This window comes from Dermacentor variabilis, unplaced genomic scaffold (genome assembly GCF_050947875.1).
Source record: "Dermacentor variabilis isolate Ectoservices unplaced genomic scaffold, ASM5094787v1 scaffold_13, whole genome shotgun sequence".
NCBI classification, from domain to species: Eukaryota; Metazoa; Arthropoda; class Arachnida; order Ixodida; family Ixodidae; genus Dermacentor; species Dermacentor variabilis.
The window spans coordinates 38,068,399-38,139,837 of NW_027460291.1; the positions used below are offsets into that span (position 1 = coordinate 38,068,399).

The 71,439-nt window shown below is 47.0% G+C and overlaps 10 non-coding genes across 10 annotated transcripts; all 10 read left to right on the forward strand.

Annotated features, from left to right (window-relative positions):
- Nucleotides 1-42,984: 42,984 nt before the first annotated feature.
- TRNAF-GAA (transfer RNA phenylalanine (anticodon GAA)) lies at nt 42,985-43,057 on the forward strand. The gene has a single exon. It is a non-coding gene; the product is annotated as a tRNA-Phe (tRNA).
- Nucleotides 43,058-43,300: 243 nt separating this feature from the next.
- On the forward strand, nt 43,301-43,373 carry TRNAF-GAA (transfer RNA phenylalanine (anticodon GAA)). The gene has a single exon. It is a non-coding gene; the product is annotated as a tRNA-Phe (tRNA).
- A 5,450-nt stretch (nt 43,374-48,823) lies between these two features.
- TRNAF-GAA (transfer RNA phenylalanine (anticodon GAA)) lies at nt 48,824-48,896 on the forward strand. Its single transcript has one exon. It is a non-coding gene; the product is annotated as a tRNA-Phe (tRNA).
- A 245-nt stretch (nt 48,897-49,141) lies between these two features.
- TRNAF-GAA (transfer RNA phenylalanine (anticodon GAA)) lies at nt 49,142-49,214 on the forward strand. Its single transcript has one exon. It is a non-coding gene; the product is annotated as a tRNA-Phe (tRNA).
- A 5,320-nt stretch (nt 49,215-54,534) lies between these two features.
- On the forward strand, nt 54,535-54,607 carry TRNAF-GAA (transfer RNA phenylalanine (anticodon GAA)). Its single transcript has one exon. It is a non-coding gene; the product is annotated as a tRNA-Phe (tRNA).
- A 1,194-nt stretch (nt 54,608-55,801) lies between these two features.
- On the forward strand, nt 55,802-55,874 carry TRNAF-GAA (transfer RNA phenylalanine (anticodon GAA)). Its single transcript has one exon. It is a non-coding gene; the product is annotated as a tRNA-Phe (tRNA).
- Nucleotides 55,875-58,335: 2,461 nt separating this feature from the next.
- Nucleotides 58,336-58,408, forward strand: TRNAF-GAA (transfer RNA phenylalanine (anticodon GAA)). The gene has a single exon. It is a non-coding gene; the product is annotated as a tRNA-Phe (tRNA).
- Nucleotides 58,409-60,867: 2,459 nt separating this feature from the next.
- TRNAF-GAA (transfer RNA phenylalanine (anticodon GAA)) lies at nt 60,868-60,940 on the forward strand. Its single transcript has one exon. It is a non-coding gene; the product is annotated as a tRNA-Phe (tRNA).
- A 4,996-nt stretch (nt 60,941-65,936) lies between these two features.
- Nucleotides 65,937-66,009, forward strand: TRNAF-GAA (transfer RNA phenylalanine (anticodon GAA)). The gene has a single exon. It is a non-coding gene; the product is annotated as a tRNA-Phe (tRNA).
- Nucleotides 66,010-67,836: 1,827 nt separating this feature from the next.
- TRNAF-GAA (transfer RNA phenylalanine (anticodon GAA)) lies at nt 67,837-67,909 on the forward strand. The gene has a single exon. It is a non-coding gene; the product is annotated as a tRNA-Phe (tRNA).
- The last annotated feature ends 3,530 nt before the right edge of the window (nt 67,910-71,439 follow it).

Genomic DNA, 71,439 nt, shown 5'->3' on the forward strand with positions numbered 1-71,439 from the left:
CAACCATCCCGATAGTGCAGAGAATTACGGTCCTCGGCATGATAATCGAGGCCAATGGTGTCAACAGCGAAACCATTACTAAATTAAAGCACAAGATGGCTAACGCCATGAGAATCCTCAAGAGAGTCACCATCAGAAGAAACGGAATGCGGGAGGCGAGACTCACACGACTCATACACTATTTCGTCATGTGCCATATTGCGTACATCACGGCATTCGACAACTGGTATAAGGGAGAAGAAGCAAAGATCAACGTCCTTATACGACGGGTGTACAAGATAGCACTGGGTATACCTGAGTCCACCAGCACACACCGCTTGCTCCAGCTCGGGCTTCACAACACGCTTAGCGAAATCGTCGAGGCGCAGCGCACTTCACAGCTAGAAAGACTAGCGGGAACGTGAACGGGACGCCAGATCATGGAAAGTCTCGGCATCTCTTACCACGCAAACAAGGCCAGAAAGTCGCCGTTCCGGACGCGATCAGACAAATGCTAAGAGTCGACCCGATTCCACGGAACGTCCACCGGGAACACAACCGGGGAAGAACAGTGGCCAGGGCCAGAACTCTGCTACACACTCACGTAGATGAAACGGGGACACGGTTCGTTGAAGCAGCCGAATACGCAGAATGCTCGTGATTTGCGGTTGCGGTCATCGATTCGAGTGGCAAATCGCGCATATCGGCAAATGTAGCGTGCGAGCGTGCAGAAGAAGCAGAGGAAGCGGTGGTGGCACTCACCCTCACGGATCCAACGTGCACGACGGTTCTCTGCGACTCGCGACAAAGGGTCAGAAACTTCGCCAATAGATGGATATCATGGAGAGCGGCTCGAGTCCTGAGCAATCGGCAAGCCCTGCGGGAGGTAGATTTTCAAGCCAGAATCCAGTGGTTCCCGCCGCAAATGGGAGAAGTATCGGAGACACATCGCAACCGAAACGAGACGGCACACGCCAAGGCGCGCGAGCTCGCGAACCGCGCCGGCGACTGTCGTCCATTGGACAGCACCAACGATTGCTTGACGAGCTAGAACGAAATTACCAAGGCCCTCTGATTGGTCCGCCGAACCTTCCCTCCGCCTAGCGACAAGCTGGACAGGGCGCAGGCCATGGACCTGAGACCACTGCAGACGCTCACGTACCCTAACCCGGCACAATACCACAGGCTCTACTCCGATACATACCCGACAAATATATGCAAGGTCTGCCACATTGATATGGCCACTTTAACTCACATGCTCTGGGACTGTAACAAAAACCCACACGGTGCTAACTCCGGAAGCCTTCCGCCGCGGTGGGCCGCTGCCTTGCGCAGCCCCAGCCTCGGCGACCTGCTCTGGACCGTCCAGCAGGCCCGCGAGGCGGCGGCGAGGCAACACCTCGACGTCCCCACATGGGAGACCGAAGGCCCCGTCGGAGAAAGCTCTCCAGTACTAGAAATAAAGTTGTTACCAACCAAACGAAATCTTTTAAGCCATGATTATGACGGAATAGGGAATAGCCTTCTTTTTGCCGCGCAATATACTTATCAGGCAAATTAATGACCATATGAAACCGCGATCTTTCTATTCCCGCAAAACAATTTGTGCCTGACCTAATTATGTGCTTACTAGGTTCGCTTTGTGTTTGCCGAAATTAAATTAGGAGGTGAAAGCTGATGAGTTCGTTTTTTTCGTTGTCAAGCTGCAGTCATTTCGATGCAGATGAAATTTCGTATTCATGTGGGGTTGAAACGCTAAGACGCTCGTGTGCTTAGATTTAGGTTTTTGGAAACACAGGTGGCCAAAATTAATTCGGAATCACACAGCAGGGCATGCCTCATAATCATGGCTAAATTCAGAGCGCGAACTACTGGGACACAAGCGAAGGCACAAAAAAAGCAGGACACGGCGCTGCTTGCAACTGAAAGTGTTATTGAAAGGGTTATAGACCTTGTAAACCCGACATGTCCTACGTCATCAAACTTCATCAAATGTCATAAAAACAGTAGGTAAAAAAAAACATGGCTATTAAGCCAAAAGAACTGTCACGTCGTAAGTCGCACCAAGAAGTATATTTCAGTGTCATGAAGCGCTATATAAGCATGAATTACACACCCTGCCCCCTTTCTCTTTATCTCGTAGGCCTCTACAATTTTTCTTGTTGTTCTATCTTTGTGCTAATACCGGACTGTTGTATTTCCGAATTGGGGTGTGCATTTAACTTGTGAATTGCAGTATCTTACGTGCATTGCGAGGTGCATGTGTGCAATCCCTTTCGTGGAATTCGAATGCTAATTTAGTCTAGTGTTAAGACATCGGCGGGTTTGGCCCACATATATTTTCCCACGCGAAAAAGAATACACCACTGAATTTGAGCATGAAACAAAATTGTTTCCACGGTTAACACAGCACCGAGACAGATTGCTTGCAACTGTAGTGCCGCTGCTCGATCTTTCACTACGCCTGCGCACGCCTGAACAAATGGTGGAGAGCTTGTTCTTCGCCGAGAAAAAGAAAACATTCACGCCATAGCGAAACGCTATCTTCTTCAACCTATGTGACAGGTAGTGGACATAGGGGATGACGGCCAACTTTTTCTTCTCCGTCCCCTATTTCCGCCTCTTAACTCCTACTTTAATAAGCTATCAATGTATACAGTGATAACTGTTTGCGTCTGCAGAGCCCGGACTATTTCACGGTACGCTCGCCTGTCCCTGTGCTGCCCTGCCTTGCAGCAGATTTACGGATGCATGCAACCTTCTCCGGGTCATACTAAATGCATTTGCTGGATTTTGTGCTCAGAATGGGGGCACCAGGCAAGGGTTTTCAAATACTGCCTACGTTCTGAATGTGCAGAAAACACAAACCAAGCTGATTCCCGTCGCGAATTCACCGGATGGTCGAGATCGTCTTTCCACACGACGGACTTCCTATGGAACACTGTCCGTCCTCAAAGGAACAAGGCTACAATGAGACAAGGGGATGTGCTTGTTCTGGATGGGGCTGTCGTACCTCAGCAGCTCTTGTATACATTATGAATTGGGCCTAAGTTGCGCCTCGAGCAGGGGCTGTCTAGGTCAGAGAAAGTTGCTCTCGCCAGGAGTGTCTCCTGGTTGGTTCCAGAGGATGACAAAGAAAGGTGTGTGGGAGAGTGTGCGAACAAGCTCACAAGATGTGTTAGCAGACGATTTAAGCCAAAAAGCCCAAGCACAATCATAAGTTTCCTCATAGACTAGGGGCTCAAACCTCTAATATTTGACAAAGAAGGCTTCTTTGTTATTATGCCAATTGGCGCGTTTGTGGAAAAGGCCGGTGAGACGGTAGCGAAGAACTTCAGGGCAGCCAACGAAAAGCCAACACTCGTTAAACCGCGAGCTGTCGCGCTCTTAAACGAGCTCAATTAATCTCGCCTGTCGGCCAAAGTGAACAAAGCCAAGAGCCTCACTTTGGATGTCTTCTTCACTGTGAAAACGCACGAGCAAGTCCATGTCGTTCCGTGCGATTGTTTCTGGACACAATTCATGATTTTATGCCGTCTCGGGTTACCTTAAGAAGCATCTGGATTCACTTCAAGTCGTCGACCCTTTTGTGATTCCGCGTTCCAGTGCCCTTGTTGACTTTCTAGTGAAGTAGAACCCTCATAGCTGCACTCCTTTTCAGCATCGACGTCGAGAACCTGTATTACTCAATTCCAGATGAACAACTATTGAAGACTGTTCAAGAGTGCATTGTCGTTGATAATGTCAAGTTGCGTTTTCGTAACGCCTCTGGCATCACTGTTGAGTCATTTCTTGAGTTGATAGGGTTTTATGTGCACCCTGCCCTTGTCGCCGGGGATGGCGATGTTTTTTTCCAGAGATCTGGAGTATGTAGAGGGTGCCGCGTGGTACCAGTATTGAGCCACATTTTATTGTCTGAGGTAGACAGGGCAGTTGAAAAGAACTTGTGTCATATCGCGCACAAGATTCATCGGTACGCCGACGATTACTTGACCTTTGTTCAGGGAAGAGAGCGCTCTCTACAGATGGTGAATATATCAAAATTTTTCAAGGAGCAAGGAATGGGGTAGACGTTCACGTTTCAAACAGCGAGGGAATCTAGCATTCAGTTTTTAGGATATACAGTTATACTTCGAGCCTAATCATGTTTGCTGGAAGTACCAGCCCAGATCTAAAAAGCCAATCCTGTACTTTTGTTCCAGCCACTCGAAGTTACTCAAGAATGGTATAGCTATGTCTAGCCTAAGGACCGCTCTGTCGAAGCCGTGCTTCTACAAAGTAGGCGACAGCATGACAGGGGAAGTAGCCTGCATCCAGATGGGGGTGTTCCCACAAGCCGTCATATCTGCGTGGAGGAAAAAAATTGCTCGAAGGATTAAAGAAGCAGAGAGTGGAAAAGGACGCACATGAAGCTAGGGTGACTGAGGAGAAAAAGCCGGTCGTCATCCCCTATGTCCACTGCCTGTCGCATAGGTTGGAGAAGACTCGCCGTGGTTCCTCAGTGGCTATGGTGTTGGGCTGCCGAGCACAAGGTCACGGGATCAAATCCCGGCCACGGCTGCCGCATTTCGATGGGGGCAAAAGGCGAGAACACCCGTGTACTTAGATTTAGATGCGCGTTAAAGAACCCCAGGTGGTCGAAATTTCCGGAGTCCTCCACTACGGCTTGCTTCATAATCAAAATGTGGTTTTGGCATGTAGAGCCCCATAATTTAAATAAGGTCGAAGAAGATAGCGTCTCGGCTATGGCGTGAATGCTGTTTTCTGGGCGAAGAACAAGCTCTCCACCACTTGTTTAGCCATGCGCAGGCGAAGTGAAAGATTGAGCAGCTGCACTACAGTTGCAAGCAGTCGGTCTCGCTGCAGTGTTAATCGTGGAAACAATTTTGTTTCATGCTCAAATTCATGCTCATTCTGTGTATTTTTCGTGTGGGAAAACATATGTGGGCCAAAACGGCCGATGTCTTAACACTAGACTAAATTAACATTCGAATTCCACGAAAGGGTTTGCGCACACACATCTCGCAATGCACGTAAGAGACTGCAATTCTCAAGTTAAATGGACACCCCAGTTTGTAAATACAAAAGTCCTGTATAAGCACAAATATAGAACAAGAGAAATTGTAGATGCCTACGAGATAAAGAAAAAGGGGACAGGGTGCGTCAGTAATGTTTCAATAGAACATCATGACACTGAAATATATTTTCTTGATGAGACTTAACACGTGGTATTTATTCGGCGTGCTAACGCCGATTAATAGTCATGTTTTTTTTACCTGATCTCTTTATGACGTTTGATGAGGTTTGATGACCTAGGACATGTCGGGTGTATAAACTTTCCAATAAGTTTTCAGTTGCAAGTAGCGCCGTGTCGCGTCTTTTCTTGTGTCTTAGCTCAATTGTGTCCCAGTAGTTCACGCTCTGAACTTAGCCATGCTTCCATACTAACTTGCCCATTTTTCACTTTTGCCTCATAATCATTTAGTAGTTTTGCCGCGCGAACTAACGGTATCTGCCACATGCCGGTCCTGGCACGTGCTGTACTCACAGAGATAGGCATGAAACTGGCCGAGGCAGAGGTCGTCATCTGGCACCAGGGGCTTTTCACTCACTAGTTTATGGTTGACTGGTTTATGGAGGGGGGCAGGAGCTCATTTCACTCACGTATATTTTTTTTGTTATTGTGAATCCCACGCCTAATTTTGTGCTATATTAGCGGGAAAGGAAACACTGCACTGCCTATGCGATGGAGCTTGCAGGGGCAGGTCAGCCACCAATTTCCGAAATTGTTGATGTGCCCAGAGTTGCATTGCGGCAGGGGAAGTCAGCCGGGCTACTTTTCTGCTGCTCACGACTGGTGGTTTTGTGGGCGACAGTGGCGTTATACTCCCGCGATAGTCGCCGAACGCACTTGTAGCAATTACTACGAAAAGGTGGATGTCTGATTTTCCCTTTAATAATTACTTCTCTCCACCTTGCAGGTTTCCGCAGAAATACTACGTCAAACCCTTGCCTTTGCTTCGTGTTGTCAACAAATTTGACTTCGCCCTGCCATCTGCTAGCTACCTGGTTAGCTTGGATGGTAGAGCGGCTGCCCCGGAATAATGGTGGTCTCGGGTTCGAGTCCCGGACCAGGACGAATTTTTCTTCAACTCTGAGGCTTTTCTTTCGAGGGACCCGTGTGGTTTTCCTTTGTATCAATTGCCACGAAAGGGTGGATGTCCGATTTTCCCTTTATTAATTACTTCTCCCTACCTTGCGTGTTTCTGCAGAAATTCTACGTGAAACGCATGCCTGGTGTTCCGAAACTTTCAGTGGTGCCGATTGAAAGGCGCTTCACACGTTTCCGCAAAATTTAATCGCAATTTTTTTTACCATCTCCGAATCGTGGCCGGGTGGGTACCTGTCCGATAACTGGTCGTCGTTGGAATTTCAATAATAGCTGTAGTCTCGATGAGCCCAGGTTTTGTCTTGGAGAATCCTCTTACGTCTTACGCTGTTCTCTGGGCTTTCGTTTCATACATGGCAGATAATATGCGACAAGACTCGTAGTGCCAGCGGCGTCTAACATTTCTGGATGAGTGCACGAGAAACGATTACGACCACGCGCCGTCCGTGCCGGGTCCCTTAAGAGTGTAGAGCCTTGATATTATGATCTAGCTCGTAGACTACATGGAAGGACTGCGCAAAAAAGTTTGAACAAGACAGCTAGATGATCACAGAAAAATGGAGACACAAAGTGATCAATAGTAATTTGAATAGGGGAAATAGCTTAACCCGTCATTTCGACGAGGGGACTTGTATTCGCTAGGGCGAGTACAAGTCACTTCGTCTAAATGTTGGCTATTGAGACAGGCCTCTTTCGAGCACTGCTGATTACGATAAGCAGTTGCGTCGTTCGCACTTACATGTTGGAGCCGTATCAGTTGTCAGCACTCGGTTGAACCGCTCAGTAACCACAGCTTCTGAGTTCATTGCAGGTCATTACAGTTCATTGCAGTGTGGGAATTTAAGGATAGGTAAAATGCTTGTCTATGACTAAAATTACCTGAATCTGGCGAAGTGAAAATCGACTATACCAACGGTCACATGGGAGCAAGACTTACAACGGGTCACTGCTCATGTGATTATTTTTTGTTGTGTTCTGGCTTGCAATGAGAACGATAGACGCTCATCGACTTTCGCTATACGTAGCCTGCGTTGTGTCGCCATTCAGTTCTATTCCAATTTAGTTTCTTGCGGAATCCTGAATTAGGCCGAATTTCGTCTATTACGTCCAACATCTCGACTACACTTATCCATGGAAGTCGTTCTCGAATATTCCCAAGAGCGAGACACCAATTTCAGCACGCCATAAAGCCATTCCGGAAGAGAAACTAGTGCAGACGTACGGGTGATGCGTAGAAAATAAGCCCAGCAGCACAAGAAATGAACCATAGAGGAGTGGGACACGGGGTCAAAGGTCACATAGCCTAGAGTTGCATGCGCACACTGGCGGTCCGAGGTACAAAAGGTGCGCCAGCGCCGAGACTTTGAAGCTTAGGAAGAGAATGGAAGGACCGCTCGTGTGGACCTGTCGCGGACTAGGCTGGCTTTTCGGGCGGCAATTTGCTTCGGCGACGAACAAGATAAAAAGACGAAAAAAAAAAGAAGACGGCGCCGATCGGGAGAAAACGAGCCGTTTGCGAGTAGACGACCGGGCGGGGCGGACAATCGTCTGCAAAGCAGACAGCCGTGGGCACCTTGGCGATTACGAGCAGACGACTTTGTATGGCCCGTCGACGTTTCTTGAGGCGATTTTCGGACAAAAAAACGAAGCCAGTCCCGGAACGGGTAGATACAATAGGCGGCCCAGCCGACAAGCGGCGGTGGACAACAGCAGAAATGCGCTAAACTCTTCAAAGAAAAGGCCGCTGCCGATACACTGGACGACCGGTACAGTCGTCAGGCGGGGGAAGAGGACGAAAGATGGATGGTGCATCTGCACACGTTCAAGCGACGCGGTGTCAAGAGAAAGGAGCAACATACCGATACCCGCTGATTGCGTCGCCATCTTTGATTGCATGAACTTCAGCGGCTGGCTTTTTTTTCTCCTTTGACAAAGTAGCACTGTGCAAATAGACGAAACACCAATGCGTTTCTTTGGGTGAAGTGGTCGTAAGAGGGGCTTCACGCGCTCCCCGTTGGCTCCAAGAAAACACGGCTCTGCCTACCCCGTTGCGTCATTACGAACGTTCGACCGTGGGGCGTGCCGAAGGGGTTTCTGCACGGTTTACTGTATCAGCGCTTGTGCGCCTGTTTCTGTAATGGTGGCGTATACAATCGACTATATAGTTATGCTTATGTACACTGTAAGCTGCTCAAGCGAAATTAGCGCAAGGGGAGGAAGTTTCTGAGGCAAGCTGTAGAAAATTATCACCTCCGAACTTGAAGCACCTCTACACAGTTCTTGTCATTCAGTGCGTGGGACAAAACGCGAGTCACTCACTGGTGAAGTAACTCAAACCACCCGACATCTTCAAGGAACTGTCACCGCTTTTCAATGACCTTCTATTTGTAGAGCAACAGAACGCCTGTGGCGACAAGTGTCCAAACGTGCAGTGGTCTCTCTGGAAATCGAGTAGAAAATTTTCAAACAGGATTTTTTGATATGAGTACATTTTTCCTCTAGATCACACACACACACACACACACACACACACACACACACACACACACACACACACACACACACACACACACACACACACACACACATATATATATATATATATATATATATATATATATATATATATATATATATATATATATATATATATATATATATATATATATATATATATATATATATACTATGATTTCTCCTATTAAACAGCGTACGGACGCCGACAACGCTGAATTACTGGCTACGACGGAACATTCTGTTCACTGTCACTCCGTTCGTTTGCATGAGCCAGCGGCACTTTTCAGCACGCCGTAGCTGTGAACTGAATAAATACTCTCTCACGCAAAGGAAAGTTAGCAGAACGGTTTAAAATACCATTTTAGGCTACAGAATATCATAAACAAAATATCACTATCCCTGCGTGGCTCTTTTGTCGCGTGACGATACATAGATTGGTTGCGCTCTTCCACTGTCGAGTGACGCCAGATGTCCTTTTGGCACCACTTTCAGAGCAAAATTAAATATATATTTCCTTGCTTATGGAATACAAGCATGATCGTTTTCATCAATATGACACACAATCTTCTCATTCCCACTTCAATCCAAATACATGTTCCGAGTGGTACACAGTCCCTTTAAACACTTCTTAAATAAACACACACGTCGCGCACAGAATACTGTGACGATCTTCTATGTCGAACATGGCAAGTAGCGTTATGCACTACGAGGAACGCGCAACTTATAGCACAATGCTGGTAAACTTCAATCCATGACGTCCTGCTACGTTACCCGACTGCCATAGAATCTAATGGGGACTCTCCGGAGTAATTCGCGGTGATTTTGACGTCACAGCTTTCGTCACGCCAGGCTTGTCAATAGAAATTTCGTTTCAAGTAGCATGATAGCAGAGTGCACAGTCCTGCTATTTCATAAATCAGAGTGCACAGGTCTGCCATTTAGGAGCCGCTGGTTTAGACCAGTGCCAGATTGTCAGTGACAGATTGTCCACAGCTTTTGAGAGAGATTTACCTAGAAAATACCGTTTGCGTTGAATGGAAAGGGATGAGGAGCGAGTAGAAAGTTCATATCAAGAAGGGACTGAGGTAGGGGTGCCTTTTATCCCCACTGCTGTTTATGATGTACATGGTGAGGATGGAGATGGCGCTTGAAGGAAGTAATATCGGGTTTAATCTCTCATACAAACAGGCGGGTACACTAGTAGAGCAGCTGCTTCCAGGTTTATTTTATGTGGACGACATTGTGTTGCTAGCTGAAAGCAAAGTGATTTGCAACATCTGGCTAATATCTGTGAATAGGAAGGCGAGAATTTAGGCTTGAAATTTAGTGATACAAAATCAGGTGTTATGGTATTCAATGAAAACGGCGAACAGAGAGTGGCAATACAGGGCCAGGAAATACCTCGGGTAAAAGAATATAAATACCTTGGTATATGGATAAACGAAGGCAATAAATATATGGAAACACAGGAAAAAACAACAACACTAAAGGGGAAGAAAAATGTAGCCAGAAAGAAGCACGGAGCGGTATGAGGATACAATAGGTACGAGGTGCTCTGGGGTATGTGGGAAGTTGTAATGGTTCCAGGATTTACTTTTCGAAATGCGGTTGTTTGCTTGAAATCAGGGGTAGAAGCAGGACTCGATGGGCACCAAAGATCAGTGGGACGCCTCGCACTGGGCGCTCACGGGAGAACTACAAATGAAGCTGTGCAGCCTGATATGGGCTGGACTAATTTTGAAGTGAGGGAGCTCACAGTAAAATTCATTATGAAGAATGACTGAGGAATATAGAAGGAAGTACATGGGCTGGGGGGGAGAGTGTTGATGTATCTGTACAGGAAAAACATTGGTTCCCAGTGGAGGAAAAGAACTAGGAAGCTTACCAGCAAACATGCGGCCTGTAGGGTGAGCAACACAGATACAAAGAACGTCAAGCAGAAAGTCAGAGAGGCTGAAATAATCTCATGGGTGGCAGCAATGGAAAAGAAACCTGCCATGAGTAACTACTTAAGAGGAAAAAAATGAAATTAGTAAAGAAACAATTTATGATAACTCAAAGGGAAGCTCATTACTTTTCGTAGCGAGATCAGGATGCCTTAGAACACGCACCTATAAAGCGAGATACAAGAAGGAAGAAGTATGGGCTTGGCTGCGGTAAAGCTAGGATGGATGGATCAATAACTTTCTTGAGGTCCGTCGGTGCGTGCGATTAGTGTGCAGCGGGCCGCTCCCACGTCGGCATAGAGAGGCCATGCCCCTCCGCCGCGTCGCGGGCCCGATGGACAGCCCAGAGCTGTGCTTCAAGATCCGAGCTGCGTAGATGTGGGTCCCACTCTTCCTTTGTGGTCCTGGCCCCCGGCGCCATTGGGCAACCCCAGATCATGTGAACAAGGCTAGCTATATCCTTACAGTAGCGACACGCATTGTGAGGGTATGCGTCCAGAAAGATTATGTGCAGGAAGGCCGGGCATGGTAGGTGCCCGTTTGAAGCTGCCTGTACGTGACTTCTTGTGCTTTATTGAGTGCTTTGTGCGCTAGCGGCATGGTTCTCAGGACTAACTTATAATGCTGGGTGAGATCGTTGTAAGTGACGAGAGGGTTGCGCTAGCTCTCCGATCCTGCCGAGAGGGAGTCCGGGCTCGCACGGTGAGTTAGGTCTCGTGCGGCCTCGTCTGCCATCTTGTTGAGGTAAGGGAGCGGCCCCTCCAATGGTCCCATGTGTGCCGGGAACCAATTGATGTAGTGTGGAGTGAGGGGATGAGTACCAAGTAATCTGCCGATGGTCGGGGATATTCCCCCTGTTCCGAAGGACAGAATCGCCCCCTTGGAGTCGCAGTATACCAAGCTTTTACTGTCTTCCAGGAGCGCAAATCTGATGGCCGCCTGCTCGGCCCCCTCAGGACTATCAGTGTGGACCGTGCACGCGTTGATGACCGTGCCATCTTTGTTGACCACAGGTGCCACATAGGCTCGTCTGCCAGGATATTTGGCTGCGTCCGTAAAGCAGCATGCTTTCCCGGAGGCGACTTCCTGTCGGAGGAGTCCTTTGGCTCGAGCAAGTCTTCGGTCGATGTTGTGCTGTGGGTTCATATTCCTGGGCAGGGGGGCTGCCCTGATCTTTTTCCTCTGGTCGGGTGTTAGCCCGTGGCTGTTACACTCGATCTCCCGAGGCGCGACGCCGATTTCTCGTAGGATCCACCTGCCCGCAGGCGTGCCGGACAGCCTGGTGATCTGTGCCCGTTCCTGTGCCTCCGCAATCTCGCTCAGCGTGTTGTACATGCTTGACGCGTCCAGTGCCTCCGTGCTCGTGTGCACGGGTAGACCCATGACTCTCTTGGCGACCTTACGCGGGAGCGTGTCAAGCTTGTCTCTCTCCACTTTAGACCATTTGTGCAGGGCCGCCATGTACACGAAGTGACTGATTACGAATGCCTGTGACAGTCTAAGCATATTGTCCTCCTTAGCCCATGATGCCGGTTGGCCCCTCGTCTCAGTAGGCGTGTGGCGTTCTTGGCCTTCGTGGTGAGCTTAGCGACTGCGATGGTGTTCGAGCCGTTCGCCTCTATTGTCATGCCCAACATCTTAATGTGACCGACCACCGGAATCGTGTTGCCTTCAGCGGTGTACAGGCGGACGCATGGGTCGGCGCCTGTGTCCCATCCCTGCGGTTTGGGGCCTCGTCTTTTGGGTCTATATAGCAGCAGCTCAGACTTCCTCGGCGAGCACCGCAGGCCTGTTGGTTTGAGGTACTCCACAGTGGTTCGAATCTGATTTTTGTAAAGTTTGCTTGATTTGTCCTTGGCTCCCCTTTGCCACACACATGGTCACGTCCTCTGCATAGATGGTATGCTGGAGGCTCTCGCACAGAATGTGTTCCAACTACTCCTCGAAAAGACAGGCATTGCAGAGAGCGTTGTCGGCCATTCCAATGCGAAATGACCAAGATTTTGTGAAAGCCACCCCTAGCCATAAACGATAAAGCAGAGTCGCCTCTCTTCGGCGGAGTCCAGTTGGCATACAGAGATGCATCAAAGAGGGCAGGTGGCATTGACGGTTGCTCCGGTTGGCCTGGCTGTTTGGTGTGCACCATAGAGAGAGCGTGAACTCCTGTGCAAGCACTCGAAGTCTTCTAGCTGCATTGGATCGTGAAAGTGGTATGGCCTCTTCTTGTGCGTCTTCAAGAGCTGTCCGAGCGGCATTATCGGCGTCTTCGTTTCCTATGACGCCGCAGTGACCTGACAGCCACTGAAACACCGTCCACTGCCCTGAATATAATGTTCAGGGACCGTCCCTGGCATCCGTTCTAGCGCAGCTTGACATTAGACCATTGTCCCTCGAAACGATTTTCCCATACCGCCGACAGAAGACATCGCAGTTGAAGGCGACGAAGGAACTACTTCAGTTTTTGAAAGAGACGGGATTCGACAAGCGGCTGTTGCAGTGATATCACGTACCACGCAAGAGTGGGACTCTAACGGACGATGTGCGTGCTGTGGTATGTGCTCTCTCTCTCTCTTTCCTTTCCCCATCTTTCATCCCCCCTCCCGGTCCCATGTGTAGGGTAGCAAACCGGTTGAGCTAAACTGGTTAACCTCCCTGCCTTTCCTTCTCCACTTTTTCCTTCCTTCCTTCCTTGGAGGTTCTCGATTCAAGTCAGTCACCTGGACAGTCCTAAAATGGCCAGGTTGAAGAGGGTAGGGGATATCACCGAGCCCTGCGGGGTACCCTTGTCGGTCAGTACTACTGGCTCCGAATGCAGGGACCCGACTCGCAGCGAGGCCTGCCTTCCCCTCAGGAAGTCACGGATGTAGTCATGGATACAATGACCAAGCCCGAGTGTTGAGATTTGTTGTAGAATGAAGGAGTGCCGCATGTTATCAAAGGCCTTTTCTAGGTCTAGGCCTAGGATGGCCTTGACGCTTCTTGTTGTGTTGTCTAGTATCTGGCTTTTGACCCGCTTCACAGCGTCTTGAGTCGCCAGCCCCTGACGAACGCCAATGATATTGTGAGGATATATATTGTTCTCTTCCAGGTAAGGCTTCATGTGGTTAAGCACCGCACGCTCCATGGTCTTACCCACGCACGACGTAAGCGAGATTGGGCGGAGACCGTCCATGCTGAGAGGTTTGCCGGGTTTTCGTACTAAGACCGTTTTGGCCATCTTCCATTCTATGGGAATTTGCCTATCTCATTACGATCGCCGTGAGCTGTTCCGCGCCGCTTTCGTGCAGATTGTGGAGGACCTTGTTAGTGATGTTATCAGGCCCCGGTGCGGATCGGCTGTTGAGACCTCTGAGCGATTGTATGATCTCTTCTGTGGTGAAGTCGGCATCAAGCTCCGCGTTAGGTCGACCCGAGTATTGGGAGGTCGCGTCCTCGGTAGCTGCCGCATCGGCCACGGGCCGACACTCTTGCTACGAGCTCATCCGGTGTTTCGGTCTTGCATGCCTCGTATAGCACCTTGCTCATCGCGTCCCTCCGCGAAGTCTTGGTGTTCGCGCCGTCAAAGAGAAGTTTCAGAAGGTTCCAAGAGTCGCCTCGGCGTACCTGCCCGTCATTCATGTTGCAGATCCCGTCCCATTGCTGCCTAGCTAGTGTGGAGCAGTGCTGTTCAATGCTCCGGTTTAGCTCCGCAATCTTCTTCCGCAGCCGACGGTTCAGGCGTTGCCCTTTCCATCTTTGCAGTAACGATTGCTTGGCTTCTAGCATGTGGGCGAGTCGACTGTCCACCTTTTCAGTTTCCAGGTCGGTAGTGGCCGTTCGCGTTGCTGCCTCTAGATCCGTCTGGAGTTGCGTCATCCACCCGTGTAGGGCTGCGCTCGCGTCCTCCGCGGACCTACCGGTCCTCAGCTCTCTGAACTTGTTATAGTTCACTAGCTTGAATTCCTTTTCCTCGGTCCTGTGCGAGTCTACCGTCATCGCTGTGACGTAGTGGTCGCTGCCCAGATGCACCCATGTGTTAGACCGCGACACACGAGTAATGTTCTTGGTGAAGGCGAGGTCGGGCGTGGTGTCCCTGCTGGTGGAAGTTCCCTGTCTTTTGGTTGTGTCGGGTCGGTTATGAGCTCGAGGCCTGCCTCGATGCTCTCTTCCCATGGATCTTTGCCGTTTGGTATACTCTGCACGTATCCCCACGTCGGATGCGGCGCATAAGTCTTCCGCCACGAGCAGGGGGTTACTGTCTGCCAGGTTCGTGGCCTTGGTTAGGAAAGCCCGAAACCTCTGCTTGTGCTGTTTTGGGCTGCTGTATGCGTTGAGGATGAACGTTGGCTTGCTACGTTTCCCCTTGCCTGCTATCTCTACCATCAGATATTCGATGTTATTAGATGACATGTGGATGTCGTGCTGTAATAAAATGAACTTGTTCCGCACCGTAATGGCTACCCCCTGCCATCGGAATGCTTGGCCAGGGTACGATAGCCCCGGATTTTAAGGCGCTTGGTGAGCATCTCCTGTAGCCCGATCACGCTAGGTTTCATTTTGTGTGTCCTGAGGTACTGCTGTAGTGTTTGTGCCTTGCCTCCCAGTCCTCGACAGTTCCACTGCCATACTATAATGTTGCTAGTGGTTTCTGCTATCATGAGGACTTTTATGCATTCTAGCAGGACTGCCTGGCATTACTTGGTCCGTTGGTTCACTCGTCACCATCTCGGAGAAGCTGGTCGCTCAGGGTCCTAGTGCAGGGGCCACCACATTGTCTAGGAACGCCTCAATCTTTATGCAGCGTTGGTTGTATCTTTCTTCCATAGCCGCCATGTTGATTCGGAGACTGTTCATGTTAGTGTGTAGGTTGGCTACATTTGTTTCCAGACGAGTGATATTGGATTGCATGCCGGCTACCGACTCCGTTCGCTGCTTGACACTGTCACTGAGCGCACTCAGCATCTCGCGGATCTCGGAGCGAGCGCGCCCGGCCGCTGTTAAACGATGGAGCAGGTTGTATTAGAATGCGAAAACATATGCCTAGCGGTCGATTAGGCCCCAATGGCCTCCATGAAGCCCTTTGGTTCAGCGAGAGCAGGGGAAAAGTAAACATGTCCGCAATAGATTAATAAGGGGTGATTGGGAGATTAGTGGAAGAAAAGTAAGGAAACGACAAAAACGGAGATGTACAAAAGCAAAATTCAGAATAGAGGGCCAGAAAATTTGGTTGTGCGAGTTCATCGAGTTTCTTATTCTTTTTTAACCTAGGTAGGACATTAGGCAGTATAGTAGCAAGAGATTTGCGGCGCAACCCACCGCCCAGTTCCAAAGGGGACGCTCATAACATCCATTCACCCATACGGAGAAGAGACTCGGCTTCCGAGCGAGGGTTCGTACGTTCAAAACTTACTGCCACCAAAGATTTACCTTTCGAGCATATTTTGTTTTTCATACAAATTTCTTTATAGCGATTGCCGAGGCGAAGTTAGAACGCAGGCTTCCGCAAGCGAGGGTGACGTGGTTTCGCGGCGATGCCTTCTCCCTTGACGCAACACCTGGCGCTGCAGCAGGTGTTCCCTTTTTCGCTTACTAACTAAGTTAACGAGGATGGTGTCACACACGCATAGGCAAACATGAACACAGCTCATTCGAGGGCCGCGGACACTCGTTGTCAAAGCGATGGCGCGAGGAAGCGCGGCAGCAGCAGCGAGCGAATCGAACTTCGCGCTGCCTGTCGTTTCACGCAACCTAAGCGCCGAAAACACAGCGCACACGAAGTTACCAACCGTAGACTCCAAGACTCCGACCCCATCGCAGATCCCTCTCAAAGTAGGGCCTGCGCTGCCACGCTCGACCGCGTCATACGCAGCCTCCGTCGGAGGCTGTGTATGACGCGATCAGAGGGGTCCGGCAGCCGTGTCAACATCACGACGTGCTAAAAACACCGTTCTTTCACCGCTGCAGGTGGGCCGACGGCCATTTTTTTACTGTTTCTATTTAGAATATTGCGGCTGCTGAACTGCTCTCTGTTGCCATATTACTCCCTTGCGCTATGTTCGCTTTTCGTTGATGTATAGTTGATATTTTGCTTTGCATCATGGAAAGTGGAAAGAGTGACGCTCTCGAACAATTCACTAAGTCTACTGGAGATAAACCACCTGGATCTATAAAGGGGTTGTTAAGACTATGGTCGAAATGACCGCGAAATTTGCGGAAGTTTTGTCAGAAGTAAAAGCAGAAATGAAAAATATCGACCGATCAAACAACAGCATAAAAGCAGAGCTCAAATCAGTTGCAGCTTCAATGGGCTTTATCAATAGTAACTTTGAAGGCTTCAAGCAAGAAATTGTAAACCTTCGACAAGAACTTTGTCAGGTGCAGAAACAAAGCCTGATTTGTCAAGCAGAACACAAGCAGCTGGACAAAGATCTTAAAGAAACATGACGGCAACTGATTGAATTGAAACAGTACAGTCGTAGAAATAATCTTGAACTGAAAGGTATCCCCTGCACTGAAAATGAGGTTCTTGAAGAAACTATGCAAAAGATTGCAACAGTCTTGAACGCTGATCTTGTTGTTGGCGACATTGATGCCATTCATCGTGTGCGCACAAAGGGTGATGGACCAGACATTGTCATTGTAAGGTTTAATTCGCGCCGAAAGCGCGACATGATCCTAGAAGCCGCAAGAAAAAAAAGACCAACAACAGCAATGCTTGGCGCCGAAAAATCTCAACCGCTCTACGTGAACGAACATCTATGCCCCGAATATAAGGCACTACTCGCCAAGGCCATCCAAATGAAGCGAGAGCGAAAGTGGAAATTTGCCTGGATATCGGATGGCAAAGTACTTATGCGGAAGACAGATAATTCTAGGGTCATCAGCGTTACATGTGAAGAAGATTTAGCCCAAATAGTGTGATTCCATATATTTGGGTTGTCTGACAGATACAATCTTTAAATCAAGATGGCTCACACGTGAAAGCAAATTGATGACCTTTGTTTGAACAAAAATGCGACCATTTTTCATTGTAACATACGCAGTTTAAGAAAAACCATAAACGTGTTGACCTCATTTTTGTCGGTGCATAATTTCCTGTATGAAGTCATTGCAACAAGTGAAACTTGGCTTTTGAATGCTGAAATCGTGGATATGCCAGGGTACAAATTAATATCCAACCCTGGTGTGTCACGTTACCGTGGGGGTGGTGTCGCCCTTTTTGTGGGAAATAATCTCGACTTTACATTACTGCCTTCGATTACATTCTCTTCCTGTGATATTGAAGTACTGTTTGTGAAAATAGAAACCGCTTATATTGTAGCCGTGGTCTATCGACCTCCCAACGCGGGCCTTGGCAGTTTTCTCGATAAAATGGAATCAATTTTTTATCTTGCTTACGAAACTGCCAAGCCACGCAGGTTGTAATCGTTGGTGACGTCAACATTAATGTACTTAATGCAATACACAATAATTATTCTTATCTCCTTAAATCGTTCAATTTCCGAAATTTGATATGTCAACCGACGCGTGTAACAAGCACTACGGCTACTCTAATAGATCGCGCATTGACGAACATCGAGTCTGGAATTGATAGTGGAGTGTACAGTCTACCTCTTTCAGACCATTTACCTATCGTCACGGCATTTAACAGCCAAAGTTTAAAGAATAAGGATGAGAGGAGGCTTATAACCAGATTAGAGTGTAGGAAGTTTAGAGATAAAATCCTTGAGGCCGACCTTAAAAAATTAAATTATGGGGTTTTACGTGCCAAAACCACTTTCTGATTATGAGGCACGCCGTAGTGGAGGACTCCGGAAATTTCGATCACCTGGGGTTCTTTAACGGGCACCTAAATCTAGGTACACGGGTGTTTTCGCATTTCGCCCCATCGAAATGCGGCCGCCGTGGCCGGGATTTGATCCCGCGACCTCGTGCTCAGCAGCCTAACACCATAGCCACTGAGCAACCGCGGCGTGTGAGGCCGACCTTGAACAAGTGTACAATGATAATGTACACATAGAGTTTTCCGATTTATTTAGCTTAATTATCCATTTGATAAATGAGTCTAGCGGTACATATACTCGAAATTCTTATAATCAGCCTATCTGTCCATGGATGACGACAGAAATTTTAGAAATACTTGGAAAAACAAATGGAGGCATAATAGGAGTAATGCTTACTACTCAGGTCAGTACAGGACATTTCGCAACCAAGCGGTGTCCATGATGAGGGTCCGAAAGAGATATTTTAATTCGAAACGTATCAATCAAGCTGCCGGCGACTCCGAACTACTGTGGCGAATAGTAAATGAGGTTACTGGTAAAAAGACCAAAAGTGTATTTATCCTCACACTGTCGATGCAGACACCGTTGAAGACTTCAACACGTATTTTACTACCGTAGATCCAGCGCCAGTCGCTCAACTATCACAGCTAAATGGTGAAGCTCCTCCCGCTCCTAATCCAGTAGTAAATTCGTTTATTCTAGGAGTGATAGAGCTCAGTGACATTGTTTCAAACATAATAAATAGACCTAACAATAAAGCGTCGGGACCCGACGGCATTTCTGTAAGGGTTTTAAAGGAAAATATTTATATATTAGGCCCAGTTTTGTGCCAAATGTTCAATCACTCTGTTACTCAAGCAATATATCCAAATTCTCTAAAATTGCCAAAGTCATTCCAATCTATACAGAAGGCGATCCGTCTGACCCATCAAATGATAGGCGAATCTCTGTTTTAAGCATAATCACTTCTGTTTTTGAAAAAAAAATTATCGAATCGGATGAAAATATTCCTTGATAAGTACAATGTGCTCTGCCATCAGCAACATGGCTTCAGACCTCGTTTCTCAACAGCTACTGCAGTCTTCACGTTAACGCAAAAGATAAATATGGCTGTACAACTAAATAAACTAGTAGCTGTCGTCTTTTTAGATTTAAAGAAAGCATTCGAAACAGTGGATCATTCCATCTTATTGGACAAATTTAAACATTGTGGGTTTGAGGCAAAGTATTTGACTTTTTATCAAGTTATATGCACGATCGATTTCAGGTCGTGAAAGTCAATAAAATAAATTCTTCAAAGCAATATATTGTTACTGGAGTTCCTCGGGGCTCCATATTAGGTCCTCTTCTTTTTTCTATGTATATAAATCACCTGCAACAAATTATAGACTCTGCAGAAATATTGATGTACGCAGATGACACATGTATTATAGTAACTTCGGATAATATTGCAGAACATAGCCATAAGGTAAATGTAGAGCTAATTTTTATTTCCGACTGGTTCTTGGCTAAGAAATGAACAATTAACACGAAGAAAACAAAATAAATTGTTTTTCTGTCACGCTTCAAAATTGTAGATACTACACATATAAACATACATACAAATAGCATCCCATTGGATAAGACAGGACCTTGGGGTAATTTTTGATAAGCAGCTGCAATGGGAAGATCACATAAACAGTGTCTGCTCTAGATTGTCATCTGGTTGCTACTGCTTAATTCTAGCCCGCGAGTACTTTGTCATCTCAGTTTTACGACTTATGTATTTTGCTTTTATTGAAAATCACTTAAGGTATTGCATTGACTCGTGGAGATGGGCGTATAAAACCATATTAAATCGGATTATTAGGCTCCAAAAATGCGGAATTAGAATTATGTTTCATTCTAAGAATTACGATCACACGGCCCCATTATTCCATCAATATCGCATATTAGCATTTGACAATTTTCGTCAGCAGAGCATTTCATTGTGTGTTTATAGGGTTGTTAGATTCAACCACCCATTCTGCTCATCCATATTTTACTCGTCTTCGCGATAGACAAGAAATGTAACTGCAGGTCATTTTAATCTCGCACCGTGTAGCAATACATACGGAGAGCATATGCTACAGTTCGCAGGCAGTAAAACCTGGAACGGACTCCCAGCGGGAGTCATTAATTCCTCGAACTTCCCTAGTGCCCTGAAATAATATTTTCTTTCTTTGTTAAAGACAGAGTAAATCATCAATTTCTTGAACTGTCCAAAGCAAAAAGAATTATATTTTTTAGACTATTTTCTGCTTATTCCGTGTAATTAGTATTACGCGATTGTGTTGTTTTGTGATGCATTGAAATGTCTTATTGCTCTCGTTTTTCTCATTATGTACGTATTGAAATTCATCAATTGTATGCTTTGTCAACCAGTTGAGTGCTAATCGATATTGTCTGCAATCTTTCGTGGGTTACGTAAAATAAATTGACATCCATAGTACACATCCTTACATTGCGATATGTATTCTCCTGCATTTTAACTGTGCCCCTTACACTGTTCTTTGGTACTCTGATGTATTCACTTCCGTTTAGTTGACTTGTGAATTAACAATCAACACCTTTGTATATACAGCTACTGTTGCTATTTTATTATTCCTGATATGGGCGAGGATTTCCTTTATATTTTTTTATCGGACCTTCAACTAGCCTTCGGCTACAGGTCCGACAAGTGATTGTTACTTGTGTATAATAATCTGGAAAAAAATAAACATCTTTCTCTCTTTAAAATGGCGGCCCGGTGCCTTGCGCACGATGGAGGACGGCGCGCTTCGTCCTGCCTTGCGGGTGCGAGATGGAGCCACCAGCGCCAACTGCGACGACGGCGGTGGGAGGGCGCCTGGAGTGTGCATATGTGATTGTTATCGCTATAAAAAAAGTGTTTGAGTGCGTTTTGTAGAAGCAGACTCATCGGGAATAAAAGATCGCCCTCGTCTCTCAACAATGTTCGCGCTCCTTGAATGGCTTGCACTGCGCAGGCTTCGGTGGAGCGGGTTGGTGCTCACAACGCTCCCCCCAAGGGAACGTCACCGTGGCGCGAAGTTTAATTTTGGTTTTGGATGTTCTCATAACCACGACTGCTTTTAGTTTTGGACCCTACGACCAACACCTAGGGTGCTATTCTGCATAGACATTGTCGAATTCCGCCAGATTGTCAATATAGTGGTAGTCGAAAGGTATAGCGAAACGTCCACAAGTAGACATCAGGCCAAAGTTTTTGCATGAAGTATTTTAGACTGTGTAAGGTGGCATTTTGAGCTAATCAGAGAGGCCGTAAGCAGCCCTCTGGGCGCGCCTCCGTTTGGCTCAAAATGCCGCCATTATCAAATTTGAAAATGTCGCGGAATGTCACAACGCCCAGGATAGCACTCCTAGACAAGGACAGGCCTGCGCGCCACGTTACATGGCCTGAGCTACGTCACATACCCGGCTGCTTCCGCCCCGCTGACTCCGCGCCTCTCGCTGGTCGTGCGGTTGGCACTAGGCCGAGAGGAAAACTGGCCGTATTCCGCGGTCCGTAATATACATAAATTGGCATAACATGGGCACATGGTAATACAAAGAAGATTCAGGCGTTCTCAAAGAACATTGTTGTTTATGGAAACCACATAAGTTTTTTATGTGGCGCACGAAAACCGAGGACAAATAGAAGAGTCGAAAAAAAGCGTAGCGGTGTAAACCGTGAAGGTTTCACGGTTTCCACAATTCCTCACAAAGCATCAATGTTGCATGAAGAAAAAAAATTACTGCGATCAGAACTTTCTAATGATTCATCCAAGCTCTAAGGCCGCGCTTTCTGTAGTGTAGTTGTGGAACCCTTCTCTACGAAGCGTAGACAAATATGACAATACCAAAGATAGAAAAATAGAAAAGAGCTAAAGATACAAAGCAAGCGTGCCACACCGCACACATGGTACGTAATTCTGTGACAATACTTAGAGGCAATCTCGCCTGATCCTTATAAAATCACAGTGTAGTGAAAAACTGCACTAACAATAACCGCATGCGTGACAAAACTACTACTCGCCAACGAGGCGACTATTTCTTATCTTGGCATTCTGCTTCATTGCAGTGCGATAGAAGCCATTCCGTTGCTCGCACAAGTTATTCAACAGGATATCTGTAGCACAGTTACCAACTAAGCGTATAAGTAATGCGTATAGCCATTTAAAAAAGTCATCATCCCTCAAAACTTCAGCAGTGCTTGAATTGTGAGGTGTGTTATAATTTGTCTCTCATTGCAGATTCGCCCGCAACGTTCAGACACATTGTGCGCTTTTTCGAAAAGGAAAAAGGAAGAACCGTCCATGTCCGGGACCCTGATACTACTTCTAGGCACACCTTCAGTTGTATGAGTGTCGCGAAGTGGTGTTTTTTTCTTCTGCTTCGCAAGACGCCACGGACTCCTTGATTGAATAATTGAGTTGTGCAGCTTCTTGACGCATCGTAATTACTTCCAGAATATCTCTTGCGTTTTCCCCAGAATTAGAAAACTACGACTGACACCCAGGAAGTACTGTCGGTACAGAACCAGGGCACAGACGTGACACTGGCAACACCCTCTCGAACATATTCCCTATTCCTGGGTCGTTGTAAGTCGCTCGCTCCAATAGGATGATTGAAAATTGTCCACGGTAACCGTAATAAGCGACGTCTGCCTATCGTTCAGGCACGACATGTTCACAACAAGCACGTGGTGCGAAGAGGTTTCTTTGTAAACCTTGCTTCTAAGTTATTAAAGCGAAGCTCACGTGAACCGCAAAAGATTAATAAAAAGATCCCTCAAAAATATCATGCCTTCGTGTACTCTGTCGGCACAAAATACTTTCTTAGAATCGCGTGGATCCCCCCCCCCCCTCCTTGTGTCGCGTGTTCTCTTCCTTCGGGAAGCACACACTGGCACCCCATTCTTCTCTCGTATTTTCGGGAACATAGCGGCAATTAATACAACACTCGTTCGGCCTTTCTACGCCGTCGCCTTCGGCTAAACAATCCTAATAAAGAAAGCTCCCCAAGAGACAGAAACCTTCAGCAACGACGCAGCCACGCACTGTACACCGTGCCACGTCCGGTGCAGCCACCGCGGCGAGGCAAGCGAATGCGAGGCGACTGGCCGCTGGCTCCACTGCCATCGGCTGGCTCGCCGCGACGTGAGATTTTTGCGCGCAGGCCTGAAGCTTGTCTAGGAGCTGTTGTTGCGACACGGTAAACTGATCAGAGGCTGCCCCTCAACAGATGCTTGAGTTGCTATACTGCCGTGCTTGTATGCCATGTCATATGCCATGTTTGTAATAATATTGACATGCCACGTTTGGCAAACACTGATCGATCCTTTTTTGCAACATCGTTACGCACGGGAACCCCAACTCCGACGCGGCCTATTCGAATACATGTAAGACGCAGAAACGCTTTTCTGAGATAGCCCATGGATGGATCTTAATGAAATTTGTTGGATTTGAGAGAGAACGTTAAATTCTAGTCACTATTTGCAGCGGAATTTTGATTTAGGGCCCGAATTTTGTTAGAAGTATTGTCAAAATTACGAAAGCTTGAAAAAAATAGGAGCACGAAGTTTACAAAATACTAGCACAGCATCAAGAACAGATACTGCGGTTCTGCAAACGGCTTCTATTAGATCATTGAAAGCGGACAAATTCAATGTGTCCTTTATTATTTTACGTGAATCTGTTACATTGTGTACAATGGTCTTGTAAAAGCTGTATTTCCATATTGTTAGATTTTTTGAGGTTCATGTGTAACACATCAATGTTGTCCGCTTTAGATGTACTAATAGGTGCAATTCACAGAATTGTGGTGTCATTTTCCATTGCTGAGTTACAGAGTTGTAATCGTGATAGTTTCGTTTTCTGAAACTTCTTGATTTTTACCAATTTTGAACAAAGCAATTACCACCTAAATAAATATTCGAAACCAACAGTTACCAGATCTGACGTTTTTCTTTTAAATGCAACGGACCGCCAAATTTGGTTCAGGGATTACTGAGAAAAACGAATTCTTCTTTTACATATATTGAGATACTAGTACCATAGCTAAAGATTCCTCTTAAATGTGTGTTTCGGGCGTAGTCGGTGGCAGAGAATTGCGGGTCACGCACACACGCGCATACAAAAACACTAACTTAAGCATTCTTACGTGATTTGAATGCGAAAGCATTATGCCTTCTCTGACTGATTGGTTATGTCCATGATACGTGACGCCATACATTGTCAAGTATCCTTCACAACTCTACCTTAATCCGCCTTAATCCATTTCGCTCTAATTTGTAGCAATGTTGATCCACCTCAATCCACCTCGCTCAAATTTGTACCAATCTTAATTCACTTTAATCCACTTTTCTTCCCACCTTGTTCAAATTTGTTCAAATCTAAATCGTCCTTAATCCAATGTAACGTTGCCGCCACGGCTGCGACGTAACGTTTGCAATGACGAACGCACTACGCACACCTTTTGTCAGACCTAACCGCACAGCCAGCGTGGCGTCGAGGAAGATTGCCCGTCTTGAACCCCGGAGGCCCGGGCTCGATTCCCTCCAGTACCCGAATGTGCAAAATTTTCTTTTACAAGTCATTTCCTGCTTAGCTTCCAGGAAACTCGCTGAGAAATTTGACGTCAATCCGAGCATTCTGCCTCATAGTACATGCAATGCTTCCTGATCACATCCGCGTCGGCGGAGGGTCGGCCTTGGTCGTCGTTCCCGGCCGACCGATGCGTTGCCTGCGCTGCCATGGCACGGGACACGCCTGTCGTGAGTGCAGTCCCCGCTGTTTTCGATGCAGATGTTTCGGCCACGTCGACGCTGACTGCGTAAAATCTTATTGCGCCGTGACAGGCCCAGCTGCCAGTGTAGTTGCGGCAGAGCACGTTATTAACGTGGCCGATGCGGAGGACGCTGTTAAAGGAACTGCAGACATGGTGTCGACAGCGGCAAGCAGTGGGACGACGACTCTCGGCGTGGACGATAAGGTGGCTGAGGCTCCTCAGAAGCCAAGTGGGACAGTACAGGTCGTGAGTGCTGTGGGCCAGGCGACGGGGAGCATTAGTGAAGACCCGCCCGACAACGGCACGACGACGATGCAGCAGGACGAGGCCGTCCACCACTGCGACCGGACTGCGACACTTGGTGCCCCAGTCATGCGCCCCCACGACGAGACCAAGGACCGGGACGAGAGTGCGACCAGCACCAGCGAGGGTCCGCCGACAAAGACCCCTCTTGGGAGCCGGATGGTCTTGAAACAAAAGCCGAATGTTCCACCTGAGAGAATGCCCGTGGACAAAGCGCCGCCCACGAACAACGCCGGGAAACCGGAAGGTCCCGCAGGCGACTAGCCGAGGGCTAATCTTGAACGGTAAGCACGGTGTTCCAGGCCTACTCTTCCCTTTAGTTCATCATCATCATCATCATCATCATCATCATCATCATCATCATCATCATCATCATCATCATCATCATCATCATCAGTCTGGTTACGCCCACTGCAGGGCAAAGGCCTCTCCAATACTTTTCCAACTACCCCGGTCATGTGCAAATTGTGGCCATGTTGGCCCTGCAAACTTCTTAATCTCATCCGCCCACCTAACTTTCTCCCGCCCGCTCTGCTACGTACGCTTCCCTTCTCCTGGAATCCAGTCCGTAAACCTTAACCACCATCGGATACCTTCCCTTCTCATTAAATGCCCTGCCCATGCCCCCATTTCTTTTTCTTGATTTCAACTAATATGTCTAACTCGCGTTTGTTCCCTTATCCAACCTGCTCTCTTCTTATGCCTTAAGGTTACACTCATCATTTTTCTTTGCATAGCTTGTTGTGTCGTCGTCAATTTAAGTAGAAACCTTATCGTAAGCCTCCAGATTTCTGCCGCGTAGGTGAGTACTGGTAAGACACAGCTGTTATACACTTTTCTCTCGAGGGATAATGGCAACGTGCTGTTCACGATCTGAGAATACCTGCCAAACGCACACAGCCCATTCTTATTCTTCTGATTATTTCAGTCTCATGTTCCCGATCGGCGGTCAATATTTTCCCTAAGTAGACGTATTCCCTTAGCACTTCCAGTGCCTCGCTACCTATCGTAAACTGCTGTTCTCTTCCGAGACTGTTAAAGATTACTTTAGTTTCCTGCAGAATGTTTTTTGGACCCACCCTTCTGCTTTGCCTCTCCAGGTCAGTGAGCATGCATTGCAATTGGTCCCCTGAGGTACTAAGCAAGGCAATATCATGAGCTAATCGCAAGTTACTAAGATATTCTCCATTAACTTTTATCCGCAATTCTTCCCATCCAGGTCTCTGAATACCTGCAGTAAACAAGCTGTCAATAGCATTGGAGAGATCGTATCTCCTGCCTGACGCCCTTCTTTATGGAGACTACGGTGGCTGTGGAGGGGCTATGGATATCTTTCAGTATTTTTACATACGTCTCGTCTACACGCTGATTCCGTAATGCCTGCATGACTGCTGGTGTTTCGACTGAATCCAACGCTTTCTCGTAATCAATGAAAGCCATATATAAGGGTTGGTTATATTACGCACATTTCTCTATCACCTGATTGAGAGTGTGAATACGGTATATTGTTGAGTAGCCTTTACGAAATCCTGCCTGGTCCTTTGGTTGATAGAAGTCTAAGGTGTTCCTGAATCTATGTGCGATTACCTTAGTAAATACTTAGTAGGCAACGGACAGTAAGCGAATATCTGTGCCACACGAGTGAGGATAATGGCATTAAAAGTTTAAGACCTTAGGTTTCTTAATGCCATTATATTTCGATTGCTGCTACACGCACCTACTAAATGACATTAAGTGTTGCGATGGCGATAGCTGCTGTGAAACGGTTAAGTTTGTTTGCCAATCGTAATACAATAAAAAACAGTTATCTAGAGAGCAGATGTTTAAGAAATGGCATGAGAAACATTAATCGGCGTATTGTATGTAGTTTACTTCAGGAATGTCATTGTTGCACCCAGCCGTAAACTGTTTGAAGACAAAGCTAGCTCGACGGCCAATCCATAGCGTAGCCAAAGCATTAAAATTAAAAAAAAAATAGCGCTGACAGCTTCAAAGCTCTCAAGCAGCGATCCTGAAGAATTTGACCGTCTGCTCCAGTTCTGGCGTATGTGATTCTTCAAGTCAAGCATTGTCGAGAAATTCGAAGGCTTCAGTACGAGGTCAACAAGGCAAGGAGCCGCCGCCGTGCAATCGAACAGCTTCTCCTGGCTAACGCGCTCACGATTAGTGCTCTAGCCTTGAGTAGCGCCACGATCGCCTGCTGATCTCTAGGAAAATAAAAAGCACCTTTTGAAAAAGTGAAGAATATATTAGTTGTTTATATCTACAAGTTTGCTTAATATCTGAAGAATATGGTCACTACGGCCACGGCGGGGACATTGTAAACGAGAGTACGCATTCGACGGCCAAGTGAGCTGTAATAATTGTACGAACGCACTACGCATTTTCTGTACGAACGCAAAAGAGCAATATTTTAAAGAAAGTGAAGAATATATTGTTTGTTCTTCACTAATAATTTGTTTAGTCACGCCATAATGTGGAGACCTTGGGAACGAGAGTACGCATTTTACGGCAAAGTGAGTTACGAGAACGCACTACGTCGCGAATGGCATTAAGCTTTAATGCCATTAAGCATGTCCGTGTGGCACCCCGCGAATGACATTGAAGTTTAAGGCGTTAGCTAGTTAATGTCATTTTCAGTGCCCGTGTGGAAGGGGTATAGGTCTATAATTTTTCAAGTCTTTGGCGTCTCCTTTTTATGGATTAATATTATTTTAGCGTTCTTCCAAGTTTCCAGTGGTCTTGGGGTCATGAGGCGTTGCGCATACAGGGTGGCCAGTTTTTTTCAGAACAATCTGCCTACCATCCTTCAACAAATCAGCTGTTACCTGATCCTCCCCAGCAGGCTGCCCCTTCGCATAGCTCCCAAAGATTCCTTTACTTCTTCCGGCGTTACTCGTGCGATGTCAAATTGCTTCAGACTATTTCCTCTTCCATTATCGTCGTGGGTGCCACTGGTACTGTATAAATCTCTATAGAACTCCTTAGCACCTTGAACTGTCTTATCCATATTAGTAATGATATTGCCGGCTTTGTCTCGTAATTCATTCATCTGATTCTTGCCTATACCTAGTTTGTGCTTCACTGCTTCTAGGCTTCCTCCGTTCCTGATAGCATGCTCTATTCTACCCATATTATACTTCCTTATGTCAGCTATCTTACGCTTGCTGATTAACTTGGAAAGTTCTGCCAGTTTTGTTCTAGCTGTGGGGTTAGAGGCTTTCATACATTGGCGCTTCTTAATCAGATCTTTCGTGGCCTGTGATAGCTTACCGGTATCCTGTCTAACGAAGTATCCACCGACTCCTATTGTACACTCCTTATTGATGCCCATAATATTGTCGTTCATTGCTTTAACAGTAAGGTACTCTTCCTGAGTTAAAGCCGAATACCTGTTCTGTAGCTTCATCCGCAATTCCTCTATTCGCCCTCTTACCGCTAGCTCATTGATCGGCTTCTTATGTGCCAGTTTCTTCCGTTCCCACCTCAAGTCTAGGCTAATTCGAGATCTTACCCTGCTATGGTCACTGCAGCGTAGCTTGCCGAGCACGTCCACATCTTGTATGATGCCAGGGTTAGCGCAGAGTACGTCTGTTTCATTTCTAGTCTCGCCATTCGGGCTCCACTTTCGCTTATCCGACTTGCAGAAGAAGGTATTCATTACCCGCAAATTTTTCTGTTCTGCAAACTCTACTAATAACTCTCCCCTGCTATTCCTAGAACCTATGCCATATTCCCCCACTGACTTGTCTTCAGCCTGCTTCTTGCCTACCTTGGCATTGAAGTCGCCCATCGCTATAGTGTATTTTGTATTGACTTTACCCATCCCCGATTCCACGTCTTCATAGAAGCTTTGGACTTGCTGGTCATCATGACTGGATGTAGGCGCGTAGAGCTGAACGACCTTCAGCTTGTACCTTTTATTAAGTTTCATAACAAGATCTGCCACCCTCTCGTTAATGTTGTAGAATACCTGTATGTTACCAGCTATATCCTTAATAATCAGGAATCCGACAAATAATTCTCGTCTCTCCGCTAAGCTCCAGTAGCACAGGACGTGCCCGCTTTTTAGCACTGTATATGCTTCATTTGTCCTCCTAACCTCACTGAGCCCTATTATACCGACTTTAATGCCCGCTAATTCCTCCAATGACATTGCTAGACTCGCCTCACTTGATAACGTTCTAGCGTTAAACGTTGCCAGGCACAGATACCAATAGCGGCCTGTCCGGATACAGAGAGGCTTAGCACCCTCTGCTGCGTCACAGGTCTGATCGCCGCCGTGGTCAGCTTCTTCGCAGCTGCTGGGGACTGAGGGCCGGAGTTTGATTGTTGTATTCATATAGGAGGTTGTGGCCAAGTACTGCACCAGGGTGGCCAATCCTGCTCTGGTGAGGGAGTGCGTTACCGCTTCTGGCCGGTATCAGGCAGCACTTCAGGCCTCTTTATGCAATTGTATCAACATGAAACTTTTTTTTAGTCCCGTAGAAAATGGCGCGGCACCGGCATTAGAACCACGGGTCTTCTGCACGCGAGGCGGATGCTCCACCTCTAAGCCATCGCTGCATGAATCCGTTGTACACAGCAATATAAATGGAGATTCAAAGCGCATTGTGAACGTTTCTGTTATTTGCGTGCTGCGCCACTGTTTAACTTTAATAGAAGCGTGCGTAGCGTACAGAAAATGGTGGAGCGAATCTCTTTAAAAGAAGTTTCCTTAGTGCGGATACGTTAGACGGCGGTAGGTGGGAACCTAACCGTGGCATAGCGCCTCATCGTTTCGGTACTCGTTCCGCTGAAATAGCTCAGTTTGGAGAGCGTTAGCCTGAATATCTAAAGGTACCTGGTTCGATTCTGGGTTTCGGGATTTTAATAGTGCGTTTTTTTAGCCGTTGTACATAACAATACAAATGGCAATTGAGACTGCATCGTGAGCATTGCTGTTACTTCCGCGATACGCCACTGTTTAACTTTAAAACAAGCGTGCGCAGCACATTGGGAATGCTGGAGCGAGTCATTTTAAACGAAGTTTCCATACATAGTATACGTCAGAGGGCCGTTCGTGGGAACCGAGTGATCGCGATGCGCCTCATCGCTTCTGTACTTGTACCGTCGAAACTCCTCTGTTAATGCATTGGGCTTTTTGCCACGCTAGCGAGCGGACGTGCCGATCATGAGCTCCGTAGGAGCGGCTTCAGCGGCCCAACAGGGCTGCGCTACCGGGAATTTTGCTTCAGAAGGCCCGAAATATCAAGTTTTGCTGCCTCAACAGCTGACAGATCGAATTCTTTTAAATACAGTGTTTCTTCATGCTGATGCACGTGCCAGGCCATATCGCGTGGAGCACTTCCGAGATGCGCCGACTAGCTTAGGCCTACTTCCTGATGTCATCGCCCTAGGGGCGTATCAGATGAGCCATGTTTGCGCGACTTTCAAGTGCGACGAAGGCGCGAAGAGGCTTTCAAGCGCCAAGAACGTCAAAGTGAATGAATATCGGGGCATTGTCGTTGATCCGGCTAATCAAATCTAGCGGCTGAAGCTGTATTGGTTGCTACATAACGTGTCGGACGAGGATATACGGACAGCCCTGTCACCGTTCGGAAAGGTCACGGAAGTTTTCCATGAAAAGTTGCGCGTTCAAGGAGTTCAAGACAAAGCATCGTCAACACGTGCTGTGTCCTTGGTTCTGAAGACGGGTATGACCGTAGAAGACCTGCCCCATCAACTTCGTGTAGCTGGTAAGCAGGCCTTAGTTGTTGCACCGGGCAGAGCACCCCTTTGCCTGAAATACCGAAGCACCGGAGATGTCCGACGGGACTGCCGCGTCCCGAGATGTGCAGTATGCAGTCGCTACGGCCACGAGGAGACGGAATGTGTGAAGACTTACGCATCCGTCACAGGACCTGCACTTCGAGAAGACGTGGCTGACCTGTTAATGGACGAGGCTGATGTTGATGAGGCTTCCCGCGTGCTAGTCCCGCCGTCGGACACAGCTGCAACACCCTCTGTGCCGGCTGCAAATACCACGAAGGTGGCAAATGTGCTACCTACGGACCCGAAAGATGGAGTGCAAAGGGCACGCGACGAAGGCGGCAAAGAAGAATCAGCCGTAAAACCCGCCACTGCTGAGGTGGCCCCAATGGAGCACGGACCGGCAACTGCCTTGATGGACGTCGAAGAATCGCGTGCAAGCAATGCGGCTGCGAAAAGAGCAAGGGGCTCAACCGGCAACCTGAACGGCAACCTTGACAACGGGACCAAAGACGAGCCGCGGCCAAAAACGCAGGCAAGTCGTCGGGCGCCCATGCGCCTGAGATCGACCATCCCGCCGGACAGACGGACGGCGGGACAACCACCTACGTAGGACCTGACGCCTACGGGGGCGCCCGGACTAAAGTCTTCAAAATATGGCTGCCTCTTCAGAACCAGCCTTGGCGTATGCTGTAAAGGTACGCGTGGCGATAGAGCGGTTTTCAGTGGAGCAGTTATGTTTGCAATGGGGTTTCTACAGTGGGTTCGGATCGCTTGTTTTCCAGCTGCACCGTGCGATCGGCTTTCTTTTGCAGATGAATAGCTTTGAAACTAGAGACAGCATTGAGAATTGCCACGTTAAATGTTCGGGGCCTGGGAGCGCGACCGCGGCAATATCAATTTAGCCACTTGTGTATGGAAAAGGAACTCGATGTAGTTGCTTTACAAGAAACTAAGGTCGAAACTCAAGAGCGGACCAATCGCATTGTGACGCCTTTCACGGCGCATTACAATGCGTGCGTGTGCCATGCGAATCGCTCATCAGGCGGATGTGCGCTGCTAATACGGTAGAGTGCTGGCATTATTGAAGAAAGTGTAACTGGTTGGGAAACTGGTCGCGTGCTTATTGTAGATTTTTCTTTTTCTCGCGTTTTGTGGCGGCTCTTATGCGTTTATGCGCCAAACATTATGAATGATCGATTTTTGTTTTTTAAATGTACCGAGCAATATCTAAAATCTGATCGCAGCGTAATATTTCTAGGTGATTTTAACTCTGTGTGTTCTCCGGAAGACTGACTAAAAGGGGAGCGGTTTCCCGATAAAAGTGCTCTCCTTTTGAGCACACTAATTGAAGACCACAACATAGAAGATGCGGGCCGAGTCCTCACTGATGGTGTGATTCCGCAGAACACGCACATTCAGGGAAATAGCCGAGCAAGGTTGGACAGAGTATGTTCCTGACGACATGATCCCCCTTTGTAATAGTTATAACGTCACACCGCAATCGTTCACGGATCATAGCTTGGTAAGCTTCTTGATTGGCGAAGAAGTTAAAAGAACACGATTCATCTGGAACATGTGGAAATTCAACGAAAAGCTGCTTGATGATGAACCATTTGTGCGCAGAGTTAAGGAAAAGATAACAGAGTCGATGACAAATGAGGATGAATATTTTATTGCTACATGGGAGGAATTTCAGATTCAATTCAAGTTCATTGCAATAGAAAGAGGAAGCAGTCTTCAGCACGATAAATTGCAGCAACAAATGCAGCTGCGAAGACAGCTAGAATATCTGTCAAGCGCACAAAATACGGATCATGATCAATTAGCTGAAAACATAAATAAAGTAAGACATGAGCTCGAAGTTATCGACGCAGAGCGATACAAAGCAGCAGTTATACGCGCTAGAAGTGAACGGCTATGGAGAGGTGAGATACAAAGCAAACGGGCAATAAGCGATGAAAAGTGTCTCGCGTCAAAAAGTGAGATCAAGCAGATACGTTTTAAAAGCGAGGTGGCATTAGACACTTCGTCGATCGAGAAAGCTTTTGTGGAGCATTATCGCGAATTGTTCGGCAATGTGACACGTTCTGGACTGGGATTCGACAGTAATAATAATATTTGGGGTTTTACGTGCCAAAACCACTTTCTGATTATGAGGCACGCCGTAGTGGAGGACTCCGGAAATTTTTGACCACCTGGGGTTCTTTAACGTGCGCCTAAATCTAAGCACACGGGTGTTTTCGCATTTCGCCCCCATCGAAATGCGGCCGCCGTGGCCGGGATTCGATCCCGCGACATCGTGCTCAGCAGCCCAACACCATAGCCACTGAGCAACCACGGCGGGTAGGGATTCGACAGTGAATTCATGAGCAAAAGGCCAAGGTGGCATGAAAACGTTAGAGAAAGCCTTGACAGTCCAATAGCTGTGCCCAAGATCGAAAGGGCGATAGAAGAGCTGCCGTCAGGCGAATCGCCAGGGCCGGAAGGCTTAGGCGCCGCCTTTTACAAGGCATTCAGTCAGGAGTTTGCGTGTATTTTGCACCAACTACTCTCAGAGGCGTATGAATTTAAAAAAGTACCACCCTCATTCCGCACGTCACACATAGTTTTAATTCCAAAAACCGAAGGCCGGGAAAAGCTCCTTTCAGTAGGTTCGTACAGATCGATAAGTCTGACCAACACAGATTACAAATTATTTATGAAAGTACTGGCTCGACGATTCCCAAGCGTGATTCAGCAGCTTGTGGGGGAACACAAGACATGTGGCATTAAAGGCCGCACAATTTTCACGAATAACCACATAACCTGTTGTGAATCAGCATGCGCCGCTGACACGTGTTTGTTTTGTTAGATTCACCGGCCATGCCTCTTATGAATCGACAGTGGCTGCGGTGACGTCACGAGGTAGACTATAAAAGCTACACTAACCTTTAATAAAGCGTTCGTTCTTTGCCAACTGCTTCTCGAGTTACTTCAGTGGCGACGAGGGTGCCCACCACCGGGCCGTGCCTGCTCCATGGCGGCCCACGCCGGACCACCGGGTTTCGATGAAACGGAAGACAGTTGGGACACCTACCAGGGTGCGTCTGCAGTCCTACTTTGAAGCTTACGATATTGTCGACTCGAAGAAACGACGAGCCCTGCTAACGGCAGCCTTAAACACGGCAACAGTCGGCATAATAACGGTATGGTGCGCGCCGGCGAAGATTCAAGACCTTACCTACGAGAAGCTGCTTGAACTGCTGGCAGAACACTTTGCGCCACAGGGCAACGAAATAGCGGAGTCCTACAAGTTCTTCACCAGATGCCAGCGTCGCGACGAGGCAACGAAGGACTTCATTGTGGAAATTCGGAAGAAGGCCTGCAGTTGCAACTCCGGCGAGGCACGGGACAGGATGCTACGAGACAGACTTGTTTGTGGTCTACGTGATGCCGGCGTTCGTCGGAAGCTTTTGGCCAGACCATCGCTGACGCTGAAAGAAGCCGAAGATATAGCGTTAGCAGCAGAGATGGCAGCTCTCAACGTTGATCACATGGAGAGGACACAGGATTATGGCGACGTCCATGCCGTGAGGAGCAAGGTGCAAGGTCAACCCTATTACCACAAGACTCATCCGAGCACTTCTCTACCAAGCGAAGTCGTCGTTTACCCGTGCTGTGGTAGCACTAAGCACAAGGCAGCGAAGTGTTTTCGCTGCCGACGTAAAGCGCACTGTTTGGGTTGGCGTCTGACACCACGTGGCGAGACGTCATTCACCCTACCAACTGAGCCGCAGCCCACGAGCGACCTCATCCCCGTCGCCTCTCATGGTCGTGGCATCGTGTGTGCTTACCTCATCCCCTTGACCCCCCCCCCCCTGAGCCGGAGCCCACGGGGGCCCTCTCTCCGTGCCTGTCACGTGTCATTCGACGGAAGCAAGATCCCGCTCACACTTGTAGAGAGCCTATTTAAGGGGCTCCGAAATGTACTTAGAGACTTCAGACTCGAGACTTCATACTTGAGACTTCATACTTCATGCTTTTCTTATTTTCTTTCAACTACCTTTGAATAAACCATGCAAGTTTCGCACTAGCAAATCGTCTCGCCCTCGCTTGGTCGCCATGATCTACCGGATGCCTGCAGCCCGCCGACAACGCCACGCTACCCAATAAGTAATGTCGGTCGAGCTTCGATAGGCAGGCGGCACTACTTCTCGGCAGCAGTACGGTACGCTACCCTGGTGTACGCAACAAAATGGCTGGCAGCGATTGGGATACGGAATCCTTGAGACCCCAACTTGGACGACAACTACGAGATCGTAGCCTCTTCGTCCTGGCAACAACGTTAGGAAAGAAGGTGTCCGGATCATGACTGCATATAGTGAGTGCACGGCTTTTCTTCACTGAGATATCACTTGGCTTTTACGTATTTTTTGGAAAGTACATAGCAGTGATTTTTCTTTAAACCGTTGACGAAAGTTTGAGTACGTCAAGGTTGTATAGAGCGAAGGTTCAGCAGCACTAAGGGCAGCCATGAATTTGAAGGCACTAAAGAAGCCGGAATTGTTGAGCTTGGCCAAAGAGTTGGGCCTCCAAATTGCCGAATCAAAGAGAAAGCCGGAGATAATTGTGGCGATCGAAGCGACCGGGGCAGACGACGAGGAACTGACGGAATGCCTAGAGGGCATTAAAGAAAAAGAGGAAAACGAAGAGCGTAAGCGCCTAGAGGAAAAAGAGGAGCGCGAGCGGGCAGCACGTGACGCCAAAGAAGAGCGCGACCTCGAAATGAAGCGCCTAGAGATTGAGCTCTTGAAAGCACAAAATAGCAAACGACCTAGGACAGAGGCACGTGAAAGCGAGCGCAGAATGACAGAATTGATGGCACCCTACCCAGTAGGAGGGGACATAGGTCTTTTTCTGGTGCAGTTTGAGCGCACGCGTGAGAAGGCAAAATTCGCGAGAAACACGTGGCCGCAACGCTTGCTTACGTTACTGCCGCGTGAGGTAGCTGATATTATCGCCCGCATGGGGAAAGAAGCAGAGGAATTCGATGAAGTCAAAGCAAATCTGCTTCAAAAGTATAGATTATCAGCTGAAGCATTCAGGCGAAAGTTCAGGGAAGTCGAGAAGACCAAAAGTGAGTCATATTCAGGTTTTGCATACACCTTGGAGGTAAACCTGAAGGAATGGCTCAGAGAAGAGGGTGCACTCGGCGATGCCGAAAAGACAATGCAGTGCGTTGCTTTAGAACAGTTCTACCGCCGGCTGCCAGTAAACACCAAGTATTGGGTTCAGGATAGGCCAGGCGTAGACACTGTTTCGAGAGCGGCCGATCTCGCTGAGGAGTACGTAACTCGCCGTGCGGACGAAGGCAGCGAAGCTCCTAAGGAGGAGATGAATAAATACAGACCCGACAAGCCTGAGCGTTGGTCAAAGTCGAGTCGGTATAAAACAAAGGAAAGATCAGATTCAGGGAAAAGTAGTGACGAGGACAGCGAAGGAGAAAAGGAGTCACCCGAACAGAGGACAGAAAAGCAAAAGAAAAAGGCTTTCGAGGCCAAGAAATCAGTAGTTTGCTGCAACTGCCGGCAAACGGGGCATATCTCCGTGGGATGCAGAAATCCCAAACAAGTGTTGATGTCACTAAGTAGTAACGCAGAGAATCTGAAGTTGCTCGAACCGTACATTCGAGACCTCGTGGTAAACGGCAAATCGTGTTGAGTGCTTCGCGACTAGGCAGCCACAATGGACGTAGTGCACTCGTCGTACGTACAGGCAGTTGGCAGTTGTCTTCGGGGTTACAAAGTTCCGGGAATATCTGCTCGGGAATCATTTCACGCTTGTTACAGATCACAAACCTCTTCTGAGCCTTTTCAGCCCCGACAACCCCGTTCCCGCCATGACCGCTGCCCGGATTCAGCGTTGGTCCCTCTTGCTAAGCGCCTACAACTACAAAATGCAGTTCAAGCCTGGAAAGACGTTGATTCCTGCAGACACCCTCAGCCGTTTACCGGTGCGGCAGGAGCATAACAACACTGAGGCTGCAGAAGATGAAGCTCGTGAGTATGTTCTTCTGACCGATCACCTCAATACCTGCTGTCCTCTGTCGGCGAGGGACTTGGCTAAAATGACTGTTGACGGCAGCGATATCGCGCAAGTCCGCGATTACATTCAGAATGGCTGGCTACGGTACTTGCAAGCGGCTCAGGAGCCATTACGCGTGTACATGCACAGGAAAGACGAACTGACGTACAGCCACGGAATTGTGTGCTGGGGCCCATCGAGCGCTTATTCCAACAAAAGCGCGGCAGTCAATGCTGCGTATGCTGCATGATGCACATCAAGGGATAACGGCTATGAAGAATCTGGCACGTTCGGTTTGCTGGTACCCAGGGCTCGATCTGGACATTGAGAAGCTGGTCAACGCGTGTCCAACATGCATAGAATGGGGCAGCATGCCTCCTGCCCGACAACACGTGCCTTGGCGGGACACAGAGGAGCCATGGTCTAGGGTCCATGTCGATTTTGCGGGTCCTGTGGAAGGTAACATGTTGATCGTGGTTGATTCCCATGCGAAATGGATCGAGGTTACCGCCATGAAGACCGCCAGTTCTTCAAAGACAATTGAAGCACTGCAGACTATGTTCAGCCGGTTCGGTTTGCCGAGGACCCTGGTGGCGGACAACGGGCCGCAGTTTACTAGCGAAGAGTTCAGGGCATTTATGAAGCGCAATGGCATCGCTCATTTGCGGACAGCTCCCTACAAACCGCAGTCTAATGGCCTGGCGGAAAGAGCAGTACGGACTGTCAAATAGGGGTTAAACAAAAACACACGCGGGAGTTTGCAAGCTCGGCTTGACCACATTCTTTCGCATTATCGGCGCACTCCCTTGCCAAATAGGCAAACCCCAGCTTCTATGCTTCTCGGATATCAGCCACGTTCTTTATTGCACAACGTCGTGTCACTACCATTCCCTTCTACAGGTGCGTGTAAGAGTGGCCCACCGCTGAGCAAAGTCGACTAGTTCAAGAACTACGGAGTGGGTGACAAATGGAAACCAGGCGCGGTAGAGTCCACCGAAGGCTCGCGAATGGCAACGGTAAAGACTGCAGATGGGGAGCAACATCGCCGCCACCTTGACCAGCTAAAAACCAGGAGGACCAGCGTGGGAGGAGAAGCGGTGGAACCCGAGGCCCCTATGCAAGTACCAACGACTAAAGGCAGCCAGAACGCCGCGGCCAACTCGCAGTCTCAAGGACACGGCAGCATTCACAGTCAGGCTCAAGTAGGCACCGACATTCGAACGCCGTCAGACGGGCGGGCCGAAGCCGAGTTTGCTACCAGCGAGCCGCAAGTGATTGACCGGGCTGAAGTGACACTGCGTAGGTCGAAGCGGAAGCACCGGCCCCTGGACCGCTTCACTCCTTAAGGGGGAAGAATTGTTCTGAATCAGCATGCGCCGCTGACACGTGTTTGTTTCGTTAGATTCACCGGCCATGCCTCTTGTGAATCGGCAGTGGCTGCGGTGACGTCACGAGATAGACTATAAAAGCTACACTAACCTTTAATAAAGCGTTCTTTCTTTGCCAACTGCTTCTCGGGTTACTTCATAACCCAGTCCGCTCGTCTCTGCGGCAAGGCTGTCCCTTGTCTGCTTTGCTTTTTGCCCTATACCTCGAACCCTTTTGTATGACAGTAATACCCAGTTTCGTGGAAACCCAGCCACGGCTTAGTGCCTCATCATTTCGTTGCTCGTTCCGCCGAAATAGCTCAGTTGACTCCACTTCCGGCCACCGAGCGGGACGGACGTGCGCATCATGTGCTCCAACGGAGCGGTATCAGCGGCCCAGCTTGGCCGTGGAAACAGGTTTGCTGGCTCGAGTGACCAGGATTATGAAGTTATTTTGCCGTGGCTACCAACAGGTCGAATTGTTTTAAATACGCTGTTTTTGCACGCCGACGTCAGAGCAAGGCCTTACAAGGTCGAGGATTTTCGCGACACACTGGTTCGTTTGGCACTGCTCCCCGAGGTCGTCGCCTTGGGGGCGTACCAAATGAACCACATCTGGGCTATCACGTTCAAGAGTGTTGAAGGAATGAAGCTGCTTTCAGCCCGTGAATTGACTGTGAAAGAACGACGGTGCATTGTTATTGATCCCGACGACCAGGACGTGAGGATGAAGATCCACTGGATTTTGTTCAACGTGCAGGAGGAAGATGTGCGAACAGCCTTTGTACCCTACGGAACGGTGACGGAAGTCGCCAAGGAACGCTAGCGCGTTCAGCGAGTCATGGAAAAGGTTCGTCAATGCGTTGTGTGTTTTTGAAGTTGAAGGCTGGTGTCACAATTGATGACCTGCCTCACCAGCTACGCATTGCTGGAGAACAGTCCCTCGTTGTGGTTCCTGGAAGTGGCTTACTTTGCCTGAGGTGCCATACTCCAGGACACATCCGGCGTGAATGCAAAGTTCCCCGTTGCAGTCAGTGCCATCGCTTCGGGCACGACCAATCGCAGTGCGTCAAAACGTACACAAATGTCACAGGGCACATGAGAGGAGAAGACGACTCCGAACATATCATGGATGCGGATGAATCCGAGGAGGCAGCGAGAACAGCAGAAAAGAATACGCCGCAGGCAGCGCCTAACGCCGTCAGACTGAGGACCAGACCGCTGCGTCGAAGCAGACTGTGGTAGCCCCGAAGGTCGATGCCGCGGAACTAAGGGCAAGTACTGCTACTGAAGCAGTACTTGGAAAACCTGAAGAAGAGGGGAAGGAATGGACGTCGTCCAAACAAGCATGAGTAGTGCTGCAGCAAAGAGGACACACGACAAGGCCTGTGTCGAAGAGGTTCAGCGTCCTTCTGCAAGTAGCGACGAACCACCCCCCCAAATCGGGAGGGCAGCGTCGGCCGACGTTTCGCCCGAAGCCCAACGTCCCGCCGGACAAAAAGCCGGCGAAGACTACACCGACGTAACAACCATGGCTCCGTTCTGGCTTGACCAAGGACGAGAGGCGACCCGCAACGGGACCACGACGAGCAGCGCGCTGAGGCTGCGCCAGCGTGCTGCAGATAATGAGCACGCCTCCTGGGTGTGCTCGAGAACTCTTGAGAAGGGAAGCTTTTTACAAAGCGTTCAAGTCTGACATGGCGCATATTAAAAAATTAAATTAGGGGTTTTACGTGCCAAAACCACTTTCTGCTTATGAGGCACGCCGTTGTGAAGGACTCCGGAAATTTTGACCACGTGGGGTTCTTTAACGTGCACCTAAATCTATGTACACGGGTGTTTTCGCCCCCATCGAAATGCGGCCGCCGTGCCCGGGATTCGATCCCGCGACCTCGTGCTTAGCAGCCTAACACCATAGCCACTGAGCAACCACGGAGGGTATGGCGCATATTCTACACAGTGTAATTCAAGAAACATACGAAAAGCAAATGATGCCTCCGTCCTTCCGAAGAAGTCACATCGTCCTGGTTCCGAAGAGTGATGACCCGGTTAAGAGATTGTCAGTCAGAGGGTATCGGCACATAAGTCTCACGAATGTGGACTATAAGGTATTCATGAAGGTTCTGGGCAGAAGGCTTCAGAATGTAATACAAGCTATCGTAAGCCAGCACCAAAGGTGTGGGATTAAAGGACGTACGATAACGACAAATATTCACGTAGCACGGAGCATATTAGAATGCTGCGATGCATTTCGTAAACGTGTAGCCATGTTGCAACTGGACATGGAAAAGGCCTTCGACCGCGTCAACTATCATGTTCTGTTTTCTATCCTCGAACACGTGATTGTCGGCCGAGTGCTCTTGGAAGATGTCAAAATGGCATATGCTGGTTGTACGGCGAACCTTATTGTTAATAAGCAACTGAGCGAAAGTATCGCAGTTCGTTCTTCCGTGAGGCAAGGGTGCGCATTGTCTCCATTGTTGTTTGCACTGTATCTCGAACCTTTTTGCCTGAAAATTATATCAAACGAAAAAGTGCGTGGCTTCACGATGTTGTCCACTGAAGTTAAAGTACTTGCGTATGCGGATGATATCGCCATTTATTGCGAAGATAGGGAAAGTCTAACTGAAGTGGTGAAGGACGCGGCTAGGTTTTGCAAAGCCTCCGGAAGTGTGATGAACTGGGAAAAGTGCTTTGGTTTCCGGCACGGAAAGTGGGATTTTGCGCCTGAAATGTCTGGCAGCGTTCAGTGGGCAACGTCACCTGTCAAATACTTGGGAGTACCGCTAGACCACTATCGAGAACCTGCAAAATATTGGGAAGCGAAAAGTGAGCGCACACGGGAATGTACGCACAAATGGGGTGGCCGCGATCTTTCAATTTTTGCTCGGGCCACAGTATGTAACCTCTTTCTGGTGGCCAAGGTATGGTATGTGTTCCAGGCATGGTGTATGTCACGGACCAGCGTCCAGAGATTGCACCGAGTTTCCGCAGTGTTCATTTGGGGGTCGAGTTGGGAGAAGACAAGTCGCACAAATATCTTTCTGTCCGTGGGAAAGGGTGGCCTAGGTTTTGATCATTTGCTGCTTAGGCAACTTGTGTCAAGATTTATGTTCCTCCGAGACCAAAAAGATGGCTTCCTGCGTAGACTAATGCAAATTTGGTTGAAAGAGGCACTGCCTGGCTATGTTGTATCATCTAGCCCTGTGAAACGCGTGCGGGTGCGGGGCTTTCCTTGGGAGGTTGTGCGTGCTTTTCAGTGTTTGAAAGTTCGCTTTTCTGCACAGTATCTTGTTGATGTTAGAAGGAAACAAATTTATAAAGACCTTATTGACACTGTGTTGCCTATACCTTTGTACCGTTCGATATACTGTGTTGACTCTGAAGGGAACGTACTGAAGAGAGTGAAAAAGATGTCGGTGCGGTACTCAATGAAATCATTCTTCTTTCAGCAGCACACTGGCACACTGCCCGTGAAACCATGGCTACAAGAGAAAGGAATATTTGACCCATGATCCACAAACTGTCTAATCTGTAGAAAACCGGAGACTATAGATCACATGTTCCTTCGCTGCACGGACGCTGTATTTCACTGGGACGTCTTGCAACGAAATTTAAAAAAAGCAGCTTCCAATATCACCTTACGGCATAAGATTTCTATCGGTAGATAGCGGAGACGAAGTGCCGTGGGACATGTTTATGCTTATCAGCTTACACAGTATATAAAAAAATCGAATAGCGTTTAGGCATGCTGATGAAACTATCCTCCCTGTACGACAGTGTTTTATTGAAAACGTGTCTTATGTAAGAGATGTGTTTAAGGCTCAGAAAGAACAGCCGGAATGGCTCCCATTAAGGGATTACCTCGCCAAACTGAAACGCTTTTAATCCTTTGGTGTGAGCTGCCCAGTGCACCGCTCGCATCTTTTACTTGTAAAGCGATATTAGAATTTTCGTATGTCTTTCATTGTGTCATGTACCAAAAAGGTAATCAAGAAAAAAAAGCCGAAACAGCTCAGTTGAGAGAGCGTTAGACTTAAGGTTCCTGGTTCGATCCCGGGTTTCGGCATATTCATAGTGCGTTTCTTTAAGCCGTTGTGCGTAACAATACAAATGGCAATTCAGACAGCATTGTGAGCTTGTCTGTTACTTCCGCGATACGCCATTGTTAAACATTATTAGAAGCGTGCGTGGCCTAGACCAAATGGTGGAGCGAATATTCTTAAAAGAAGTTTCCTCACTGCGGATATGCCTTAGACGGCGGTTCGTGGGAACCCAGCCATCGCGTAGCGCCTCATCATTTCGCAACTCGTTCCGCCGAAATAGCTCAGTTGGGAGAGCGTTAGACTGAAGATCTAAAGGTCCCTGGTTCGATCCCGGGATTCGGCATATTCATAGTGTGTTTTATTTGACCGTTGTGCATAACAATACAATTGGCGAAAGAGACAGCATTGTGAGCTATTTTATTTCCGCGATACGACACTGTTTAACTTAAATAGAAGCGTGCGTAGCGTACAGCTAATGGTGGAGCGAATCTTTTTTAGAACAAGTTTACTTACTGCGGATACATTAGACGGCGGTTCGTGGGAACCCAGACATCGCGTAGCGCGTCATCATTTCGTTAATCGTTCCGCCGCAATAGCTCAGTTGGGAGAGCGTTAGACTGAAGATCTAAAGGTCCCTGGTTCGATCCTGAGTTTCGGCATATTCATAGTGCGTTTTTTTAGCCATTTTGCATTAACAATATAAATGGCAATTCTGACAGCCGTTGTGAGCTTTTCTGCTCCTTCCGCGATACGACACTGTTTAACTTTATAAGAAGCGTGCGTAGCGTACAGCAAATGGTGGAGCGAATCTTTTTAAAAGAATTTCCTTTACTGCGGATACGTTAGACGGTGGTTCGTGGAAACCCAGCCATGGCGTAGCGCTTCATCATTTCGTTACTCGTTTCACCGAAATAACTCAATCATTCTGCTTCCGGCTCCCGAGCTGAACGGATCGCGGGATCATGGGCTCCAATGGAGCGGCATATGCGGCTGTTAACCGCGGCAACAGGCTTCCGACGGAGGATTATAAGGATTATCAGATTATTTTGCCTCGGCTACCTACAGGACGCATCGATTTAAACATAGTTTTTTTGCACGGCGACTCTCGTCTTCGCTCTTTTCGCGTCGAGGATTTTCGGGATGGGCTTCAAGGTCTTGGTATGCTCTCTAGCGTCGTCGCCCTTGGAGCGTACCAGATCAACCATGTATGGGCGGTAACGATGAAGACACCCGAGGGTGCTCAAAAGCTGGCGGCACTAAAGGAGCTGCAGGTGAAGGGGCGTCGCTGCTTGGTCATCGACCCCATGGAACAACAAGTGAAGCTCCGTATCCACTGGCTTCTGCATGGGGTGGGTGACGAAGACGTGAAGACCGCGCTGGCCTCCTTTGGCAAAGTGACGGAGGTGACCCGCGAGCGCTGGCGAGTGGATGGCGTTTCCACCAAGGGATCGACAACCCGAGCAGTGCTGTTGCAGCTGAAGACTGGGCTGAAAGTCGATGACCTGCCCCACGAGATCCGCGTCGCCGGCCAGCATGCGCTGCTGGTAGCCCCAGGTCGCCCCATGCAGTGCCTGCGTTGCCGGGGCTCTGGCCACGTTCGTCGAGACTGTAGGGTTCCCCGTTGCTCCCGGTGCAGGCTTTTCGGACACAACGACGCCTACTGTGTACGATCTTACGCAGTAGCCGCGGGCTCGGCGCAAAGCGAGGCTTCGACATCAGAGCATATGATGGACGTGACCGAGGCGGAGGAAGCGGCCAAGGGAGCTGGAAACAGCAACGTGGCGGCAGAAACGAGCGGAACGACCATGCCGACGGAAGGAGGACGCAACAACGGCCCTCCCCCCAACGAGCCAGCAGCTACATAGGACAGCGTGAGGACGGCCCCGCAAGAAAATGAGAGCCGCCAGCCAGCTACGGATACTACGCAGGCAGAGGAAGGCAATGAGACCCCAGTTGGCGCCCGCGTCGAAGACGTCTCGGCACCGGTCAAGAGGTCCCTGCAGCCGGAGGAGAAAATCCAGGAAAAGGCCGGCGGTGACTCCGAGGCACCGCTAGCTAAGACGCTTCCCGGAAGGCGCTCCACCCTCAAGCCTAAGCCGAACCTAGAGGCTGACCGTAGGCACACCGCGAAGTCGACCAAAGACGAACTCGGACGACGGCCACCGGATGTCCGCGGAGGCATCTAGCGGTCAGCTAGACGTTAAGGTGAGCACCATGCCCCGGGCCTTCTCCCCTCCGGTTTACATCAGTAATGGCTACCAACCCGTCGCTTAGCCTCGGCACGCTAAACGTTCAAGGTCTGGCCGCCAAAAGCAAACAGAGTCAGGTTTACAGACTGCTAGTGGACCACGATCTCGACGTTTTAGCCGTGCAAGAAACCAAGGTAGACGGCGAGAAGGAGACCGGGAGCATGGTGCAAATGTTCACGTAGAACTACTATACGGTAGTGAGCCACGCCTTAGGGACCTCGGCAGGGTGTGTGCAGTTCGTGAGGAAGCTCCCCGGTCTTGTTATAGAGGGTTACTTCTCGTGCACTTCTGGTCGACTTGTCTTTTGTGACTTCGGCTATTCTAATGTCCAATGGCGTGTGTTTTGCATTTATGCGCCTAACAGTGTGCAGGAGAGGGCAAATTTCTTTTTGAGTTTAAAGCATCATTTCCATGTGCACAAAATGATAGCCTGTGTGGGGAATTTCAACTGCTTATTGAACGCTGAGGATTGGTCTACGCGTTACGTGGTTTGTGGCAAAAGTAGTGATATCCTGGCGCAGATTACACACGGATTTGAATTAGAAGATATCGCTGAGTGTTTTCGGGCTCACAGAGACGTGATGTACACTCACTTTCAGGGCACAAGTAACGCACGCTTAGACCGTATCTATCTTTCATATGATTTAGTTGAAAAATGCCAGTGCTATGCAGTTGCTGCCATATCATTTTCGGACCACTGCCTGGTAAAATGCAGGGTGGGCAGCAAGGAAGAACGAAACAAATTTGTTTGGGAACTGTGGAAAATGAATGCTGAGCTGCTCCGGGATGAAACTTTTAACGAAAAGGCTGTGGCTGATCTGAATTCTTTTACAACAGACAGTTCTATAAAGTTTGGCGAGGAATGGGAGTTGTTGAAGCAAACCATTAAAATGAAAGCAGTTGAAAGAACTAGCGAACTGCGTTATGAAGAAAAGGTCAGAGAAGAGGATTTAAAAACATTGCTGCAAAAATTGGCGACGCTGGAATGCAAGCAACCGGGCCCTTATCAAGACGATATGCGCGCTGTTAAGAAAAAGCTCGAAGTGTTCGAAGAAGAGCGCTATCGAGGCGCACTCGTGCGTGCTAGCGCAGAAAGACTAACATGCGGGGAAACGCCAACGAAAAGAGCACTGGGACTAGAAAAAAATATTCCAGACGTAAGCAGATTGAGGCCATTGAATATGAACGGGTTGTATTAACCGATAACAATAACATAGGCCGTGCGTTCTTTGAACATTACCCAAAACTTTTTGCATTCAGGCATGTCAACATGCATGATTCCAAGCACCTATTTTTGCAGCGAATGCCACAGCTGTCGAGCGAAGTTAAAGAAACGTTAGAACGACCAATAACAGAACATGAAGTCATGAAGGCCATCGAAGACCTGAACCCTGGCAAGTCACCAGGTCCAGGCAGTCTTTGTGCTACTTGGTACAAATCGTTTAAAGGCCACCTAGCTCCTATCTTAACTGCAGTTTTCAATGAAGCCTACGAACTGAAAATATTTCTACTATTATTTCGCCAGTCCCATACAGTACTAATACCGAAAACAGAAGAGACCGAAAAGCTCAAATAACTTTCCTCCCACAGACCCATAGCGCTTACTAAATGCGACTACAAATTATTGATGAAGGTGCTGGCGCGGCGTGTGCAGTCAGTTATTAAGGAAGTAGTCGGCCCACGCCAGACGTGTGGCATTCGCGGCAGAACCATTTTTACTAGCATTCATAAGATGAAGTGTGGGCTGGGAGTGTTGTGACGCCATGTGTGATGCAGTAGCGATCTTCCAGCTTGACTTGGAGAAAGCGTTTGATTGCGTTTCTTACTAGATATTGCTCACCATCCTCGAATACGTTAATTTTGGCCACATAATCACTGAGGGGATGACAATGGCGTGCCGGAGCTGCTATACCAGACTTATAATTAATCAGACGTCGGGGGCCGCCATTAGCGTGAAGCTCGCCGCTCGCCAGGGTTGTCCACTCACTCCACTCCTGTTTTGTGTCTACATAGAAACGCTATGTCAGGCCATCATCGAAAATGAATGTATTAAGGGGTTTTGTCTTCAATCCGCAGAGGTGAAGCTATTGGCATATGCTGACGATGTGGCTGTGTGCTGTAAAGATAAGCAAAGTGTATTGAATACTGTTAGTATCGTCAGAAAGTTTGGTAACGTAACTAATAGCTTCGTGAACTGGCAGAAATGTTTGGGGTTTTGGCACGGGGGACGGGCGTCCACACCAGACCACTTTTCGAACGTCACCTGGGTCACGACGCCAGTTAAGTACCTTGGCGCACCCCTTGATGCCTACAAGGACAGTAGCGAGTACTGGAAGGAGCGGACAAAAGAAATAAAAGAAAAAGCCGACCAATGGAACGCCGGCCACCTGTCAATGTTCGCGAAAGCAACAGCGTGCAACATGTTTCTCGTAACAAAGATCTGGTACGTAATGCAGGTCCTACAGTGCTGTCGGATTAATGTGCAGAAACTGCACCGCGTGTTCGCTGTTTTCGTGTGGGCATCGAGCTGGGAGCGATGTAGCCTAGATAATCTCTTCCGGCGCGTGAAGGATGGTGGTCTGGGGTTGGCGCACCTGTTCTTGCGTCAACTAGTAAACAGGTTCTTCTTTTTTCGAGACACAAATGACCCATTTCTACGCACCGTTATCCAAATGAGGTTGTCAAGATCACTTCCCGAATTCGTTGTAGGCACCGAAACAATGCCAGGACCAGTTCGTGGTTTCTTTAGGGAAATAATTCAGAGTGTTTCCTTTTTGCGTGTACGTTTTTCTAGTGCATATTTGTGGAGTGTAAAACGGAAAAAGTAATATCGTGATTTATGTGACAGTGTTTTGCTAGTACCCATGTACAGAGCCCCGTACAGTGGAGGCCCAGGCCTAGATGTATTGAAAAGGGTGAAGAAGATGCCAGTTCAACCAGCCACTAAATCGTTCTTCTTTAAATTACACACCGGTAATCTACCTGTTAAAATCTTTCTTGAACAACGTGGGTTCAACATGCCATGGTGAACCCACTGCCTTATAAGTAAAAAAACAGAAAGCATAGATCATGTCTTCATCCACTGTTGGGAAGGGGTCTTTTTCTGGGACGTGTTACAAAGGACTCTAAAAAAGGAGCTACCTATAGATCCCCACGGAATCAGGTTTCTGCCAGTATATGACGACGAAGGTTTCCCGTACGACCTGATCATGCTTACGGGCCTCCACTGTTTATGGCGCGCAAGAATGGCGGGTTACCATTGTGACCCGGATGCCCGACCGGCGCGTCTATACTTTTGTGAATGCACGCAACGGTATGTCGAAGTGCAGAAGTTGCAACAGCCTGTTCCTGAGTGGCTGTCGAGGGTTGAACCCCAGACAGCACTAAAGGAATTTTAACCCGACAACGTCATGCCATAGAAGCGGACGGCAACGAATGTAAATATTACTGTTCTTTGTTCGGATTGTGTATTCATTCCTTTTTGCTTCTTTGGTCTTTGTTTATATCATTTAGGAATTTCAGTTGTGATATGTCGAGGACATGCAATAAAGAAAAAAAAAAGAGAGCGTTAGAGTGAAGGTCTAAAGGTCCCTGGTTCGATCCCGGGTTTCGGCATATTCATGATGCGACTTTTTTAGCCGTTGTGCATAACAATACAAACAGCAATTCAGACAGCATTGTGAGCTTTTCTGTTACTTCCGCGATACGCCACTTTTTAACATTAATAGAAGCGTGCGTGGCCTACAGCAAATGGTGGAGCGAATATTTTTAAAAGAAATTTCCTTACGTCGGATACTTAAGACGGCGGTTCGTGGGAACCCAGCCATCGCGTAGCGCCTCATGATTTTGTTACTCGTTCCGCCGGAATAGCTCAGTTGGGAGAGCGTTAGACTGAAGATCTAAAGGTCCCGGGTTGGATCCTGGGTTTCGGCATATTCATAATGCGATTTTTTTAGCCGTTGTGCATAACAATACAAACAGCAATTCAGACAGCATTGTGAGCTTTTCTGTTACTTCCGCGATACGCCACTGTTTAACATTGATAGAAGCGTGCGTAGCCAACAGCAAATGGTGGAGCGAATATCTTTAAAAGAAGTTTCCTTACGTCGGATACCTTAGACGGCGGTTCGTATGAACCCAGCCATCGCGTAGCGCCTCATGATTTTGTTACTCGTTCCGCCGGAATAGCTCAGTTGGGAGAGCGTTAGACTGAAGATCTAAAGGTCCCGGGTTGGATCCTGGGTTTCGGCATATTCATAATGCGATTTTTTTAGCCGTTGTGCATAACAATACAAACAGCAATTCAGACAGCATTGTGAGCTTTTCTGTTACTTCCGCGATACGCCACTGTTTAACATTGATAGAAGCGTGCGTAGCCAACAGCAAATGGTGGAGCGAATATCTTTAAAAGAAGTTTCCTTACGTCGGATACCTTAGACGGCGGTTCGTATGAACCCAGCCATCGCTTTGCGCCATATGATTTTGTTACTCGTTCCACTGAAATAGGTTAGTTGGGAGAGCGTTAGACTGAATATCTAAAGGTCTCTGGTTGGATCCTGGGTTTCGGCATATTGATAGTGCGTTTTTTTTAGCCGTTGTGCATAACAATACAAATGGTAATTCAGAGAGCAATGTGAGCTTATCCGTTACTTCCGCGATACGCCACTGTTTAACGTTAATAGAAGCGTGCGCAGCCTACGGCGAATGGTGCAGCGAATATTTTCAAAAGAAGTTTCCTTACTGCGGATACCTCAGATGGCTGTTCGTATGAACCCAGCCATAGCGTAGCGCCTCATGATTTTGCTTCTCGTTCCACCGAAATAGGTGAGTTGGAAGAGCGTTAGACTGAATATCTAAAGGTCTCTGGTTAATTCCTGGGTTTCGGCATATTCATAGTGCGTTTTTTTTACCCGTTGTGCATAACAATACAAATGGCAATTCTGACAGCATTGTAAGCTTTTCTGTTATTTCCGCGATACGCCACTGTTTAACATTCATAGAAGCACGCGCAGCGTATAGCTAATTTTAGAGCGATTTTTTTAAAAACAAGTTTACTTACTGCGGACACCTCAGACGGCGGTTCGTGGGAACTCAGCCATAGCGTAGCGCATCATGATTTTGCTTCTTGTTCCGCCGAAATAGGTGAGTTGTGAGAGCGTTAGACTCAATATCTAAAGGTCCTTGGTTGGATTCTGTGTTTCGGCATATCCATAGTGCGTTTTTTTTTAGCCGTTGTGCATAACAATACAAATAGCAATTCAGACAGCAATGTGAGCTTTTCCGTTACTTACGCCATACGCCACTGTTTAACATTAATAGAAGCGTGCGTAGCCTACGGCGAATGGTGCAGCGAATATTTTTAAAAGAAGTTTCCTTGCTGCGGATACCTAAGGCGGCGGTTCGTGGAAACCCAGCCATAGCGAAGCGCCTCATGATTTTGCTTCTCTTTCCGCCGATATAGGTGAGTTGGGAGAGATTTAGACTGAATATCTAAAGGTCCCTGGTTGGATTGTGGGTTTCGGCATATTCATAGTGCGTATTTTTTAGTCGTTGTGCACAACAATACAAATAGCAATTCAGACAGCAATGTGAGCTTTTCCGTTACTTCCGCCATACGCCACTGTTTAACATTATAGTAGCGTGCGACGCCTAAGGCAAATGGTGGAGCGAATATTTTTAAAAGAAGTTTCCTTACTGCGGGTACCTTGGACGGCGGTTCCTGGGAACCCAGCCATCGCATAGCGCCTCATGATTTTGTTACTCGTTCCGCTGAAATATGTGAGTAGGGAGAGCGTTAGACTGAATATCTAAAGGTCTCTGGTTGGATCCTGGGTTTCGGCATATTCATAGTGCGTTTTTTAGCCGTTGTGTATAACAATACAAATAGCAATTCAGACAGGAATGTGAGCTTTTCCGTTACTTCAGCGATACGCCACTGTTTAACATTAATAGAAGCGTGCGACGCCTACGGCAAATGGTGGAGAGAATATCTTTAAAAGTAATTTCCTTACTGCGGATACCTCAGACGGCGGATCGCATGAAGCCAGCCATCGCATAGCGCCTCATGATTTTGTTACTCGTTCCGCTGAAATAGGTGAGTTGGGAGAGCGTTAGACTGAATATCTAAAGGTCTCTGGTTGGATCCTGGGTTTCGGCATATTGATAGTGCATTTTTTTAGCCGTTGTGCATAACAATACAAATAGCAATTCAGACAGCAATGTGAGCTTTTCTGTTACTTCCGTGATACGCCACTCTTTAACATTAATAGAAGCGTGCGTAGCCTACGGCAAACGGTGGAGCGAATATTTTTAAAAGAAGGTTCCTTCCTGTGCATACATCAGACGGCGGTTCGTGGGAACCCAGCTATCGCTTAGCGCCTCATGTTTTTGTTACTCGTTCCGCCGAAACGGGTGAGTTGGGAGAGCGTTAGACTGAATATCTAAAGGTCTCTGGTTGGATCCTGGGTTTCGGCATATTCATAGTGCGTTTTTTTAGCCGTTGTGCATAACAATACAAATAGGAATTCCGACAGCAATGTGAGCTTTTCCGTTACTTCCGCGATACGCCACTGTTTAACATTAATAGAAGCGTGCGTAGCCCACGGCAAATGGTGGAGCGAATATTTTTAAAAGTAGTTTCCTTACTGCGGATACCTTAGGCGGCGGTTCGTGGGAACCCAGGCATAGCGTAGCGCCTCATGATTTTGCTTCTCGTTCCGCCGAAATAGGTGAGTTGGGAGAGCGTTAGACTGAATATCTAAAGGTCTCTGGTTGGATCTTGGGTTTCGGCATACTCATAGTGCGTTTTTTTAGCCGTTGTGCATAACAATACAAATAGCAATTCAGACAGCAGTGTGAGCTTTTCTGTTACTTCCGCGATACGCCACTGTTTAACATTAATAGAAGCGTGCGTAGCCTACGGCAAATGGTGGAGCGAACATTTTTAAAAGAAGTTTCCTTACTGCGGATACCTTAGACGGCGGTTCGGGGGAACCCAGCCATCGCTTAGCGCCTCATGATATTGTTACTCGAGCCGCCGAAATAGGTGAGTTGGGAGAGCGTTAGGTTGAATATCTAAAGGTCCCTGGTTGGATCCTGGGTTTCGGCATTTTCACAGTGCGTTTTTTTTAGCCGTTGTGCATAACAACACAAATAGCAATTCAGACAGCACTGTCAGCTTTTCTGTTACTTCCGCGATAAGTTACTGTTTAACATTAATAGAAGCGTGCGTAGCCTGCGGCGAATGGTGCAGTGAATATTTTTAAAAGAAGTTTCTTTACTGCGGATACCTTAGGCGGCGGTTCGTGGGAACCCAACCATAGCGTAGCGCCTCATGATTTCGCTTCTCGTTCCGCCGAAATAGGTGAGTTGGGCGAGCGTTAGACTGAATATCTAAAGGTCTCTGGTTGGATCCTGGGTTTTGGCATTATCATAGTGCGTTTTGTAGCCGTTGTGCATAACAATACAAATAACAATTCCGACAGCAATTTGAGCTTTTCCGATACTTCCGCGATACGCTACAGTTTAACTTTAATAGAAGCGTGCGCAGCCTACAGCAAATGGTGGAGCGAATATGTTAGAAAGAAGTTTCCTTACTGCGGATACCTTAGGCGGCGGTTCGTGGAAACCCAGCCATCGCTTAGCGCCTCACGATTTTGTTACTCGTTCCGCCGAAATAGGTGAGTTGGGAGAGCGTTAGACTGAATATCTAAAGGTCTGTGGTTGGATCCTGGGTTTCAGCATATTCATAGTGCGTTTTTTTAGCCGTTGTGAATAAGAATACAAATAGCAATTCAGACAGCAATGTGAGCTTTTCTGTTACTTCCGCGATACGCCACTGTTTAACATTAATAGAAGCGTGCGTAGCCTACAGCAAATGGTGGAGCGAATATTTTTAAAAGAAGTTTCCTTACTGTGGATACCTTAGGCGGCGGTTCGTGGGAACCCAGCCATAGCGTAGCGCCTCATGATGTTGCTTCTCGTTCCGCCGAAATAGGTGAGTTGGGAGAGATTTAGACTGAATATCTAAAGGTCCCTGGTTGGATTGTGGGTTTCGGCATATTCATAGTGCGTATTTTTTAGTCGTTGTGCACAACAATACAAATAGCAATTCAGACAGCAATGTGAGCTTTTCCGTTACTTCCCCGATACGCCACTGTTTAACATTAATAGAAGCGTGCGTAGAGTACAGCTAATGTTGGAGCGAATGTTTTAAAAAGAAGTTTCCTTACTGCGGATACCTTAGGCGGCGGTTCGTGGGAACCCAGGCATAGCGTAGCGCCTCATGATTTTGCTTCTCGTTCCGCCGAAATAGGTGAGTTGGGAGAGCGTTAGACTGAATATATAAAGGTCCGTGGTTGGATTCAGGGTTTCGGCATATTCAAAGTGCGTTTTTAAGCCGTTGTGCATAATAGTACAAATAGCAATTCAGACAGCAATGTGAGCTTTTCTGTTACTTCCGCGATACGCCACTGTTTAACATTAATAGAAGCGTGCGTAGAGTACAGCTAATGTTGGAGCGAATGTTTTAAAAAGAAGTTTCCTTACTGCGGATACCTTAGGCGGCGGTTCGTGGGAACCCAGGCATAGCGTAGCGCCTCATGATTTTGCTTCTCGTTCCGCCGAAATAGGTGAGTTGGGAGAGCGTTAGACTGAATATATAAAGGTCCGTGGTTGGATTCTGGGTTTCGGCATATTCATAGTGCGGTTTTTTAGCCGTAGTGAATAAGAATACAAATAGCAATTCAGACAGCAATGTGAGCTTTTCCGTTACTTCAGCGATACGCCACTGTTTAACATTAATAGAAGCGTGCGACGCCTACGGCAAACGGTGGAGCGAATATTTTGAAAAGAAGTTTCCTTACTGAGCATACCTTAGACGCCGGTTCGTGGGAACCGAGCTATCGCTTAGCGCCTCATGTTTTTGTTACTCGTTCCGGCGAAACGGGTGAGTTGGGAGAGCGTTAGACTGAATATATAAAGGTCCGTGGTTGGATTCTGGGTTTCGGCATATTCATAGTGCGTTTTTTTAGCCGTTGTGCATAACAATACAAATAGGAATTCCGACAGCAATGTGAGCTTTTCCGTTACTTCCGCGATACGCCACTGTTTAACATTAATAGAAGCGTGCGTAGCCCACGGCAAATGGTGGAGCGAATATTTTTAAAAGAAGTTTCCTTACTGCGGATACCATAGGCGGCGGTTCGTGGGAACCCAGGCATAGCGTAGCGCCTCATGATTTTGCTTCTCGTTCCGCCGAAATAGGTGAGTTGGGAGAGCGTTAGACTGAATATCTAAAGGTCTCTGGTTGGATCTTGGGTTTCGGCATACTCATAGTGCGTTTTTTTAGCCGTTGTGAATAAGAATACAAATAGCAATTCAGACAGCAATGTGAGCTTTTCTGTTACTTCCGCGATACGCCACTGTTTAACATTAATAGAAGCGTGCGTAGCCTACAGCAAATGGTGGAGCGAATATTTTAGAAAGAAGTTTCCTTACTGCGGATACTTTAGACGGCGGTTGGTGGGAACCCAGCCATCGCATAGCGCCTCATGATTTTGTTGCTCGTTCCGCCGAAATAGCTCAGTTGGGAGAGCGTTTGACTGAAGATCTAAAGGTCCCTGGTTCGCACCCGGGTTACGGCATATTCATAAAGCGATTTTTTTAGCCGTTGTGCATAACAATACAAACGGGAATTCAGACAGCATTGTAAGCTTTTCTGTTATTTTCGCGATACGCCACTGTTTAACATTAATAGAAGCATGCGTAGCGTATAGCTAATGTTGGAGCGATTTTATTAAAACAAGTTTACTTACTACGGATTCCTTAGATCGCGGTTCGTGGAATCCAGCCATCGCTTAGCGCCTCATGATTTTGCTTCTCGTTGCGCCGAAATAGGTGAGTTGGGCGAGCGTTAGGCTGAATATCTAAAGGTCTCTGGTTGGATCCTGGGTTTTGGCGTTATCATAGTGCGTTTTTTTAGCCGTTGTGCATAACAATACAAATAACAATTCCGACAGCAATTTGAGCTTTTCCGATACTTCCGCGATACGCTACTGTTTAACATTAATAGAAGCGTGCGCAGCCTACAGCAAATGGTGGAGCGAATATTTTAGAAAGAAGTTTCCTTACTGCGGATACCTTAGGCGGCGGTTCGTGGAAACCCAGCCATCGCTTAGCGCCTCATGATTTTGTTACTCGTTCCGCCGAAATAGGTGAGTTGGGAGAGCGTTAGACTGAATATCTAAAGGTCTGTGGTTGGATCCTGGGTTTCGCCATATTCATAGTGCGTTTTTTTAGCCGTTGTGAATAAGAATACAAATAGCAATTCAGACAGCAATGTGAGCTTTTCTGTTACTTCCGCGATACGCCACTGTTTAACATTAATAGAAGCGTGCGTAGCCTACAGCAAATGGTGGAGCGAATATTTTAGAAAGAAGTTTCCTTACTGCGGATACCTTAGGCGGCGGTTCGTGGAAACCCAGCCATCGCTTAGCGCCTCATGATTTTGTTACTCGTTCCGCCGAAATAGGTGAGTTGGGAGAGCGTTAGACTGAATATCTAAAGGTCTGTGGTTGGATCCTGGGTTTCGGCATATTCATAGTGCGTTTTTTTAGCCGTTGTGAATAAGAATACAAATAGCAATTCAGACAGCAATGTGAGCTTTTCTGTTACTTCCGCGATACGCCACTCTTTAACATTAATAGAAGCGTGCGTAGCCTACAGCAAATGGTGGAGCGAATATTTTAGAAAGAAGTTTCCTTACTGCGGATACTTTAGACGGCGGTTGGTGGGAACCCAGCCATCGCTTAGCGCCTCATGATTTTGTTGCTCGTTCCGCCGAAATAGCTCAGTTGGGAGAGCGTTTGACTGAAGATCTAAAGGTCCCTGGTTCGCACCCGGGTTTCGGCATATTCATAATGCGATATTTTTAGCCGTTGTGCATAACAATACAAATGGGAATTCAGACAGCATTGTAAGCTTTTCTGTTATTTTCGCGATACGCCACTGTTTAACATTAATAGAAGCATGCGTAGCGTATAGCTAATGTTGGAGCGATTTTGTTAAAACAAGTTTACTTACTACGGATTCCTTAGATCGCGGTTCGTGGGAACTCAGCCATAGCGTAGCGCCTCATGATTTTGCTTCTCGTTCCGCCGAAATATGTGAGTTGGGAGAGCGTTAGACTGAATATCTAAAGCTCTCTGGTTGGATCCTGGGTTTCGGCATACTCATAGTGCGTTTTTTTAGCCGTTGTGCATAACAATACAAATATCAATTCAGACAGCAATATGAGCTTTTCTGTTACTTCCGCGATACGCCACTGTTTAACATTAATAGAAGCGTGCGTAGAGTGCAGCTAATTTTGGAGCGAATGTTTTTAAAAGAAGTTTCCTTACTGAGCATACCCTAGACGCCGGTTCGTGGAATCCAGCCATCGCTTAGCGCCTCATGATTTTGCTTCTCGTTCCGCCGAAATCGGTGAGTTGGGAGAGCGTTATACTGAATATCTAAAGGTCTCTCGTTGGATCCTGGGTTTCGGCATATTGATAGTGCGTTTTTTAGCCGTTGTGCATAACAATACAAATAGCAATTCAGAGAGCATTGTGAGCTTTTCTGTTACTTCCGCGATACGTTACTGTTTAGCATTAATAGAAGCGTGCGCAGCCTACAGCGAATGCTGCAGCAAATATTTTTTTAAAAAGCTTCCTTACTGCGGATACCTTAGGTGGCGGTTCGTGGAAACCCAGCCATCGCTTAGCGCCTCATGATATTGTTACTCGTTCCGCCAAAATAGGTGAGTTGGGAGAGCGTTAGACTGAATATGTAAAGGTCTCTGGTTGGATTCTGGGTTTCGCCATATTCATAGTGCGTTTCTTTAGCCGTTGTGAATAAGAATACAAATAGCAATTCAGACAGCAATGTGAGCTTTTCTGTTACTTCCGCGATACGCCACTGTTTAACATTAATAGAAGCGTGCGTAGCCTACAGCAAATGGTGGAGCGAATATTTTAGAAAGAAGTTTCCTTACTGCGGATACCTTAGGCGGCGGTTCGTGGAAACGCAGCCATCGCTTAGCGCCTCATGATTTTGTTACTCGTTCCGCCGAAATAGGTGAGTTGGGATAGCGTTAGACTGAATATCTAAAGGTCTGTGGTTGGATCCTGGGTTTCGCCATATTCATAGTGCGTTTTTTTAGCCGTTGTGAATAAGAATACAAATAGCAATTCAGACAGCAATGTGAGCTTTTCTGTTACTTCCGCGATACGCCACTGTTTAACATTAATAGAAGCGTGCGTAGCCTACAGCAAATGGTGGAGCGAATATTTTAGAAAGAAGTTTCTTTACTGCGGATACCTTAGGCGGCGGTTCGTGGGAACCCAACCATAGCGTAGCGCCTCATGATTTCGCTTCTCGTTCCGCCGAAATAGGTGAGTTGGGCGAGCGTTAGGCTGAATATCTAAAGGTCTCTGGTTGGATCCTGGGTTTTGGCGTTATCATAGTGCGTTTTTTTAGCCGTTGTGCATAACAATACAAATAACAATTCCGACAGCAATTTGAGCTTTTCCGATACTTCCGCGATACGCTACTGTTTAACATTAATAGAAGCGTGCGCAGCCTACAGCAAATGGTGGAGCGAATATTTTAGAAAGAAGTTTCCTTACTGCGGATACCTTAGGCGGCGGTTCGTGGAAACGCAGCCATCGCTTAGCGCCTCATGATTTTGTTACTCGTTCCGCCGAAATAGGTGAGTTGGGATAGCGTTAGACTGAATATCTAAAGGTCTGTGGTTGGATCCTGGGTTTCGCCATATTCATAGTGCGTTTTTTTAGCCGTTGTGAATAAGAATACAAATAGCAATTCAGACAGCAATGTGAGCTTTTCTGTTACTTCCGCGATACGCCACTGTTTAACATTAATAGAAGCGTGCGTAGCCTACAGCAAATGGTGGAGCGAATATTTTAGAAAGAAGTTTCCTTACTGCGGATACCTTAGGCGGCGGTTCGTGGAAACCCAGCCATCGCTTAGCGCCTCATGATTTTGTTACTCGTTCCGCCGAAATAGGTGAGTTGGGAGAGCGTTAGACTGAATATCTAAAGGTCTGTGGTTGGATCCTGGGTTTCGGCATATTCATAGTGCGTTTTTTTAGCCGTTGTGAATAAGAATACAAATAGCAATTCAGACAGCAATGTGAGCTTTTCTGTTACTTCCGCGATACGCCACTGTTTAACATTAATAGAAGCGTGCGTAGCCTACAGCAAATGGTGGAGCGAATATTTTAGAAAGAAGTTTCCTTACTGCGGATACTTTAGACGGCGGTTGGTGGGAACCCAGCCATCGCTTAGCGCCTCATGATTTTGTTGCTCGTTCCGCCGAAATAGCTCAGTTGGGAGAGCGTTTGACTGAAGATCTAAAGGTCCCTGGTTCGCACCCGGGTTTCGGCATATTCATAATGCGATTTTTTTAGCCGTTGTGCATAACAATACAAATATCAATTCAGACAGCAATATGAGCTTTTCTGTTACTTCCGCGATACGCCACTGTTTAACATTAATAGAAGCGTGCGTAGAGTGCAGCTAATTTTGGAGCGAATGTTTTTAAAAGAAGTTTCCTTACTGAGCATACCCTAGACGCCGGTTCGTGGAATCCAGCCATCGCTTAGCGCCTCATGATTTTGCTTCTCGTTCCGCCGAAATAGGTGAGTTGGGAGAGCGTTATACTGAATATCTAAAGGTCTCTCGTTGGATCCTGGGTTTCGGCATATTGATAGTGCGTTTTTTAGCCGTTGTGCATAACAATACAAATAGCAATTCAGACAGCATTGTGAGCTTTTCTGTTACTTCCGCGATACGCTACTGTTTAGCATTAATAGAAGCGTGCGCAGCCTACAGCGAATGCTGCAGCGAATATTTTTTTAAAAAGCTTCCTTACTGCGGATACCTTAGGTGGCGGTTCGTGGAAACCCAGCCATCGCTTAGCGCCTCATGATATTGTTACTCGTTCCGCCAAAATAGGTGAGTTGGGAGAGCGTTAGACTGAATATGTAAAGGTCCCTGGTTGGATTCTGGGTTTCGGCATTTTCACAGTGCGTTTTTTTAGCCGTTGTGCATAACAACACAAATAGCAATTCAGACAGCACTGTCAGCTTTCCTGTTACTTCCGCGATAAGTTACTGTTTAACATTAATAGAAGCGTGCGTAGCCTACGGCGAATGGTGCAGTGAATATTTTTAAAAGAAGTTTCTTTACTGCGGATACCTTAGGCGGCGGTTCGTGGGAACCCAACCATAGCGTAGCGCCACATGATTTTGCTTCTCGTTGCGCCGAAATAGGCGAGTTGGGCGAGCGTTAGACTGAATATCTAAAGGTCTCTGGTTGGATCCTGGGTTTTGGCATTATCATTGTGCGTTTTTTTAGCCGTTGCGCATAACAATACAAATAACAATTCCGACAGCAATTTGAGCTTTTCCGATACTTCTGCGATACGCTACTGTTTAACATTAATAGAAGCGTGCGCAGCCTACAGCAAATGGTGGAGCGAATATTTTAGAAAGAAGTTTCCTTACTGCGGATACCTTAGGCGGCGGTTCGTGGAAACCCAGCCATCACTTAGCGCCTCATGATTTTGTTACTTGTTCCGTCGTAATTTGTGAGTTGAGAGAGCGTTAGACTGAATATCTAAAGGTCCCTGGTTGGATTCTGGGTTTCGGCATATTCATAGTGCGTTTTTTTAGCCGTTGTGAATAAGAATAAAAATAGCAATTCAGACAGCAATGTGAGCTTTTCTGTTACTTCCGCGATACGCCACTGTTTAACATTAATAGAAGCGTGCGTAGCCTACAGCAAATGGTGGAGCGAATATTTTAGAAAGAAGTTTCCTTACTGCGGATACTTTAGACGGCGGTTGGTGGGAACCCAGCCATCGCTTAGCGCCTCATGATTTTGTTGCTCGTTCCGTCGTAATTTGTGAGTTGAGAGAGCGTTAGACTGAATATCTAAAGGTCCCTGGTTGGATTCTGGGTTTCGGCATATTCATAGTGCGTTTTTTTAGCCGTTGTGCATAACAATACAAATGGGAATTGAGACAGCATTGTAAGCTTTCCTGTTATTTTCGCGATACGCCACTGTTTAACATTAATAGAAGCATGCGTAGCGTATAGCTAATGTTGGAGCGATTTTATTAAAACAAGTTTACTTACTACGGATTCCTTAGATCGCGGTTCGTGGGAACCCAGCCATAGCGTAGCGCCTCATGATTTTGCTTCTCGTTCCGCCGAAATATGTGAGTTGGGAGAGCGTTAGACTGAATATCTAAAGCTCTCTGGTTGGATCCTGGGTTTCGGCATACTCATAGTGCGTTTTTTTAGCCGTTGTGCATAACAATACAAATATCAATTCAGACAGCAATATGAGCTTTTCTGTTACTTCCGCGATACGCCACTGTTTAACATTAATAGAAGCGTGCGTAGAGTGCAGCTAATTTTGGAGCGAATGTTTTTAAAAGAAGTTTCCTTACTGAGCATACCCTAGACGCCGGTTCGTGGAATCCAGCCATCTCTTAGCGCCTCATGATTTTGCTTCTCGTTCCGCCGAAATAGGTGAGTTGGGAGAGCGTTATACTGAATATCTAAAGGTCTCTCGTTGGATCCTGGGTTTCGGCATATTGATAGTGCGTTTTTTAGCCGTTGTGCATAACAATACAAATAGCAATTCAGACAGCATTGTGAGCTTTTCTGTTACTTCCGCGATACGCCACTGTTTAACATTAATAGAAGCGTGCGTAGCCTACAGCAAATGGTGGAGCGAATATTTTAGAAAGAAGTTTCCTTACTGCGGATACTTTAGACGGCGGTTGGTGGGAACCCAGCCATCGCATAGCGCCTCATGATTTTGTTGCTCGTTCCGCCGAAATAGCTCAGTTGGGAGAGCGTTTGACTGAAGATCTAAAGGTCCCTGGTTCGCACCCGGGTTACGGCATATTCATAAAGCGATTTTTTTAGCCGTTGTGCATAACAATACAAATGGGAATTGAGACAGCGTTGTAAGCTTTTCTGTTATTTCCGCGATACGCCACTGTTTAACATTCATAGAAGCACGCGCAGCGTATAGCTAATTTAGAGCGATTTTTTTAAAAACAAGTTTACTTACTGCGGACACCTCAGACGGCGGTTCGTGGGAACTCAGCCATAGCGTAGCGCATCATGATTTTGCTTCTCTTTCCGCCGATATAGGTGAGTTGGGAGAGATTTAGACTGAATATCTAAAGGTCCCTGGTTGGATTGTGGGTTTCGGCGTATTCATAGTGCGTATTTTTTAGTCGTTGTGCACAACAATACAAATAGCAATTCAGACAGCAATGTGAGCTTTTCCGTTACTTCCGCCATACGCCACTGTTTAACATTATAGTAGCGTGCGACGCCTAAGGCAAATGGTGGAGCGAATATTTTTAAAAGAAGTTTCCTTACTGCGGGTACCTTGGACGGCGGTTCCTGGGAACCCAGCCATCGCATAGCGCCTCATGATTTTGTTACTCGTTCCGCTGAAATAGGTGAGTTGGGAGAGCGTTAGACTGAATATCTAAAGGTCTCTGGTTGGATCCTGGGTTTCGGCATATTGATAGTGCATTTTTTTAGCCGTTGTTCATAACAATACAAATAGCAATTCAGACAGCAATGTGAGCTTTTCTGTTACTTCCGTGATACGCCACTCTTTAACATTAATAGAAGCGTGCGTAGCCTACGGCAAACGGTGGAGCGAATATTTTTAAAAGAAGGTTCCTTCCTGTGCATACATCAGACGGCGGTTCGTGGGAACCCAGCTATCGCTTAGCGCCTCATGTTTTTGTTACTCGTTCCGCCGAAACGGGTGAGTTGGGAGAGCGTTAGACTGAATATCTAAAGGTCTCTGGTTGGATCCTGGGTTTCGGCATATTCATAGTGCGTTTTTTTAGCCGTTGTGCATAACAATACAAATAGGAATTCCGACAGCAATGTGAGCTTTTCCGTTACTTCCGCGATACGCCACTGTTTAACATTAATAGAAGCGTGCGTAGCCCACGGCAAATGGTGGAGCGAATATTTTTAAAAGAAGTTTCCTTACTGCGGATACCTTAGGCGGCGGTTCGTGGGAACCCAGGCATAGCGTAGCGCCTCATGATTTCGCTTCTCGTTCCGCCGAAATAGGTGAGTTGGGCGAGCGTTAGACTGAATATCTAAAGGTCTCTGGTTGGATCCTGGGTTTTGGCATTATCATAGTGCGTTTTGTAGCCGTTGTGCATAACAATACAAATAACAATTCCGACAGCAATTTGAGCTTTTCCGATACTTCCGCGATACGCTACTGTTTAACTTTAATAGAAGCGTGCGCAGCCTACGGCAAATGGTGGAGCGAATATTTTAGAAAGAAGTTTCCTTACTGCGGATACCTTAGGCGGCGGTTCGTGGAAACCCAGCCATCGCTTAGCGCCTCACGATTTTGTTACTCGTTCCGCCGAAATAGGTGAGTTGGGAGAGCGTTAGACTGAATATCTAAAGGTCTGTGGTTGGATCCTGGGTTTCAGCATATTCATAGTGCGTTTTTTTAGCCGTTGTGAATAAGAATACAAATAGCAATTCAGACAGCAATGTGAGCTTTTCTGTTACTTCCGCGATACGCCACTGTTTAACATTAATAGAAGCGTGCGTAGCCTACAGCAAATGGTGGAGCGAATATTTTTAAAAGAAGTTTCCTTACTGTGGATACCTTAGGCGGCGGTTCGTGGGAACCCAGCCATAGCGTAGCGCCTCATGATGTTGCTTCTCGTTCCGCCGAAATAGGTGAGTTGGGAGAGATTTAGACTGAATATCTAAAGGTCCCTGGTTGGATTGTGGGTTTCGGCATATTCATAGTGCGTATTTTTTAGTCGTTGTGCACAACAATACAAATAGCAATTCAGACAGCAATGTGAGCTTTTCCGTTACTTCCCCGACACGCCACTGTTTAACATTAATAGAAGCGTGCGTAGAGTACAGCTAATGTTGGAGCGAATGTTTTAAAAAGAAGTTTCCTTACTGCGGATACCTTAGGCGGCGGTTCGTGGGAACCCAGGCATAGCGTAGCGCCTCATGATTTTGCTTCTCGTTCCGCCGAAATAGGTGAGTTGGGAGAGCGTTAGACTGAATATATAAAGGTCCGTGGTTGGATTCAGGGTTTCGGCATATTCAAAGTGCGTTTTTAAGCCGTTGTGCATAATAGTACAAATAGCAATTCAGACAGCAATGTGAGCTTTTCTGTTACTTCCGCGATACGCCACTGTTTAACATTAATAGAAGCGTGCGTAGAGTACAGCTAATGTTGGAGCGAATGTTTTAAAAAGAAGTTTCCTTACTGCGGATACCTTAGGCGGCGGTTCGTGGGAACCCAGGCATAGCGTAGCGCCTCATGATTTTGCTTCTCGTTCCGCCGAAATAGGTGAGTTGGGAGAGCGTTAGACTGAATATATAAAGGTCCGTGGTTGGATTCTGGGTTTCGGCATATTCATAGTGCGGTTTTTTAGCCGTAGTGAATAAGAATACAAATAGCAATTCAGACAGCAATGTGAGCTTTTCCGTTACTTCAGCGATACGCCACTGTTTAACATTTATAGAAGCGTGCGACGCCTACGGCAAACGGTGGAGCGAATATTTTGAAAAGAAGTTTCCTTACTGAGCATACCTTAGACGCCGGTTCGTGGGAACCCAGCTATCGCTTAGCGCCTCATGTTTTTGTTACTCGTTCCGGCGAAACGGGTGAGTTGGGAGAGCGTTAGACTGAATATATAAAGGTCCGTGGTTGGATTCTGGGTTTCGGCATATTCATAGTGCGTTTTTTTAGCCGTTGTGCATAACAATACAAATAGGAATTCCGACAGCAATGTGAGCTTTTCCGTTACTTCCGCGATACGCCACTGTTTAACATTAATAGAAGCGTGCGTAGCCCACGGCAAATGGTGGAGCGAATATTTTTAAAAGAAGTTTCCTTACTGCGGATACCATAGGCGGCGGTTCGTGGGAACCCAGGCATAGCGTAGCGCCTTATGATTTTGCTTCTCGTTCCGCCGAAATAGGTGAGTTGGGAGAGCGTTAGACTGAATATCTAAAGGTCTCTGGTTGGATCTTGGGTTTCGGCATACTCATAGTGCGTTTTTTTAGCCGTTGTGCATAACAATACAAATAGCAATTCAGACAGCAGTGTGAGCTTTTCTGTTACTTCCGCGATACGCCACTGTTTAACATTAATAGAAGCGTGGGTAGCCTACGGCAAATGGTGGAGCGAATGTTTTTAAAAGAAGTTTCCTTACTGCGGATACCTTAGGCGGCGGTTCGTGGAAACCCAGCCATCGCTTAGCGTCTCATGATTTTGTTACTCGTTCCGCCGAAATAGGTGAGTTGGGAGAGCGTTAGACTGAATATCTAAAGGTCTGTGGTTGGATTCTGGGTTTCGGCATATTCATAGTGCGTTTTTTTAGCCGTTGTGCATAACAATACAAATGGGAATTCAGACAGCATTGTAAGCTTTTCTGTTATTTTCGCGATACGCCACTGTTTAACATTAATAGAAGCGTGCGTAGCGTATAGCTAATGTTGGAGCGATTTTATTAAAAGAAGTTTACTTACTACGGATTCCTTAGACCGCGGTTCGTGGGAACTCAGCCATAGCGTAGCGCCTCATGATTTTGCTTCTCGTTCCGCCGAAATGGGGGAGTTGGGAGAGCGTTAGACTGAATATCTAAAGCTCTCTGGTTGGATCCTGGGTTTCGGCATACTCATAGTGCGTTTTTTTAGCCGTTGTGCATAACAATACAAATATCAATTCAGAAAGAAATATGAGCTTTTCTGTTACTTCCGCGATACGCCACTGTTTAACATTAATAGAAGCGTGCGTAGAGTACAGCTAATGTTGGAGGGAATGTTTTTAAAAGAAGTTTCCTTACTGAGCATACCCTAGACGCCGGTTCGTGGAATCCAGCCATCGCTTACCGCCTCATGATTTTGCTTCTCGTTCCGCCGAAATAGGTGAGTTGGGAGAGCGTTATACTGAATATCTAGAGGTCTGTGGTTGGATCCTGGGTTTCGGCATATTCATAGTGCGTTTTTTTAGCCGTTGTGAATAAGAATACAAATAGCAATTCAGACAGCAATGTGAGCTTTTCTGTTACTTCCGCGATACGCCACTGTTTAACATTAATAGAAGCGTGCGTAGCCTACAGCAAATGGTGGAGCGAATATTTTAGAAAGAAGTTTCCTTACTGCGGATACCTTAGGTGGCGGTTCGTGGAAACCCAGCCATCGCTTAGCGCCTCATGATATTGTTACTTGTTCCGCCAAAATAGGTGAGTTGGGAGAGCGTTAGACTGAATATGTAAAGGTCCCTGGTTGGATTCTGGGTTTCGGCATTTTCACAGTGCGTTTTTTTAGCCGTTGTGCCTAACAACACAAATAGCAATTCAGACAGCACTGTCAGCTTTCCTGTTACTTCCGCGATAAGTTACTGTTTAACATTAATAGAAGCGTGCGTAGCCTACGGCGAATGGTGCAGTGAATATTTTTATAAGAAGTTTCTTTACTGCGGATACCTTAGGCGGCGGTTCGTGGGAACCCAACCATAGCGTAGCGCCTCATGATTTTGCTTCTCGTTGCGCCGAAATAGGTGAGTTGGGCGAGCGTTAGGCTGAATATCTAAAGGTCTGTGGTTGGATCCTGGGTTTCGGCATATTCATAGTGCGTTTTTTTAGCCGTTGTGAATAAGAATACAAATAGCAATTCAGACAGCAATGTGAGCTTTTCTGTTACTTCCGCGATACGCCACTGTTTAACATTAATAGAAGCGTGCGTAGCCTACAGCAAATGGTGGAGCGAATATTTTAGAAAGAAGTTTCCTTACTGCGGATACTTTAGACGGCGGTTGGTGGGAACCCAGCCATCGCATAGCGCCTCATGATTTTGTTGCTCGTTCCGCCGAAATAGCTCAGTTGGGAGAGCGTTTGACTGAAGATCTAAAGGTCCCTGGTTCGCACCCGGGTTACGGCATATTCATAAAGCGATTTTTTTAGCCGTTGTGCATAACAATACAAACGGGAATTCAGACAGCATTGTAAGCTTTTCTGTTATTTTCGCGATACGCCACTGTTTAACATTAATAGAAGCATGCGTAGCGTATAGCTAATGTTGGAGCGATTTTATTAAAACAAGTTTACTTACTACGGATTCCTTAGATCGCGGTTCGCGGGAACTCAGCCATAGCGTAGCGCCTCATGATTTTGCTTCTCGTTCCGCCGAAATAGGTGAGTTGGGAGAGCGTTAGACTGAATATCTAAAGCTCTCTGGTTGGATCCAGGGTTTCGGCATACTCATAGTGCGTTTTTTTAGGCGTTGCGCATAACAATACAAATATCAATTCAGACAGCAATATGAGCTTTTCTGTTACTTCCGCGATACGCCAATGTTTAACATTAATAGAAGCGTGCGTAGAGTACAGCTAATTTTGGAGCGAATGTTTTTAAAAGAAGTTTCCTTACTGAGCATACCCTAGACGCCGGTTCGTGGAATCCAGCCATCGCTTAGCGCCTCATGATTTTGCTTCTCGTTCCGCCAAAATAGGTGAGTTGGGAGAGCGTTATACTGAATATCTAAAGGTCTCTCGTTGGATCCTGGGTTTCGGCATATTGATAGTGCGTTTTTTAGCCGTTGTGCATAACAATACAAAGAGCAATTCAGACAGCATTGTGAGCTTTTCTGTTACTTCCGCGATACGCTACTGTTTAGCATTAATGGAAGCGTGCGCAGCCTACAGCGAATGCTGCAGCGAATATTTTTTTAAAAAGCTTCCTTACTGCGGATACCTTAGGTGGCGGTTCGTGGAAACCCAGCCATCGCTTAGCGCCTCATGATATTGTTACTCGTTCCGCCAAAATAGGTGAGTTGGGGGAGCGTTAGACTGAATATGTAAAGGTCCCTGGTTGGATTCTGGGTTTCGGCATTTTCACAGTGCGTTTTTTTAGCCGTTGTGCATAACAACACAAATAGCAATTCAGACAGCACTGTCAGCTTTCCTGTTACTTCCGCGATAAGTTACTGTTTAACGTTAATAGAAGCGTGCGTAGCCTAGGGCGAATGGTGCAGTGAATATTTTTAAAAGAAGTTTCTTTACTGCGGATACCTTAGGCGGCGGTTCGTGGAAACCCAGCCATCGCTTAGCGCCTCATGATTTTGTTACTCGTTCCGCCGAAATAGGTGAGTTGGGAGAGCGTTAGACTGAATATCTAAAGGTCTGTGGTTGGATCCTGGGTTTCGGCATATTCATAGTGCGTTTTTTTAGCCGTTGTGAATAAGAATACAAATAGCAATTCAGACAGCAATGTGAGCTTTTCTGTTACTTCCGCGATACGCCACTGTTTAACATTAATAGAAGCGTGCGTAGCCTACAGCAAATGGTGGAGCGAATATTTTAGAAAGAAGTTTCCTTACTGCGGATACCTTAGGCGGCGGTTCGTGGAAACCCAGCCATCGCTTAGCGCCTCATGATTTTGTTACTCGTTCCGCCGAAATAGGTGAGTTGGGAGAGCGTTAGACTGAATATCTAAAGGTCTGTGGTTGGATCCTGGGTTTCGGCATATTCATAGTGCGTTTTTTTAGCCGTTGTGAATAAGAATACAAATAGCAATTCAGACAGCAATGTGAGCTTTTCTGTTACTTCCGCGATACGCCACTGTTTAACATTAATAGAAGCGTGCGTAGCCTACAGCAAATGGTGGAGCGAATATTTTAGAAAGAAGTTTCCTTACTGCGGATACTTTAGACGGCGGTTGGTGGGAACCCAGCCATCGCTTAGCGCCTCATGATTTTGTTGCTCGTTCCGCCGAAATAGCTCAGTTGGGAGAGCGTTTGACTGAAGATCTAAAGGTCTCTGGTTCGCACCCGGGTTTCGGCATATTCATAATGCGATTTTTTTAGCCGTTGTGCATAACAATACAAATGGGAATTCAGACAGCATTGTAAGCTTTTCTGTTATTTTCGCGATACGCCACTGTTTAACATTAATAGAAGCATGCGTAGCGTATAGCTAATGTTGGAGCGATTTTGTTAAAACAAGTTTACTTACTACGGATTCCTTAGATCGCGGTTCGTGGGAACTCAGCCATAGCGTAGCGCCTCATGATTTTGCTTCTCGTTCCGCCGAAATATGTGAGTTGGGAGAGCGTTAGGCTGAATATCTAAAGGTCTCTGGTTGGATCCTGGGTTTTGGCGTTATCATAGTACGTTTTTTTAGCCGTTGTGCATAACAATACAAATAACAATTCCGACAGCAATTTGCGCTTTTCCGATACTTCCGCGATACGCTACTGTTTAACATTAATAGAAGCGTGCGCAGCCTACAGCAAATGGTGGAGCGAATATTTTAGAAAGAAGTTTCCTTACTGCGGATACCTTAGGCGGCGGTTCGTGGAAACCCAGCCATCGCTTAGCGCCTCATGATTTTGTTACTCGTTCCGCCGAAATAGGTGAGTTGGCAGAGCGTTAGACTGAATATCTAAAGGTCTGTGGTTGGATCCTGGGTTTCGGCATATTCATAGTGCGTTTTTTTAGCCGTTGTGCATAACAACACAAATAGCAATTCAGACAGCACTGTCAGCTTTTCTGTTACTTCTGCGATAAGTTACTGTTTAACATTAATAGAAGCGTGCGTAGCCTACGGCGAATGGTGCAGTGTATATTTTTAAAAGAAGTTTCTTTACTGCGGATACCTTAGGCGGCGGTTCGTGGGAACCCAACCATAGCGTAGCGCCACATGATTTTGCTTCTCGTTGCGCCGAAATAGGCGTGTTGGGCGAGCGTTAGACTGAATATCTAAAGGTCTCTGGTTGGATCCTGGGTTTTGGCATTATCATTGTGCGTTTTTTTAGCCGTTGCGCATAACAATACAAATAACAATTCCGACAGCAATTTGAGCTTTTCCGATACTTCTGCGATACGCTACTGTTTAACATTAATAGAAGCGTGCGCAGCCTACAGCAAATGGTGGAGCGAATATTTTAGAAAGAAGTTTCCTTACTGCGGATACCTTAGGCGGCGGTTCGTGGAAACCCAGCCATCACTTAGCGCCTCATGATTTTGTTACTCGTTCCGTCGTAATTTGTGAGTTGAGAGAGCGTTAGACTGAATATCTAAAGGTCCCTGGTTGGATTCTGGGTTTCGGCATATTCATAGTGCGTTTTTTTAGCCGTTGTGAATAAGAATACAAATAGCAATTCAGACAGCAATGTGAGCTTTTCTGTTACTTCCGCGATACGCCACTGTTTAACATTAATAGAAGCGTGCGTAGCCTACAGCAAATGGTGGAGCGAATATTTTAGAAAGAAGTTTCCTTACTGCGGATACTTTAGACGGCGGTTGGTGGGAACCCAGCCATCGCTTAGCGCCTCATGATTTTGTTGCTCGTTCCGTCGTAATTTGTGAGTTGAGAGAGCGTTAGACTGAATATCTAAAGGTCCCTGGTTGGATTCTGGGTTTCGGCATATTCATAGTGCGTTTTTTTGCCGTTGTGCATAACAATACAAATGGGAATTGAGACAGCATTGTAAGCTTTCCTGTTATTTTCGCGATACGCCACTGTTTAACATTAATAGAAGCATGCGTAGCGTATAGCTAATGTTGGAGCGATTTTATTAAAACAAGTTTACTTACTACGGATTCCTTAGATCGCGGTTCGTGGGAACTCAGCCATAGCGTAGCGCCTCATGATTTTGCTTCTCGTTCCGCCGAAATATGTGAGTTGGGAGAGCGTTAGACTGAATATCTAAAGCTCTCTGGTTGGATCCTGGGTTTCGGCATACTCATAGTGCGTTTTTTTAGCCGTTGTGCATAACAATACAAATATCAATTCAGACAGCAATATGAGCTTTTCTGTTACTTCCGCGATACGCCACTGTTTAACATTAATAGAAGCGTGCGTAGAGTGCAGCTAATTTTGGAGCGAATGTTTTTAAAAGAAGTTTCCTTACTGAGCATACCCTAGACGCCGGTTCGTGGAATCCAGCCATCCCTTAGCGCCTCATGATTTTGCTTCTCGTTCCGCCGAAATAGGTGAGTTGGGAGAGCGTTATACTGAATATCTAAAGGTCTCTCGTTGGATCCTGGGTTTCGGCATATTGATAGTGCGTTTTTTAGCCGTTGTGCATAACAATACAAATAGCAATTCAGACAGCATTGTGAGCTTTTCTGTTACTTCCGCGATACGCTACTGTTTAGCATTAATAGAAGCGTGCGCAGCCTACAGCGAATGCTGCAGCGAATATTTTTTTAAAAAGCTTCCTTACTGCGGATACCTTAGGTGGCGGTTCGTGGAAACCCAGCCATCGCTTAGCGCCTCATGATATTGTTACTCGTTCCGCCAAAATAGGTGAGTTGGGAGAGCGTTAGACTGAATATGTAAAGGTCCCTGGTTGGATTCTGGGTTTCGGCATTTTCACAGTGCGTTTTTTTAGCCGTTGTGCATAACAACACAAATAGCAATTCAGACAGCACTGTCAGCTTTCCTGTTACTTCCGCTATAAGTTACTGTTTAACATTAATAGAAGCGTGCGTAGCCTACGGCGAATGGTGCAGTGAATATTTTTAAAAGAAGTTTCTTTACTGCGGATACCTTAGGCGGCGGTTCGTGGGAACCCAACCATAGCGTAGCGCCTCATGATTTTGCTTCTCGTTGCGCCGAAATAGGTGAGTTGGGCGAGCGTTAGGCTGAATATCTAAAGGTCTCTGGTTGGATCCTGCGTTTTGGCGTTATCATAGTACGTTTTTTTAGCCGTTGTGCATAACAATACAAATAACAATTCCGACAGCAATTTGCGCTTTTCCGATACTTCCGCGATACGCTACTGTTTAACATTAATAGAAGCGTGCGCAGCCTACAGCAAATGGTGGAGCGAATATTTTAGAAAGAAGTTTCCTTACTGCGGATACCTTAGGCGGCGGTTCGTGGAAACCCAGCCATCGCTTAGCGCCTCATGATTTTGTTACTCGTTCCGCCGAAATAGGTGAGTTGGGAGAGCGTTAGACTGAATATCTAAAGGTCTGTGGTTGGATCCTGGGTTTCGGCATATTCATAGTGCGTTTTTTTAGCCGTTGTGAATAAGAATACAAATAGCAATTCAGACAGCAATGTGAGCTTTTCTGTTACTTCCGCGATACGCCACTGTTTAACATTAATAGAAGCGTGCGTAGCCTACAGCAAATGGTGGAGCGAATATTTTTAAAAGAAGTTACCTTACTGCGGATACCTTAGGCGGGGGTTCATGGGAACCCAGGCATAGCGTAGCGCCTCATGATTTTGCTCCTCGTTCCGCCGAAATAGGTCAGTTGGGAGAGCGTTAGACTGAATATCTAAAGGTCCCTGGTTGGATTCTGGGTTTCGGCATATTCATAGTGCGTTTTTTTAGCCGTTGTGCATAACAATACAAATGG